This window comes from Cervus canadensis, chromosome 29, assembly GCF_019320065.1.
Source record: "Cervus canadensis isolate Bull #8, Minnesota chromosome 29, ASM1932006v1, whole genome shotgun sequence".
Lineage (NCBI taxonomy): Eukaryota > Metazoa > Chordata > Mammalia > Artiodactyla > Cervidae > Cervus > Cervus canadensis.
This window is the reverse complement of record NC_057414.1, coordinates 46,645,308-46,716,152: the sequence shown is the minus strand read 5'-3', so window position 1 is coordinate 46,716,152 and position 70,845 is coordinate 46,645,308. Positions and strand designations below refer to the sequence as shown.

General features: G+C 52.1%; 1 protein-coding gene across 1 annotated transcript; it reads right to left on the bottom strand.

Annotated features, from left to right (window-relative positions):
- Positions 1–38,308: 38,308 nt before the first annotated feature.
- Positions 38,309–70,287, bottom strand: LOC122430775 (actin-like). Its single transcript, XM_043451588.1, has 8 exons — positions 70,162–70,287; positions 66,452–66,584; positions 59,273–59,383; positions 53,390–53,474; positions 50,419–50,580; positions 47,866–48,054; positions 45,558–45,739; positions 38,309–38,452 (listed from the first exon to the last, which is right to left on the bottom strand). The coding sequence occupies exons 1-8, from the start codon at positions 70,194–70,196 to the stop codon at positions 38,309–38,311; spliced, it is 1,041 nt and encodes a 346-aa protein (XP_043307523.1). The 5' UTR covers positions 70,197–70,287.
- Between the last annotated feature and the right edge of the window lie 558 nt (positions 70,288–70,845).

Sequence of the window (70,845 nt, the reverse complement as noted above, 5' to 3'; positions counted from 1 at the left end):
TGAGGCAAAACTTCTATGTAAGCTGGCTCCTCCTTCATCATCTCCTTGGAGCAGTTCTCTCAGGGTCACTTGAGACGCTGCCTCCCGGGCTTGAGTCCTAAAAATTTCTGCCAAATAAAACACAACTCTCAACTTTTAGGTTGTGACTATTTTTTGACCGCAGGAATCAGGATCCTGGAGTTTGGACCTTTCGAGTTGTTCCCGAACAAGTTTCTCCTCTGCTTCCATCCTCATCTCTGACACAGCCTTTGGCTCCCAGGGCTAAATGCACCCCCACAGGACGCCCTTAGCCCCAGGCTGGTGCCAAGAGCTCAGCGTGGACTCCAGGAGCACCCCACCTATCTCCACTGAGCTGGCCTGAGAGAGGAGGACAGACACTGCCAGCCCCGGCTATGCCAGCACACTGAGCCGCACCCAGACGCTAATTATCTCCTGCTGGCCGGCCTGCTCCCCGGGCTCCAGGGGGCCCTCCCGCTGGCCCTGCTGGCCGCTGGTCCCTGTGCCGGTCACAGGAGCCAGCCTCCCCGGGGGTCCTGCCCCCCCCCCCACATCTCACCTTCACTGTCCCAGAGGAACGACGTGTGGACAGGTCTCAGGGAGGGTCAGGGCCATCGAGCTCCTGCCTGGGGGTTGGAAGCTCTGTGTTCTCTGGAGCTTCTCAGAGGGTCCCCACATGAAAGTGACTCTGAGAAGCCGCCTGCAGGTCCAGCAGGCACACGAATCCCCACACCCAGCCTCCAGCACCCCGGCAGCAGGAGCACCACCCCCCCCCAAGCTGGGAACTCTCCCTTCTCCGGACCCCTCCCTCTGTGGCTGAACCCTCGTGAAGCAGGACGTCTCCGTGGTCACCCCCGGGGACTGTAACTGCAGACGCGTGGAGGGCGAGAGGCACAGACCCCAGGGGCTTCTCAGTGAGTGACCGGCCACTTCGGCACTAGAGCTGCTCCACGTGGAGAGGCCCTGCTGGCTCCGAGCAGGGACAGGGCCCGAGGGATCCCACAATGGGTACCCAGTGCACAAGGTGGACAAGTGTCAGAAACCGTGCTCCAGGGAAAGACCGGACCCCCAGCGCAGGAGGTTACCAGCCTTCAAAAGATAACGTGCCCACAGCGGTCCCCCTGGGGGCGGGCACCCAGGAAGAGCTCTGTCTAAGGAAACTGTTGCTACAAAGGAATGAACGTCCAACCAATAGCTCAGCCCTCTGGGGTGTGCGGGACAGGACCACCCGTCTTCCATGACCGGGCACCACTTCCCATACAACGCAGCTTTCCGCTCCCCTGAAGCGACCCTTCTCCAGGCTCAGGGGTCCCTGTCTTTCCTTGCCACTTTTCCTGGATCTATTCTGTTTCTTTTTAAAGAATTAATTCAACATAACCAAGTAGAGTTAATCCAAGAATTTGAGAGATGATTAACACATATCAATACAGCGCCACATATTAACAGCTTAAACAACAAAACCACGAGGCCATCTTGAGAGATGATGAAAAGCACTTGCAAGATATGATAGCCACACTTGAGAAATCAGTCAATGAGGTTAGAAGTAAACATACTTGTTTCCATGAAGAGCAGCTATTACCTTCAGTAGAAAACTATACACTTGTAGTTGAAAAATTAAAAATCCTACGTGGAAGAAGAAGAAAAGCCACAAAAGATAATATTAAAGAGAGATATTTAATGACATTATTTGCAGAGTTATGCTTGCAATATCTAAGTCATCAAACTTTTAGGTAGGGGGAAAATCTCAACTTAGCAACTAGGGAACGGAGTAAAACGTTGCATTAGAATTAAATAAAGTTCAGCGTAATGACTTTATTTAAGATCAAAATCAGAGAATGTTTAGTTTGTCTCTATTCCTGGGTCTATTACTAACATGCCGCCTCCCACCCAGAGTTTGGTGCTGGGAAGTGAGTGCTGTATTCCAGAGTCTGGGACTAGAAGCCTGCAGCCCAGCTGCTCTTCACCTCCCTTGCTGTGGACGTAATACTCCTATTCATGCATCCCAGGTTGCGGGTTGCTCATGCTGCCGTCCATGGGGTCGCAAAGAGCTGGACACGACTGAGCGACTGAACTGAGCTGAACTGAACATGGCGTGATTAGCGGCCCAGAGCATGCACAGAGAGCTGAGGACGTGGCCGCCGCAGTGGGGTGGGTGCGGGGTCGCTCTCGGCCGGGGCTGGCTTCTCTGGGGTGAGCCGCCGCAGCGCCTGCCTTCAGTCCCTCTGGCTGCTCTGAGACGTCCACCCTGGTCAGCTGGCTCTCCCCCGTGGCTGTGGCAGAGCTCAGGCCGAGCAGGGGCTGCTGGCCAGGGTGGGAAGGAGGGCTGGGTGGGGCAGGGGGAGGGGTGTGTCTGGGATTCCGGCTGCCCTCCGAGAGCCAGCGCGGTGAGCTGGGGGGTGGGTCATCTGCTGAACACAGACCCTGGGAGGAGACAGTCTACTGACGTTAAGAGCAGCCACTGCAAAACCTCCCTATTCCAGACCCTAAACAGAACCCAGAGTTTGGAGTCAAGCTTGCAGACGAGAAGACATGAGCCAGAGGCCAGACGTCTTTCTCCTTCATCTCAGTTGATGTTTCTGGGAGAGATAAAAAGGAAATACTGGATATACAAATGGCAAAAATAACCCCGAGCAGCACGCACACCATGCGCACACGGTGAATCACACCACCTGCGGCCGCCTTCCCCGTGCTCCTCAGAGGAGCCTCCCCATCTGGGGGAACCCTCTGTCGCCCTCACTGGATGGTTTTGAGGAGAGGGGCTGTTACCGGTAATCACGTGGGCAGCAGGTATAAAGCAGGGTAAGTGAAAGTGAAAGTCGTTCAGTCGTGTCCGACTCTCTGCGACCCCGTGGACTATACAGTCCATGGAGTTCTCCAGGCCAGAATACTGCAGTGGGCAGCCTTTCCCTTCTCCAGGGGATCTTCCCAACCCAGGGGTCGAACCCAGGTTTCCTGCATTGCGGGCAGATTCTTTACCAGCTGAGCCACAAGAGAAGCCCAAGAATACTGGAGTGGGTAGCCTATCCCTTCTCCAGGGGATCTTCCCGACCGAGGAATCGAACTGGGGTCTCCTGCATCGCAGGCAGAGTCTTCACCAGCTGAGCTACCAGGGAAGCCCATCAAGCAGGGATGGTGTTGGCAAACCAGGGCCTGTGGCCGCTGTGTTGTTGGTGCAGTCTGCAAGGATGACAAACACGGACAGGAGGGCTGGGAAACCAGGACAGTGCCGCCGTCCGAGATCCGCGATGTGCGGGCCGGTTAGTTCATCCCACAGGCAGCTGAGCTGTGGCTGTGCGGCCTGGGGGCAGTCACAGAGCGAGACAACCTGGGGCTCGCATGCCCTCCCCGCAGCCAGCTTTGCAGAGACGCAGCAGGTGGAATGGAAAGGACAGGGCTTCGGACGCGGGCCGCCCGGGCTCAGGTCAGTTCCCAGCCCACAGCGCACCAGCCGAGCGGGGAAGGTTTTTTCCTCTCCTGCTCTCCTGGGTCTTGGTGGGGAGGACAGGCCCCACCAAGGACACTCCAAGGAGAGAGCTAGTGGCAAAAGCTGAGCTCTGCTAAAGCACAGAGATGAAGCACGCACTCCTGAGGTCAAGGAAGACTTCCCTGCCTGCACATGCACAGGAAAGCTTCTTGGGGGTCGAAAATGGAGGGGGCCCCACCCCATAATAAGTGTGGACATGTACCGATAGACCTCTGCGGAGGGATCCATCTTAGAAAAAAGCTGTGCATGCATCTTGGGGAGGGTCTAAGACAAGTCAGGTGTGGAGAAAGAAAAAGTTAATTGGCCATACGTAGGCAAAGACCCGGAAAGACTGTCCTATAGAAAGTGATGTAAATCACCTCTTTACTGTGCTTCTTACTCAGGACGCCTGCACTCCTCTTTTGGTGCGTTTCTCTGCCATGCCTCTGACATAAATAAATAAAACTGTTTCTCTGTGTGTTCTCCCAAATATTGTACTTCATCTCTAATAATAAACTTGGTATCTGTTTTGCAGTTTTTTGCCTCCTTGAAACATTCTTGGTTTCAGATGGAGTAAGACTCGGAACTTTGCTTCTAGCCTCTAGCTAGCCTCTAGCTAGAAGCAAAGTGGACTGGAGGCTAGGTTCAATCCCTGGACAGGGAAATAAGATCTTGATTCAAGACTACTGTCCCTCTGAGAACACTATGAAGGAAGCTCAAAGCACTAGACCTTGGCTTTACCAGTCTTCCTGGGCTCTGGATGTGGGAAGGTGTTCTGATCCAGCCAATCATATGTTCTCCCTCTGATCTACTAAGCCAATCAGTTGCATCTGCTCAGAATCATGAGGCCAATCAGATGGAACTGTCCTACACTTTTTAGCCAATTTGATAGACTTCCCCTGAACTTTCCAGCCAATCAGATGTGCCTGCTCTGAATTACTTGGCCAGTCAGGCAGGACTATTCCCATCTGGGTCAGTCTGTAGGTGTCCTGGCTGGGACATCTGGCCCTCAGAGAGGGTCTTGACCACAGTCCCCTCCCCTGAGCTGTTCTGAAGCCCTGTCTGCACACCTTTGGAGCAGCATTTTCTCTTCCTCCTATCAGCATTGTGTGCTGTGCCTCATTTTCTAATTCATTTCTGTTTTGCATATACTGGTCAGAATCCATTTTCCCCTTTTGTCGTTGCTCAGTCGCTAAGTCGTGTCTGACTCTGTGACCTCACCAACTACAGCACGCCAGGCTTCCCTGTCCTCCACTATCCACCCAGGTTTGATCAAACTCCTGTCCATCGAGTCAGTGATGCCATCCAGTCATTGCATCCTCTGTCACTCCCTTCTCCTGACCTCAATCCCTCCCAGCATCAGGGTCTTTTCCAATGAGTTGACTCTTCACATCAGGTGGCCAAAGTATTGGAGCTTCAGCTTCAGCGTCAGTCCTTCCAATGAATATTCTGGGTTGATTTCCTTTAGAATTGACTGATTTGATCTTCTTGCTGACCAGGGACTCTCAAGAGTCTTCTCCAGCACCCGTTTGAAAGCATCAATTCTTCAGTGCTTGGCCTTATTTATGGTCCAACTCTCACACCCACACATGACTACTGGAAAAACCATAGCTTTGACTGGATGGACCTTTGTCGGTAAATGAAGTCTCTGCTTTTTATACTGTCTAGGTTTGTCATTGCTTACAACCAAAGCACCTTGACTTACAACCAAAGCACCTTGACTAATGCGCTGTGTGAGCTTGGATAGGTCTTGCCAATCTCTGAGCCTTAAGTGGTCTTTCTCAAAGTGGGATGAGAACCCCCGGCAGATTTGGTTAAGATGGGTGCTGTATGTGTGTCCCTGGGCCACCTGCTTGGTCTGGAGAACCTGTGAGAGCAGTGTGGACAGAAGTGTAGCTGCAGAAGCTAACTTGCGAAATAATAGCTTGTTAGCCTATTTATTAATCTCCTTTCTGTCAAGAGGTTAACATTTTCAGAAGCAAAAAATGTCTATCAGAAACAATATGTCAAACCTTCTAAGAGGATTTGGTTACCTGATACTATGGCCACCTGATGCAAAGAGTCGACTCATTGGAAAAGACCCTGATGCTGGGAAAGATTGGAGGCAGGAGGAGAAGGGGACGGCACAGGATGAGATGGTTGGACGGCATCACCGACCCAGTGGACATGAGTCTGAAAGCTCAGGGAGGTGGTGGAGGACAGGGAAGCCCAGCCTGCTGCAGTCCCCGGGGTCCTGGGGTGCTGGCATCCTGGCGTGCTGCAGTCCGTTTAAGAGCCCTTGTGAGGAGCTTTGCTTCCCAGGTAGGTTTGCCAGCTAAAATACAGGACCCCTGGTACATTGGACTCTCAGACAAACAACCGTTTTAATTTTATTATTATTATTACTTTTGCCCACCCCTCATAGCTTGCAGGATCTTAGTTCTCTGAGCAGGGATTGAACCTAGAGCCCGGCAGTAAAAGCACCAAGTCCTAACCACTGGATTGCCAGGAAATCCCCAGACAACCACTTTTTACAGCATAAATATGTCCCATGGAATGTTCAGGACACACTTCTACTACAAGTGTACTCGTGGCTTGTCTGAGATGCCAGGGTACCCGGCTGCCCCGCGCTTTTGTTTGCCGCCTATGCCTTGGCTTCCTCGGGAGTTCGTCTCCCACACCCTCACTGAGACTGCACTTTGCAGGGGCCCTGCTGACCATCACGGGCTGTTACCCGACGCGTCCCTGAAAGCCTGTTGCATTCGCTCCGAGCATATTAGGTCAGGACATTTTGACAACGACGAGGAACATGTGCGCACCCGCGGCCATGTTCCAGAATCAATGGTGTCTCAATAATGAAACCGCCAACGCTCTCACGCTCCTCACCACAGGGAGTCCAGTAGGAAGCATAAACACCCTTCTGGCTCATTACAGCTCATTCTCGAATCCCAGAGAGCCTGTTCCTCAGCGGGTGCCTGGGATCCTTCCCCCTCCAGCCCAGCCCCGTCCCTCACAGCCCCGCTCAGCCCAGGGCCATTATGCACTCCCCTCTGTCCACTGCAGCCAGAGAGAAGAACACGTTTGCTCAACAAGCCTCAAACTCCTGGTCTCCCTCCCCCAGACAGACACGGACGCTTCTTGTGAAGGCTTACTGCATCACCCAGGGAGAAAGGCCATTTCCTGGACTGGGCTGCCTGGAAAAGACTCTCCCTCCCAAAGTGGCACGTGGAGGGTAGAAGCTGGTGGGGGCCACGTGGGGACCTCCAGCCACGGGAGAACAAAGCCGCAGGTGCCTGGGTCAGAGGTGCCCCTGCCGTGGGCTCTGTCCGGAGGCTGCAGAGCCGGTGGCTCAGACAGGATTCCTAACTGTGACTGTGGGCCTCGGAGACCGCATTTCGGGAGGCTGGTCAGCATCTCTGGGGAAGCATCGACCGTGCTTCATTGTTTCTGCAAAGCGGATACAGCAGTCTTGAAAGGAAGTGCCGGGCAGGGGCTGTCCTGGAGTGAGATTGAGGTTAATTCACTGTAATTGCTCACGGGGCTCTGTGATGCTGGTTCTGAGAATAAGTCACGAAACACGTAGATGGTCACGCCCCCAAAAGTCCTCACTGCCACTGATTTTAAAGCTGCCAAACGAGCTCCTCGTTAGCCTGGCGGGGCGGGTCCGTTCAGGCCTTGGATCTGCTGTTTGTTCATCAGTCAACTCAAGAAACATGTCTTGGGCCCTAACACGTGCCCAGACTCCTGTGCTGGGGGCAGGGCAGCTCCATCAGTGAGGAGGGGACAGAGGGGGCCCACGGGGTGCAGGTGATCGTCAGATGAGGAATTCCAGGCCACGCATGATGGAAGCGATCAGACGCAGCAGGGCTGTGTGTGGAGCAGCCCTAAGAGGCAGACGCAGGGCCACACGGCTGCCATGGAGGGGTGCCCACGGGTCCCACCTCGTGCCCCGTTCTGGCCTCCCACCCCACCCTGTGTCTTCACCCTCCTGGGGTCCAGACCTTTGCCCCCTGTCTGTGCTGTTTCCCATCCCGGGGCTGCGGCTGAAAAGTCCAGTTCACACCAGAGCTCCCGGCAGACATCACCGCACGGTTGGAAGGTGCCCTCCTCTGCATCCTCCTAATCTGGGCCCCACGGCGGGGTTGGGACTTCAAGAAGGAACGAGGAGGCCCTGGGTGGTTGACTTTGAGACATGAACTTCAGGAACTGCCATGAGTGCACAGGTGCTGTCGGCCGCGGCCCAGGGAGAGGGAGCCAGGGCTGCTGGGGGCTTCCCGCACGGTGCCCCTTGGCCTGGGGGCCACGCGGAGGGGCTGCCATGCTCCCCTCTGCCAGCCCCAGAAGGGTACATGCCGGCTCAGCCCCGGTCTGTATCCTGGCCGGTGGGGAGCGGACACCCTGGCCCCTGCTTCTGCAGGTGTGGTCTGCAGACCAGCCGTATGGGCGTCACCTGGGCATTTGCTCCAAGGCCGAATGTGGGACCCACCCTCCGGACAGGACTCAGTGCTGGGCCAGGGTGGGATTCAAATCAGGACCACAGAGGGGAACCCCCTGGGGGTCCAGTGATTAGGACTCCACGCTCTCCCGCTGCCGAGGACCTGGGGTCAGTCCCTGAGAAGTGAGAACTAAAGGGAACTAAGATCCCATAGGCCACGTGGTGCGGCCAAAAACAAACAAAAACTTTAAAAAATGGACTGCAGAGGGAACGATGTCATTCTGTTCATTGGACACACATATTAGGTGGGCTAGCACGCTCATGGGCGTGGGAGGGGGTTGAGGAAGAAAAGACTGATACAGTGAATGAGTGTGGTGATGAGCAAAACTCGGTCCCCACCTGGGAGGGCCTGTGGGTTAATTGCTTTGTAACCAGGAATCCCACGATTTTTCCAGGACCAGGTTGAGCTTCCCTCTTCTGCTCAGGCTTGGCCCCCTGCTCCTCCCCCATCCGTCAGTCTGCATCTCAAAGTGTGGTCCACGGTCTGCAGCACCACACACTCATCACTCACTAGGGAGCTTATTAGGGAAGAAGGCTCCTGGACAAACCCCAGACCCATGAGTCAGAATCTCCAGGTGTTGGATCAGAGATCTGGTTTATAAGCCCGGGCTTAATGAGGAAGGGATCTATTCTCCCCAGGTAATGAGAAGTGCCAGGCATGCCGTCCAGGGGTGGTGTGCGACCAGGATGCTTTCTAGCGGGCTGCTCAGATCTTGCGTGCAGAGTTTGTCTTCATGCTGGTGGTCGTGCATTTTTAGGATAACTGTCCCCTTCACAAGGCCCAGGCAGGAGGAGAGGAGAAGGGACGGGCTGGGTCTGCCCCTTGTAGCCGCTTTCCCAGAAGCTCCCCCAGAACATCACTAGCATCTTGTTGTTCATGTGGCTGTAGCAGGAGGGATGGGAGCTCGGAAACACTGCCTTTTAGCTGGGCTGCAGGCTGCCCCCACCCCACTGGGCTTCTGCTGCAAAGAGCAGACTAAGAATGGGTCCCAGGCACCCCCAGAGTCTGCCTGTTCACACCCATGCATGCCGGGTCCTCTCCCCTCGACTTGCAGGGCTGCGGTGTTGTCTTCCCTGTGGGGACTGTGAGGAATGGAACAAGTCCGACCAATGAACTGTGCGTAGAAGTAGGTCAAGCATTTGGAGTGCGGGCCTGAGACTCTCCAGGGCTCTTTCCATCTGCACGGCAGCTGGCGGGGCTTGAGAACACAGCTGCTCCCTGCGCCCGGGGCCCCGAGTGACCACAACAAACGGTCTCTCTGCTTGCTGTTCCTGATCCCTGCTGACGCATGATAGACACTCTACCTGAGCAAAGAAACCCTCTGGCGCTGTTTGAACCACTGGGACTTAGGGGATGCTTGTTAGTTCAGCATAACCTCGCTTACCCTGACTGATGTAATTCTTCTCAATACCTATCAACAGTCCCGTAAGATGACTTAATGTTTTTAGACAAACAGTTTCTTACATATACTTTGTCCACTCCACTCTCAGACTCATCCATCTTTCAGACTCCAGCTGCTTCTCCCTGGGAAGCCCGTCCTGAGCTCCTCAGGACAAATGGGCCCCGTGCCTCCCCTCTTCTTTGCCGGGTACCCCACGAGAGCAGCGGCTCCTTGGCTATCAGCTGTCCGCACACCCTGACCTCTCACTGCACTGCTTCTCGAGGGTTGGGATTAGGGTTTACTCACCTCTCGATCTCAGCTCCAGAACGGTGCCTGGCACACGGGAGACTCTCGAAAGACGTGTTGAATTGAAGAGAAACGGGACACACGCAGACAGACAAGTACATGGGAGACCCGTGGTAGACTTGCTTGTCTGTGTGACTTTGCTCATACGCCTTCCTTTGCTTGCAGTGTTTATTTTATCTTCTGAGCCCCCACCTCTGCCTATTATGTGCGTACCCACCCGTAAGGGAGCTGCCTTATAGGGAAAGTCATCAATCACCCAATAACTATTTATTGAGAAGCTACTATGTACCAAGTATGTTTCTAGATTCTGGGTCTGCAGCTATGAGCAAAACAGATAAAAGTATTTATATTCTAAAGGACAGACAAGATGGCAAGAAAAAGCACATTAAGATGTCAAATTATGTGAGATGTGCCAAATGCCCTGAAGAAAGGTTAATTGGGGAAAGGGCTGGTAGGTGGTAGGTGATGCTTTTCAGAGGAAGGTGAAGAAAAGCATGGGAGTAGGTGACATTTGAGCTGACATCTGAAGAAAGTGAGAAATTCACCAGGCAGATAACGCAGGGAAGGATATGTCCAGAGGAACAGTTTCTTTAGACAAACAGTTTAGGCCAGTGCCAAGGCTGAGGTGTGAAGAGCAGTGAGTAATGCGGAGACTGAGGCAGGGAGGCTGGGGAGGGGAGCCACAGAGACCCCTCTGGCTGAGAGTCAGAGGGTAGGTGGGGTTGGGGGTGACAGACGTCGGAGATTAGGGAGAGGCGATGGTGGCCAGTTTGATGGAGCCTGTGAGGTGGCCGCATGGCCATGTGGGGGACAGTGTTTGCTAGCATGCGGCCCACGGGAGAGGGTGGGGCTGGGGGTGAAATCTGAGGACCTCTAACGTCTCTGGATGCTAAGCCCGTGGCTGGGCAGCATCACTGGGCGGGGGCAGGGGGGCCGATAGACAGACAAGAGCAGAGACCCGAGGGCAACAGTAGGGCCACAGGTAAAGCTGGGAAGAAGAGGAGGGGTCCCCAGAGAAGGAGAAGGAAGAACCAGGAAGGTAGGAGCAGAGAATAAACAAAACGCAGAATCACAACCGCTCATATGAGCATAAAATGAACCCCCAAGGGTTTCTCTGACTTGCTAATTAACAAGGACATCAGTCAGATGTTACAGCCAGGAGAATTTACAGAGCATTATAGAGGATGTAAGGATTCCACAAACAAACTTACATATATTACTGGCAGTTCTGTCTACAGGGCGAAAACCAATTTCATTCCAGCAGCGGCAATTAATTTGCATTTCAGTGCCTGGGAATCATTTTCATTATTCCGTTTTCCACAACAGTTTGGTGCAACTTGTAAAATAGCTCAAGGAAAAATAGAGGGAAAAAATGGACAGGTGCAGTAGATAAGACACTGAGGAAATTTCTAGGGAGTTTTGGTGATTGTTTCTTGCCCATTTAAAGTCTTTACCTATTTTTCCTGACACAGGAGACCATGGCGTCTTAGAAGACAGAAAAGCTAAATGTTTCCAGAAGGGATGATCCGCACGTCAAGTGCTGGAGGGAAGGTGAATTGAGAGTTGGCTCCTGGATTTGCCCAGATGCAGTGGTTGGTGACGTGACAAGGATGGTTTTGGTACATTGACGAGAAGGGCAGCTGCGGTGGGGGCGGGGGGCATTCAGGAGACGGTGGGAGGTGGGGCAGAGGAGCCAGCCAGACTAGACCCCTCTAGAGTGGTGATCACAGACGCCTCTGACCTGGCACAGAGAAGGGCTGGGAGAAATAGCTCTTCTGGGGGTGGTCCTTATCACCACCATCCCTGGGGTCTTGCTGCTTTCTTGGGAAAACAGATCCAAGCGGCCATAGACCACCTGTCCCAGGAGAAAGAGACCAGCACCAAGGCAAAAGCCCCAAGGGCAGAGGGGAACTAGCTCCAGAGGATGCAGACAGCGTGACCTCCCCAGCATGAACATCCTCCCAGCGGATGCAGATAGCAGAAGCCCCCTCCAGACTGGGGCATGTCCGAAAGGACTCCCCTGTCCTGTAGGCTCCGGACCAGGGTGCCACCTCGCCCACCCCCTGCCGCCACCCCCCAGCTCCGGGTCCCCTTCCTGCTCTGTCCCCTCCTCCCCTGCCCGCCCCTCCCTCCAACTGTTGAGTCACTGCAGCAGGGAACACACGCTCCGGGGCTCACAGCTATTAAGAGGCTCGGCAGGAGGCGCGCCCTGCCGTCTTGGGGCCCAGAGTCTGCTCTTTCGGCTGCAGAGTCCTTGCGCTACCACCTTCTGCAGAGAGAGAAATGTGTTAGAAAACACGGCCGTGCGTCCCCCCAGGTGAAACATGGTGTTTGGAAACGTGTGATTTTTGTCTGTGCATTTGCCTCTGAGAATTTGCTATCACATCGAGGATTATCTTAGAGACAGAGAGAGAAAAAAAGAGGGCAAGAGAAACTGTGAGGAAGAGAGAGTGGAAAGGCAGCCGGCCACCGGGGAAGGCATGGCTGGCTGGGCCGCCGGCAGGGGCTTCTTTGGAGGCCTGTGATCTCCGAGCTCCTGCTTTGCAGAGTCACAGCCCAAACCTCGGGAGCTGGGTTCTCTTCTCACTTCACAGAGGAGACTGGGGCCCCCGGGGGTTTGCTAAGATCCTGAGTTGGGAATCGCTTGTGTCTGAGTGGCTGCAAAATGCCAGCTCTGGTCCCATCACTACCTCCCAGGAGAGCTGTGAGTCAGTGGTGCTGCCTTTGAACCCGGAGCAGGGTTGGGCTTTCTGGAAAAATGAAACGGGCGGCAGGTGGGAAATAACGGTGTTGAAGAATGAGCAGTATGGGCCAAGGGCTAGTGAAAGTGGAAGTGTCAGTCCTCAGTCGTGTCCGACTCTCTGCGACCCCACGGACTGTAGCCTGCCAGGCTCCTCTGTCCATGGGGTTCTCCAGGCAAGAATACTGGAGTGGGTTGCCATTCCCTTCTCCAGGGGATTCTCCTGACCCAGGGATCAGACCTGAGTCTCCTGCATTGGCAGGCAGATTCTTTAACAACTGAGATACCAGGGAAGCCTTGGCCAAGGGCTGTGTTCCCTGTAAATGTCTTTAGTGGGGATTCCATGTCATTACCTGTGTTTACGCAAGGACAGGGGTCACGGGTCCTTGTCTGGTCCCAAATCCTCCTGGGGTTCAGAGTCCCCAGCCTCTGCCACGGTGAGTCCCAGCAGTGCTCGCCCCCACCCCAGACATCCACGGTCTCCCCTCCCGTGAACAGGGAGACTGACGCTGTCCTGGTGAGCCTGCCTGCTCTCAGGAAGATGATCAAATGCGTCCCCTCGCCTGCTATGACGGTGCCCACCAGCCCCTGGCAGCAGGCATGGGACGCGGGCAGAGGTCAAAGGGGCTGGACCCTGGCTTCTCAGCCAAGAAGGCAACATGCGGACAAAATCGTGAGCCCAGATCTCCAGCGACTCCTGGGTCTCAGGGGCACCTGGCCCCCGGGGCAGCAAGGTTTCCTTCCTGGTTTTGGAAAGTTTAAAGGCAAAAATGAGGATTTAAAATGTCATGATCCACTTTCGACGAGAAGATCTGGGCTCTTCCAGAGATGCCCTTGCCAGCTTCTAGGCTTCTTGTCACACTCTATTACCCTTCATCACACCCCCTCCTAGAAGGCAGGGCTGGTTCTTTTTCATTCCTCCTTTTCATCTTTCTGTAAGTAAGACATGCACGCATGTGTGTGAGAGAGAGTGTGTGTGTGTATGCAGATATACATTTAAGAGGACACATGTGTCAAATATTCCTGGAGGAGGGCAAGGCAACCCACTCCAGTATTTGTGCCTGGAGAATGCCATGGATGAAGAGCCTAGCAGGCTATGGTCCATAGTGTCCCAGAGTCAGACGTGACTAGAGTGACTTAGCACACTCGCAGCAAGTCAAACATTGCTAAAGGGCTTATAAACAACTGTCCCCACCCCCACCCCAACTTCTCAAAGGCATTGGCTTTCAACTCTCAGTTAAGCCTCTAAGTATTGAATACTTACATCATCTATACACTTAAAGAGACATTCCTTTCATCACAGTCTCTCGATTCAACAGCTTTAGGCAGTATTACGGAATGCTGAGGCATTTACCTCTCTTTAAGTTATCATTTCCTCTCCCAGTCCCTCAAAGTAGCTGCAGCCCAAATTTTGGACCAATTACTATTCTGCATGTTCATTATTGCAACTAGGTAATTGTCATTTGCTTTTGAGTCAAGGATAACTGATTTTTCTTTTTTCTCATGCAACTTTTTGCTTTTGCTGGAGTTAATACCTGCCTTTTTTATCCCTAACTTGCTTGGTTTTTTTTTTTTTTGAATCATATCTACTCGTGGCTAAGTCTTCCCACACTCCAGCAGCCTTTCCACAATTTTTCCCTGACACCAAGCCCATCGGATTGCCTTTAGTTCTATTTTTCCTACACCCTTTCTTCTGGGGTCCCTCCAGCCATTTGATGTACTCTGGATCTTTGCTCTCGAGGCCTGAGATCTCGGACTGTGGACAGGCAGGGATGCGGGCCTGGTGGGGAGAGGGGTCCCCATTCAGTCTGCAGACCCTGGAGGCAATGCTTTCAGCGTCTCACTGCGCCCCTGCCCTGCAGGTTTGGTTAAGACGTGTGCTGCCGGGTTCTCTCCTTCTGCACCACGTCTTAATCCGTAGGCAGGCTCAGCTCCGGCATGAGTGAGCACCTCTTTGACTAACTCCAGGGAATGGCATGCGTCCTGTGGCTGATGCCCAACTTGCCTTCTGTCGCACCTCCTCCCTTGCTGGGCCCCTGCCTGATAGCCCCTCCACCCCGTCCCCACCAGCGAAATCCCCAGCCCGCTCTCTGCCGAGGGCAGCCTCTGCCTCTGCCTCTCTTCCCCTTCATGACCAGCTTTCTTTTAAGCTCCTACCTCCCTTTCTTCCCACCACGGCACATGGCTCGCTGTACCTGCCACAGTCTTTCCGTCCCCTGGAATGTGAGCTGCCGATATCCCAGGGGACCTCCATCACCAAGCTTTGCCCAAAGCCCCTGCTCGATAAATATTTCATAAACACTGATTGGCATCCTCCTAGCATCATGGTGAGGGGTCTCCAAGGCCGATCTCCATGCAGATGGTGCTCTCAGAAATCAGGAAAAAAGGATGTCTCTTATTCTCAAAGATTGTGGCAAACATCTTTCATTCAGTATTAACTCTGTATGTTTCGGCTCAGCCAAAACTAAGTCTCCCAGGAATTGTCTGAGAGGAGAAGAAACAATCACTCGAACACCCTCAATTCTAGAGCTTGTAAACTCTTTCTCCCCTCTTCCTTCTCCTTCCTCTTCCTCCTCCTTCTCCTCCTTCTTCTTTAATATTTGTTGCTTATCTTTTAAAAGATGCTCGGCTGGGTTTGGGGCAGCATTGACCAGGCACTAGTAGAAACATTTGACCTCAGTCGTTTCTACCAGAACTTCCCCCAAACAGCTTCCTGCAACGCTTTAAAGGCTGCTGCATCAAACCAGGGCATGAGGCTCCCGGGACGGGTGAATGGCGGCCTCACCGTGGAAGGGTGAATGGGGCCACCCTTCATGCCTTTGCCAGGTTATTCTGCCCCCAAATTGCTGGCAACTTTTGTTCTGTCTTTAAAGACAATTTAGCTGATTTTTTTTCCCTCAATGATTTCAAGGTACTTGAGAAAAAGATTCCATTGTTCCAGTATCACAGGATTGGGACTTATTGTCTTCGCTTATTACCAACTCGCTAGATGAAACTCTCAGGCTGTGGAATTAAGGCCTTTCTATTTTTGATGCCCCATTTCTCAAAATAGGTGGTGCGTGAGCCTACTTGCTGGCCCAGATCGTCCACCTGGGCCCTTGGGTTTGAGGGGCTTCCTGCCTCGACTTCCAACCCAAGACTCTGTCCAAATCCATGAAGGAGCCCAGGACACCTCCCGAATTCACCAGACCCTCAGGACCAAACTCAAGGTAGAGGTTCATCCCAGGACCCCAGGAGAAACACATGGGTTGGCTTTTTTGAGTCATCCGTTGAGTGACACAGAAAATGTGTCACAGAAAAGTTATCAGCAGGCTCAGTAAACTATAAAGTGCTTTTCCCCTAGTGCTGACTGTCTAATGAAGCATCTACCCCACCTGGAACACTTTGTTTCCCTGGCTTTGGGTTCCCCGTCACCTCTCCCAGGAGGGTGTGGCTGACTTGGGGATCTGAGAGTGGTTCATGGCAGACGTAATGAAAGGGCACTTGGATGGCCACTTGGGAACATGATAAAGGCTTCCCAAATTTTGGTTGAGAGTTCAGATCAAATGGCCTCTAAATTCCCTCCAGTCCTGGCGTGCTCATTCGCTTTAGTCATGTCCAACTCTTTGTGACCCCATGGACTGCAGCCCGCCAGGCTCTTCTGTCCGTGGGGTTCTCCAGGCAAGAAGACTGGCGTAAGTTGTCAGGCCCTTCTCCAGAGGCTCTTCCGGCCCCAGTGATAGAACCCTCGTCTCTTACGTCTCCTGCATTGGCAGGCGGGTTCTTTACCACTGGCCCACCTGGGAAGCCCAGTCCTGGAGGCCTCAGCTGTGCTGGAGGCCGAAGGCATTAAGGACAAGGTTTGCTCCAGCTCAGGCACCCCCAATCCATGCCCCGGCCACTGCCCCTGCCGTGGGCTGCTTTTCCTGGCCTCCCAGTCTGTCCCTCAGTGACCCAGACCCGAGGATGGGGAGTGGAATCAGTGACATTCACCAGTGACTGACCGACCCTCCAGAACCAGGCCCTGGGCAGCAGGCTTATTATCTAAGGCAGAAATAGATGGATGAGAGGCCCCAAGCGGGGCCCTGAGCCAGCCCCTGGGTTGGGAGGGAGAGAGTGGTCCCCCCGCTGCAGGCTTGGAAGAAATCCCTGGTGTCTGTGTTCTTGGTATCTGTGGAGAGACAGGAAGTCCTCTGAAATATCAGGTAGAGAGAGGAACCAGTATTTTTACAGGCTCAACCAAAAGTGAAGTGGATATTGGCCAGCCCTGTCTCCCCTTGCTCCCTGGCAGGGGGGTCCACGTTTCCTTTACAGAAGACAGCACATTTGCAATTATTTTATTTGTTGCTGCTGTTCATTCACTAAATGGTGTCCGACTCTGTGAGACCCCATGGACTAAATCGTGTCCGACTCTGCGAGACCCCATGGACTGCAGCACGCCAGTCTTTCCTGTCCTTCATTGTCTCCTGCAGTTTGCCCCAATTCACATCCATTGAGTCGGTGATACTATCTAACCACCTCATCCTCTGCTGCCCCTTCTCCTTTGGCCTTCCATCTTTTCCAGCATCAGGGTCTTTCCCGGTGAGTCAGCTCTTTATTTACCTGGTGATTTATTTTTGTCTGTGTCCCTCACTGGGAAGCCCCCTGTGAACAAGGACTGTGATGGCGGTGATTTCTTGGTGCCTGAGAAATGTTCTCAATGTGTATTTGTTGAGTGGATGCATGATTAGAATTTTAAAAATTAGAAGGCTTACGAGAAAATGAAGTTCACCTCCGGATGCTTCTCTCAAATACCAGCCGCTGTGTTGCAGCACCACTTCTCGGAGGCCTGCTGTGTCTTCTGGAAGGCATGTCACTCACCTCTTTGTCAAGGAGACTGCGGGAGAGTTTGTGTGGACGGAGGGATGGAGACAGGAGGTGCTGAGTCCCAGCTTTGTCCTAGCGATCAGGGCTGTCTCTTTACTTCTCTAATTTCCCTTATCATTTCTCCTTTGATCCATGGGTTATTTAGAAATGAGTTGCTTGACTTTCAAACACTTGAGTTTTCCCACTCGTCTCCCAGTGGTTAAGTTCTAATTTAATTCCATCGTGGCCCCAGAAGGTCACCTGGATGTTCCAGGATAACTGGAGATCTATTTGGAAGAAATGAAACTCATCATTTACAGCACAGTATACACAAAAGTTGGTCTTCCCAGAATCTACCTGCCAATGCAGGAGACACGGGTTTGATCCCTGGTCCAGGAAGATCCCACATGCTGTGGGGTAGCCAAGCCCGTGTGCTCTGGAGCCGGGAGCCGCAGCTACTGAGCCTGTGCTCTGGAGCCCGGCTCTGCAGCAAGAGAAGCCCCCGCGCTGAGAAGCCCGCCCACCACAACCAGACAGCAGCCCTGTCCACTGCAATTAAGAAAAGCCTTTGCAACAGCGGAGGCCCAGTGCAATCAAAAAAAAAAAAAAATAAGCAAATAAATAAAGTCACTTAAAAATAAAAATTAAAACAACACCTTAAAAAAAGAAAATTAAAGGAATGCCACAAGCATCAAGAAATATTCTCAAAATATGTATCTCACCGTAGACTCATATCCAGCCTTTGTAAAGAACTCCTGTGTGTGGGCCAAGTCGCTTCAGTTGTATCCGACTCTTTGTGACCGCATGGACTGTATCCCGCCAGGCTCCTCTGTCCATGGGATTCTCCAGCAAGAATACTGGAGTGGGTTGCCATGCCCTCCCCCAGGGGATCTTCCCAACCCAGGAATTGATCCCATGTCTCTTACCTCCCCTGCGTTGGCAGGTGGGTTCTTAACCACTAGCACCAGCTGGGAAGCCCCCCGAAAGCTCAATAAAAAGACAAACAACCTGAATAAAAATGGGCAAAATACATGAACAGACCCTTCACTGGCCATCCAACACTCCCCCGATGTTCGTTTCAGCTGCCCACTGAGCACCCTCGATGTTGGCCCCTGGTTTTCTTGGTCAGAAAAGAAAACTCTGCCCTCCTCCTCTGTCCACGCGGTTGGACAGATGTCACTTCCCTTCTGGTCCCTAAAAGAGGCCATCAGAGCATCACATTCCTCTAACAGAGTCTGCTCAGAGACAGGCACTTGACTCAATCAGAGCCAGGGTCAGGCAAGTCCAGGACTTGGAAGCTTGTGAGAGTCTTCCATCCTCATGGACCTGAGCTGCGAAGGTAAGAGTCCAGAGTTGCTCTGTTGGTGACCAGCATGCCAAGCCCCAGGGAGAGCCAGCCTGAGAGAGGATCTGACAAGGAAGAAGCAGAGATGCTGCTTGAGTTCCTGGATCCAGCCTAACCTGAAGCCCAATGTGGTAGATTGCCAACATGGCCACACATCTTTCCCATCTCTGTGACTTTAGAGTCCTCGCGATAAGTCAAGTCCCTTCATCCACCCACTTGAATCTGGCTGGGCCACATGACCTGCCTGGGTCAATGCAACAGCGGGAAATGTGACCCAAGCAGAGACCGGGAAGGTGCTTATATGTAGGGCTGCTCTTGGGGTAGCCTGCGAGGCAGTGAGAGACACATGGCCCGGTCACCCCCATCATCCTGCTGGCCTTCAGCTCCAGCTGACCGCCAGCGCCAACTGGCCCGCACCTGGCTCAGGAAGCTCTGAACCACCAGGCAGTCTGACGGCCTCAGCTCAGGGCACGCCGTTCAGTGACGTACAGCCTCATGAGCAGCAACACAATGGTGTTGTTAGGTTTGGGGATGTTTTGCTATACAACAAATCTGCCTGAACTTAACTAATACCCAAAACTGATGCCTGGACCTTTCACTCATGCAAGACAAAACATAATCTCTTTTCTTTCACTTTGGTTTGGTTCAGTTGGGATTACATCTCTTTTCAAGAACAAACCCAAAGCTCTCTCTGCGCCTCCATGTCACCTTGGCAATGGCTGAAGGGTCTCACGCAAGCATTTATCTCAAAATTCTTTTGAACCTACATATACGTGAATCTCTCTATGTATTTGGATCTCTAAACATGTTTAGACTAAGCCAACGTGGTTCTAGCGGTAAAGAACTTGCCTGCCAATGCAGGGGTTGTAAGAAAGCTGGGTTTGATCCCTGGGTTGGAAAGATCCTCTGGAGGAGGGCATGGCAGCTTACTCCAGCATTCTTGCTTGGAGAATCCCATGGACAGAGGAGCCTGGTCCTCCTCTGTCCACGGGTTCGCAAAGAGTCAGACACAACTGAGCAACTGAACAACAATAACAAGTTTTACTCAAGACGGGGATGCCTGTGGACAGAGTAAGCTAAAGAGAATATTCCGACTCTTTGATGCCACTTGTAATCACGCCTGCCATCTGCCACCCTCCTGTGGTTTTAGATCAACTTTCCCTCAAAGCCACCTGCTTCTCGACTCCTTCGAGAAGTTTCTCCCCTTGGCTGGGAACGTGTGCAGACTCAGAGGTGACACGTGCACCTTTCACCTGGGTCCTCTGAGAGTGACCCGTTTCCTTTTCAGTTCTAGGACAAGCCGGGCTCGCCAATTAATCATGGTGACCTCACTCAGCACTTCACCCTCCTCCACCTGGAAACAGAGGAAGCCCCGTCAGGATGGGCCTGCAAGGCTAGGAGTCTCCCAGGGCGGTGACGGCTGGCCTGGGTGGGGTCCACCTTCTGGGGGAGACTTGGGGGAGACTCAAGACCCAACTGGCCCAGTCCTTTCTGCTCTCCTCTCAGAGGCAGAGCCTAAGGCTTGGGATGGGATGACTCATGGGAGTCACTTCTAGAATCCACTGATTTAAGGATCCGAATGAGGGACCAACTCCGGAGAGCCAGACTGTCCCCACACCGTCCAGGGTCTGGAGACCCACAGTCATCCACATTTTCACCTCCTGAAGATCTGCTTTTCCCACCCCAGTGATGGGAACGTTGCTCCCTCCCCAGGGGATAACCTGAAGTCACGCATGGGACGTGCTGGGCCGAGAACCTCCCCGATATGGTACGATCGGCAATCAGGAGATAATGGGATTGTTGCTGTGTTCTCACTGTGGCTACCAGCATCAGGCCTTATTGTTGTCATCACTGTTCTTAAAACTGGTCTTCGGACATCAGTGAAGACCGCAGCAGAGCAGTAATAACCAACATCTCTTAATTTGCCAAATTGCGCTAGTGGTAAAGAACTTGCCTGCCAGTGCAGGAGACTCAGCAGACCCGGGTTCGATCCCTGGGTAGGGAAGATCCCCTGGAGGAGGGCATGGCAACCCACTCCAGTATTCTTGCCTGGAGAATCCCATGGGCAGAGGAGCCTGGAGGCCTACAGTCCGTGCGTTCGCAAAGTTGGACACAACTGAAACGACTTAGTAACAGGAGCAGTACAATTTGCAGAGCATTTGTTTCCTTTGGTTCCTGACAACACACTGGAGAAGCTCGGCAGGCGCTGGAGCACTAAGGTTCAGAGAGGTTGAGCCGCTGGCCCGGAGTCACACAGCCGGCCGGCAGCAGAGCCAGGGTCTGAGGGCGGGGTGCAGTCCGGAGGGGAGGGTCCATCCATGGCCTTGGTCAGCGTGGACTCGGGGCCAGGCTGCAGCCGAAGAGGCTTCCTGGCAGGGGGCTTCCTGCTTAGCTGTTACTGTGAGCTCCCAGTCTGGGCTTGAGAAAGGGCATCATTCGATTCAGTTCAGTTCAGTCGCTCAGTCGTGTCTGACTCTTTGTGACCCCATGAATCACAGCACACCAGGCCTCCCTGTCCATCACCAACTCCCGGAGTCTGCCCAAACCCACGTCCATCGAGTTGGATGAGATCCAACCATCTCATCCTCTGTCGTCCCCTTCTCCTCCTGCCCTCCATCTTTCCCAGCATCAGGGTCTTTTCAAACGAGTCAGCTCTTTGCATCAGGTGGCCAAAGTATTGGAGTTTCAGCTTCAACATCAGTCCTTCCAATGAACACCCAGGACTGATCTCCTTTACAATGGACTGGTTGGATCTCCTTGCAGTCCAAGGGACTCTCAAGAGTCTTCTCCAACACCACAGTTCAAAGGCATCAATTCTTCGGTGCTCAGCTTTCTTTATAGTCCAACTCTCACATCCATACATGACCACTGGAAAAACCATAGCCTTGACTAGACGGACCTTTGTTGGCAAAGTAATGTCTCTGCTTTTTAATATGCTATCTAGGTTGGTCATAACTTTCCTTCCAAGGAGTAAGCGTCTTTTAATTTCATGGCTGCAGTCACCATCTGCAGTGATTTTGGAACCCAGAAAAATAAAGTCAGCCACTGTTTCCACTGTTTCCCCATCTATTTGCCATGAAGTGATGGGACCAGATGCCATGATCTTAGTTTTCTGAATGTTGAGCTTTAAGCCAGCCTTTTTCACTCTCCTCTTTCACTTTCATCAAGAGGCTCTTTAGTTCCTCTTCACTTTCTGCCATAAGGGTGGTGTCATCTGCATATCTGAGGTTATTGATATTTCTCCCAGCAATCTTGATTCCAGCTTGTGCTTCTCCAGCCCAGCATTTCTCATGATGTACTCTGCATATAAGTTAAATAAGCAGGGTGACAATATACAGCCTTGACATACTCCTTTTCCTATTTGGAACCAGTCTGTTGTTCCATGTCCAGTTCTAACTGTTGCTTCCTGACCTGCATACAGGTTTCTCAAGAGGCAGGTCAGGTGGTCTGGTATTGCCATCTCTTTCAGAAAGGGTGTCATTAGTGAGTATAATTACTCTGTATTCATTTCTACCACGGGCTTCATCATCGCATCCATACAGAGAAGCCTCGCACCAGGGGAAAGGCTACAAGAACATCCCGAGTCTGCAGAAAAGGCAGGAGGAGGGGCCCTGGGGTGGGCGTGGGAGGGGCCGCCCACACTGAGGGGGCTGGGTGAGCTTCTTCATGGTGCATGCCTGCAGCCTGCCTCCTCACCTGTCAATCTATCTGCTTGTCTGCCTTTCTATCTATAATCTATCAATATTTTCTATTTTTCTATCTTCCTATTTTTCTATCTAATCCACTCATCCACCCACCCACCTATCCATCCGTCCATCCATCCATTCATCTATCCATCCATCCATCCACCCACCCATCCATCCATCCAGTCCTCCACCCATCCAATCTCTCTCGCTCTCAAGCTAGCTAATCCATCTATTCCCCCACTCTAGCCCTCCATCAGAGGCATCTCTACGTTGTTTTGGAGAAAAGGGTCAGAGAGCAGAAAGTGAGACCACCTGTGCAGGGGCACAGAGAGCCCCATGACCTCTGGACCCCTGGAGGTTGCCGACTTGGATGAAGAAGAGGTAAAGCCCTGTGACGCTGTTCTGCAGGTGTTGTGAGGTCAGAACCCAGCTGTGTGTTGCGTGCAGGGCTCCTTTAGGGGAATCCAAGCTGAACCTGGAGCGCGGAGAGGCGGAAACCCGATTCGAGGGCAGCTCGGGCTCCCCTGCTGCTCACAGGCTCTCCTCGTCCACAGACCGGCTGGGTGAGCTCGCAGAGACCACCCATCTGCCGTGAGTCACCGGCTGGGTGAGCTCGCAGAGACCACCCGTCTGCCATGAGTTCTACACTTGTTCACACCCAACACCTGTCCATGCGTCACCACCTGAGCCAACAGCCATGAAGCTGCTCCCTAAGCTGTTCGGGGCGTGCGGGGCCCTGCTCGAGACACCCAGGGCCTCGGTCAAGGGCTGGGGGCCCACACAGCCCCTCAGCCGGGCTTTGCCTGTAGCCGGTTGAGCAGGAGGAGACTGCAGGGGTGGGTGTGCGCGCCCCTTCCGGTAATGGAACCCTGGTCCTTTAGGACAAAGCTCAGTCCACGGCCTGCAGGTCCCCTCAGAGGGCCCGGGGAAGCTGTCAACCATCTGGAAAGTCCTTCAGCTCTCTCCAGGGGAGGTGAGTCTGCTCCCCAGTCAGCGGAGCAGCTGGATGTCCGCCCAGCTCTCGGAGCCCCACGGACCCCCGACCTGGGGTGGCTGCTCAGAAGCACCCAGCGCCGTCTGGCTCTGAGCTGCCTGTGGCCACTGGACCGTGAGAAGGGGCTGGGGCATCTGTGCCCACGTCCTTAGTGCCTGAGCGATGCTGGGGGCCCAGCGTCACCGCTGGGCCAGGCGCACATTCGTCCGTGACTCTCATTCCCAACAGCTCTGCAGGGCCTTCCCGCAGTTCCCCGGTCACCAGTGAGGCCGCGGGTCCGGCAGCTCAGGCCAGGCCCTGCCGTGCTGCCCAGCAGCCGGGCTGAGTGTGACGTCCCAGCCGCCATCTCTCTCTGTCCACTCGACAGGCCGCCCGCCTCTCCTGGGCCTCTGCTTCCTCTTTCCTTCCTGGAGATTCTGCTGGCTCAGCCCTTCGATTCTGGGAGGTGCAGAGCCCTTAGTGGGGCGCCCTGCCAGGCTTCTCACAGGCTGGACTGTGAGTCTCCAGGGGCCTGACATTGTCCCCAACCTGCAGACGGGAGAACTGAGCCCCAGAGGGGCTGGGATGCCAGACACGCAGCTGCTGGTGGATCAGATGCGGGACGGCTGGGTTCAGCGCCTGTGACGATAGGATTTCTCACCTCCTGGCAGCCTTCAGTTCTTTGTGGACCGCACCTGACGGCTCGACACGGTGGACGGGCAGGATCTGCACTCCAGGTGAGCAGGCTGGGACCGGGGGCCCTCTGCTGCAGTGCTCGCCCGTGGACAAGCGTCTCCTCAAGCAACAAAGTACAAAGAAACTCCGCTCAGTCGCCCCGGTGTGTCTGACTCTTGGCGGCACCGTGGACTGCAGCCCGCCGGGCTCCTCTGTCCCTGGGATTTCCCAGGCAGGAATGCTGGAGTGGATTGTCACTCCCTTCTCCAGGGGATCTTCTCAACCCAGGGATCAAAGTCGCATCTCCTGCATTGACAGGTGGATTCTTTACCATCTGTGCCACCAGGGAAGCCCAAATATGTGCAACTGGGGCAAATTTTGGACAAGACGCAAAGAGACCAAAAGCCCAACTGCTGAGAGCTGAGAGCAAATGCAGGGCGCTGTGCAAGCCCCCCGCAGTCAGCACCAGCCAAGGGTGGGCAGGCTCCTCAGCCACCCTTCTGGCCAGCTGCCCGGACACACCCCTACCCTCACCCCACACCAGAAAGAAGCTCACCCCCCTTCGGGGAGGGAGCAAGGGGACCCGTTTCTGTTCTCGCACGCCCCTGCTGCAACAGGAGCCCCAGTAAAGCCTTGCCTGAGTTTCTTGTCGGGCCTTTAGTCAGTTTCTACTGATTGCGGGGGCCAAGACGCCTGGTAGGTAGCACAGGCACTGGTGTGGTCCAGGCCTTGCACGTGGACGCCCTCAATGCTTCCCTGGTCGCCTTCCTGGCAGGGACGAGCCCTCCCTGTGGCTCCTGCCCACCACTCTCATCAACTAGCCCCCGGAGGCCAGGACAGGTCCCCTGGGGCGCTGTCGGGGCGGGGCCAGGTGCAGCAGGAAGACGCCTTGATGGGGCGGTGGGGGGTCACCCTCCCTCCCCAGGGTCGCTGTCCTCGGAATTTCCTGCCAGAGAATGAATCAGGCCAAGCTTGTTCAGTGAAATAAGCAGCCCCCTCTCCATGTTTCGGGGAAGATTCCAGGAGCAGCGCTGGTCCATGTGCTTGATGAGCTTCCTGTGGTCTCGAGATGCTCGCCAGCTCCACCACCCAGGACGGGCACCCGCACAGGCTCACATGGCCTTGGCCTCTGGATGCTGACTGCCCCCCCCGGCCCTGCCCCCCGATCCATCCTCCTGCCAGGAGAGTGGTTCTGAAAGGGAAGCCTGGCCAGGCTCGCTCTCTGTAATGAATGGGGGTCCTAGCAGGAGACATAGCGGCCCCAGAAATGGCCCCAGGGCTCCGACCTTGGCAGGGAGGACCAGCGACTGGGGATGGGTGCTGTTGCCCTGTCAGGCAGTGTCAGGAGGGACCCGGGCCTCAGAGGCAGGAGGGGGCTCCGCGCGGCTTCACTCCTGGTCCCCTCACTCCCCTCGGGGCCCCAGCTCACGGGCGGCAGCTTCTCTCCAGCTCTGAATGAGACCTTGCCTGGTGCCTGATGGGCGCTCGGAGAGTCTGCCAAATGAAAGGCGCCCCAACCCCACCAGGGTGACCGGGACTGCCGCTCACCGAGTCCCCAGGCTCCCCACGCCCTCCTCAGCCAGTCCGCACCCTCGCTGTGATGGGGCAGCTGTGGACCCCCGGGAAAGCGGGTTCCCACAAGGCCTCCCTGGGTTGACCGGCACTAACTGGGGTGGGTGAGGCCAGAGAGCTGCCCCCCACCTCCCACTCCCGGGTCTGATTTGAGATGTTTGTCAGGGACGTAGTCGTGGAGTTCACTCCTCCCTGTCCCTGGTGGCTCAGACGGTAAAGTGTCTGCCTGCAATGCGGGAGACGTGGGTTCAATCCCTGCATCAGGAAGATCATCTGGAGGAGGAAATGGCAACCCACTCCAGTATTCTTGCCTGGAAAATCCCATGGACCGAGGAGCCTGGTAGGCTGCAGCCCATGGGGTCCCAAAGAGTCGGACACGACCGAGAGACTCCACTCACTGAATGCACACACACACGGACACACGCACTCACGTGCGCCCTCCTGGTCAGGGCCTGGTCGAAGGTGATTGCCCACAGGTCTTCAGCGGCTCGGCCAAGAGCTGCTGGACGGCCCGACCTGCAGCCTGGTGTCAGGGCGACACCTGCTGGTCAGTTCTGAAACGCAGGGACGGCCCTGAATGGCGTCCCAGGCCCTGTGTGTGTGCTAAGTCACTTCAGTCATGTCCAAACCTGTGACCCCATGGGCCATAGCCCGCCAGGCTCCTCTGTCTATAGGATTCTCCAGGCAAGCACTGGAGTGGGTTACCATTTCTTTCTCCAGGGGATCTTCCCAACCCAGGGATCGAACCCGCATCTCTTGAGTCTCTTGCGTTGGCAGGCGGGTTCTTTCCCACTGAGCGACCTGAGAAGCCCAGCCTGGCCCTGACTTGGGCAGAGACCAGGGTGCTAACTCCCAGCCCGGCCGCTGCCCAGGAGTCCCGAGTCTGGGCTGGGGCGGCCGGGAATCCGCATTTCCACAAGCCCGAGGGTCCTGCTGGTGCTCCTGGACTTCACTGAGCTGGGCAGAAACTTAGCCAGCGACAGACAGTGAGCCAGCCGGGAGCAAGTCAGCACCCCGAGCTGATGCACAGGCCAGGAGAGAGGCGGGCTGCGTGGGTGGCGGGGGGCGGTGGGTGGGGGGAGATGCCAGGGGACGTGGTTCGGTCCCCAGCACAGGCACGGCGCCCTTCACAGCGACTCTGGGTGGCTGGCCTTCTCGCCCTGACCTGCTGTTGGGAACTGGTTTTTGACCTGGTCTTGGTCCCCCAGGGAGAAAGTGGAATTTGGAATTGTGCATCCCTCCTTCCCACACACAGATACCCGACCTTGCTCAATGCGGGGGAGGGCGGGGTTTCCGCCTTGTAGTGAGCGGTGGGAGGTGCCGGGGAGGACCGTGAGCTGGTGGCCTGCAGTGAATTCTCTTGAAATCTGCTGCATTTATAAATCTGTCTCTCAGGGAGATGGCTGAGCCCTGGTTCTAATCAGCCCCTCCTCAAGGGAAAATGTTCCTGAGTGGCCTCTGTCTTTGGAAAAATACTCAAATTCTGGGCTTCCCTGGTGGCTCAGATGGTAAAGAATCCACCTGCAATGTGGGAGACCCAGGTTCAATCCCTGGGTTGGGAAGATGCCCTGGAGGAGGGCATGGCAACCCACTCCAGTATCCTTGCCTGGAAAATCCCATGGACGAGGAGCCTAGCGGGCTACAGTCCATGGGGTCACAAAGAATTGGATACAAGCAAAACGACATAGCACACACGCCCAAGTGCCCCAGTGACTTGGGCTGGCCTCTCTGGACTCCTCACTGTCTGTGGTCAGCAGGTGGTCAGGCGGTTCACCTCCGTATTTGACAGTTGGCTGCTGACTGGCTGGTGGTCAGCTGGAGTTAGGGGGTCACTAGGCCTTGCATCTCCCATCATCTCTGGTGGGTCCACCAGTTACCGGATGGCAGCTGCAGCATTTCTAAGGGCAAGCCCGATGCTCATGTGCTTCTCAAGCCCCTGCCTGCATCCTCTCTGCTGTTGCCTTCCACTCATTGGCCCATGTTAGTCACATGACCAACCTGTATTAAGGGATATATACACAGACTCCTCCCTTTATGGGAGAGGAAGGATCTGTAACCGGTTTGCAATCTGCCATGACAGGCGCTCACAAGACGTGGGGTGTCTGTTGCCTTGTCCTCGGGGCTCTCTCGCCAGCTGGTGCATGTTTGTTGTGACCATAAGGGCAAGGGGTCGCTTTCTGGGGCTTCTCCTCCTTATACGGTGGTGGGGGTCCCCCTGGAATTATGGCAAATGCATCTGAAGAACGGATGCTTTCGAACTGTGATGCTGGAGAAGACTCTTAAGAGTTCCTTGGCCTGCAAAGGAATCAAATCAGTCAATCCTAAAGGAAATCAACCCCCAATACTCGTTGGAAGGGCTGAAGCTGAAGCTGAAGCTCCAATACTTTAGCAACCTGAGCTGGAGAACTGACTCATTAGAAAAGACCCTGATGCTGGGAAAGATTGAAGGCAGGAGGAGAAGGGGATGACAGAGGATGAGACAGACGGGTGGATGGTGTCACCGACATAATACCCATGAGTATGAGCAAACTCCAAGAGATAGTGAAGGACAGGGAAGCCTGGCGTGCTGCAGTCCATGGGGTCACAAAGAGTCGGACATAACTTAGCGACTGAACAACAACAATCCATTTGCCCAGCTCCAAGCAAAGGGTCTGGGGAAATGCATCTCACACATGCATGCTCAGTCACACAGCTGTGTCCAACTCTTATGCGACCCCAGGGACTGTAGACCACCAGGCACCTCTGTCCACGGGATTTTCCAGGCAAGAATACTGGAGCAGGTTTCCATGCCCTCCTCCAGGGGATTTTCCCGACCCAGGAATCAAACCCGTGTCTCTTATGTCTTACTCGGTGAATGTTTATTAAACAAGCCATTGAATTTGTTGAATGGAATTGAAAGTGAAAATGGCTGCAGGTGAGCAATGCATTAATTAGACCCAGGATCTGAAACTCCAGATGGGTAGCATGCAAATTAGTAGTGCTTTTCAGAACATTCCTTTAGATGCCAAGTTCACAGTGATTTGACTCCCCACCAATGTTCTGGGATACCTGCTGTGACCCAGGGGCACGTCCCGTGGACCACCAACGGGGGATGTTCCCAGCCTCCCTTGGGTCATAGCCCCACTGCGAAGCTGAGGGAAACAGTGGGCCTTCTCCCCAGAAAGCACACTCCCATGTTGTATGTACTGGGGCTCTTGCAGAGAACGAGATTCCCTCCTGCTGGTTTTAGTCGAAAGGAGATCGTCATGGGGTATTAACAGGGCACTGGGTTCATAGGAGATCCTGAGAAAGCAGATACTCAGCTGTGGCCTCAGGAATGACTCTGAAAACATAGCTGGGCCAGCCAAGGGGCTCCCTGCTCACTGGAAGCCACCTGCTTAGCTGGGAAGCTGCTGCAACATCCTTTGGCTTTAGAGTCAGGCCACCACTGCTGCCATCAGAAAACTTCCAGAAACCGCCTGGGTTGGGAAGCCGCCAATCTGTGCTCACCTGCAAGAACATCCAGCGGTGGTGGTAGAGCCTTTGCCCTACATGCACTTTCAGTTGGATGGAAATGTATCCATGGGTCACGTCCACATCACAGCTGGACCACTCACTGCAAGGGATTGTGGGAAATGCACCCAGGAAGATGCTAGGGAAGGCTAGGATGGAGGGTGGTCTTCACGACCTTGCTCCGCACTCTGCATCTCTCTCTCTATTTCCCAGACAACATCAGCTCCCCATCCACTTACTGTAGGAGACAAACCCCAGGTCAGTAACTTTAAAGTGCAACAGTTCCAATAGTTCTTATGAGTTCAGGATCAGAGCGAAATCTTTCCTTAGGGCAAAGCGGGCAGTACAGTGAGGCTGTGATCATTGGGTCTGGATTTCAGAACTTGTCCTTGCCTTAAAGAGAGCAGAGTCAGGGTTATCATTTTGTGTTTGTTTTTGGAGAAATGAGCTTATGCATCTTTCCATAGAGTGCCCCTCCTGGACGCCCACCCTCCTGCTCACAACCTTCCTAAAGAAGGCGGCATAAAATGTCGATGAGGGCAGATATAAGATTTTCTCTAAGTTTACTCAGGAAGAGAGAGGCTGGGGATGGGAGGAAGGGGAGAGATGTAACCGCTAGCTTGTTCTTTATATGAGTGTGTTTCTGTTTTGTTATGTACATTCGTTTTATTTTCTGGATTTCACATGTAAGTGATGACATACAGTATTTGTCTTTCCTGACTTATGTCACTAAGCACAATATTCTCTAGGTCCAACCATGTTGTTGCAAATGGCAGTATTTCATTCTTTTTTACAACTAAGTAGCATTCCATTGCATATACATACACCACATCTTCTTTATCCATTTTTCTTTTGACGGACACTTAGGTTGCTTCCATGTCTTGGCTACTGTAAACAATTCTGCTATGAACATTGACATTCACGTATCTTTTCAAATTAGTGTTTTCGTTTTCTTCAGATAAATACCCAGGAGTGGAATTGCTAGATCGTATAGCAGTTCTATTTTTAGTTTTTTGAGGAATCTTCATACTATTTTCCACAGTGGCTGCACCAATTTATATTCCTACCAGCAGTGTACAGGGTTCCCTTATTTCCACTTCACTCCAACATTTGCTATTTTTGGTCTTTTTGATATTCAAAAATAAACTCAAAGTGAATTAAAGACCTAGTGTAAGACCTGAAGGGCTTGCTAGGTGGAGCTAGTGGTAAAGAACCTGCCTGCCAATGCAGGTAGAGATAAGAGATGCAGGTTCAATCCCTGGGTCTGGAAGATCCCCTGGAGAAGGAAACGGCAACCTAGTCCAGTATTCCTGCCTGGAGAATCCCATGGACAGAGGAGCCTGGCAGGCTACAGTCCATGGGGTCACAAAGAGTCAGACACAACTGAAGCAGCTTAGCATGCACGCACACGTAAGACCCAAAACCACAAAACTCCTGGAAAACATAGGTAGGAACATAAATTGTAACAATATCTTTTTGGTCCCATATCCTAAGGCAAAAGACATAAAAGCAAAAATAACACAAATGGGACCTAATTAAAGTTAAAAGCATTTGCACAGCAAATAAAACCTTCAACAAATGAAAAGACAGCCTATGGAATGGGAGACAATGTTTGGAAATGATATGACAGATAAGGGGTTAATATCCAAAATATACAAACAGCTCGTACAACTCAATATTTTTAAAAATTCAATTAAAAAATGGGCAAAATATCTGAATATTTGGAGATCTGAATTTTCCCAAAGAAGACATAGTGATGGCCAACAGGTACTTGAAAAGCTGCTCAACACCAGAGAAGAGTTTGTATCGGAGAATGCCAATCGAAACCATGAGATATCACCTCACACCAGCCAGAACAGCCGTCACCAGAAAGACCTCCGGGTGATTGGGATGCACTTTCAGTCTGAGGACCCCTGGTTTGTGCCAATGTCTTATGCTTGGAGAGAGCTTGACCATTTGTACATGCCATTTCTCACTCATTCTTGTAGCAGCTCTGCTCATAGACACAGAGATGCGGTTGTTGTCCAGTCACTACTCTCTGTGACCCCATGGACTGCAGCACATCAGGCCTCCCCGTCCTTCACCGTCTCCCGGAGCCTGCTTAAACTCATGTCCATTGAGACAGTGATGCCGTCCAACCATCTCATCCTCTGCCAACCCCTTCTTCTCCTGCCCTCAATCTTTCTTAGCATCAGGGTCTTTTCCAATGAGTCAGCTCTTTGCATCAGGTGACCAGTTTATTGGAGCTTTGGTTTCAGCAACAGTCTTTCCAATGAACATTCAGAGTTGATTTCATTTAGAATTGCCTGGTTTGATCTTCTTGCTATCCAAGGGACTCTCAAGAGTCTTCTCCAGCCCCACAGTTTGAAAGCATCAACTCCTTGGTCCTCAGCCTTCGTTATGGTCCAACTCTCACGTCCGTACACGACCACTGAGAAAACCATAGGTTTGACTAGACAGACCTTTGTTGGAAAGTGATGTCTCTGGTTTCTGACATGCTGTCTAGGTTTGTCATAGCATACTGTTCATAGGGTTCTCAAGGCAAAAGCACTGGAGTGGTCTGCCATTCCCTTCTCCAGTGTAGGAGATGAGGTAGACATAGAGATAAGAACAGAGATAGAGACTGAGCAGACAGCCAGAAATGGTGATGCTGGGTCAAGGGAAGTTCAGAATGATCATGTGACCTGCCTGAGGTCACAGGTCACAGCTCAGCCATGACTGCGAAGTTCCTTTTTCCCCATCGTGCCATTCTCCTTCGGAAAGGAGCGAGTTGTGTGAAAGGAGAGCCAATGGTGTCTGCTTTGCATTATGTAGACTTTTCCATTAAAGTTCAGGCTTCCATCCCACGTAGGGCGAGCCAAAATGGCGCTATGAGCCTGAGGTTGCACGTCGCGCTGACTGCGGTGACGCACGGCGCCCTGAGCCCACAGCCGGCTCCAGGTAGACCAGCTCTCCCCTCCCGTGCCCTTCCCGCTCCCCGACTGTCGAGCCTGGCAGTTGGTCCGCCTGGTGGGAGGTGCAGAGACCAAACTTGAGACTTTCCAAGTGGGTTCAACTACTCCACAGCTTAGCTTTTATTTTTAAGTTATCCATTTTCCCCTGACATTATGGCTTTTTCTCAAGAGACACCTAGTCACAGATTTCAGCATCTTCTATAAATCAGTGAGCTTTGGTGCTGGAAAATCTAACATGCACCCCGACTTTGTCCAGAGTTAGAAGACATCTGGAAGATCATCTGGGTCTGTTCTTTATGGAGATACAGAAACAGCGAGTTGCTTTGCTCACTAAAATGTTGGTAATTAAGAATACCAGTATGTTAAACCAGTCTTCTCATCAAAAAGTTTTTAGTTTAATGCAGTGTCATGATTTACATTAAAAAAGCACCAAGCTTTAACAATGACTTGAACAGAAATAAAACATAAGAATAAGATCACAGTATTGTCTTTATTTCAAAGCAGCAAAAAGGTTTCTCTGGAAGCATTTAACTACCACATTCCCAAGTCAAGCTCCTTGTCCTCCAATGTCTGAGCAAACTTGAGTATTATATAATTCCTTAGCATGCTACCAGCTCTATGAAACCTTCTTTGAACTCCAGAACTTTTTCTGGACTTCTCTTTAAAACGTCTCTTTAAATCTGATTTACAGTAACTCTTAGTGAATATTTAATAATAGTGATAATAAAACCGGTGCTCAACGTGAGGCATGTGGGAATCTTAGCTCTCTGACTAGGGATCAAACCCATGCCCCCTGTATTGAGGGGCAAAGTCTTAACCACAGGACTGACAAGTAATTCTTCAAAAAATGTGTTTTATTCATACATAGAATGTTCTTTGGCAATAAAATATGACAAACTGTTAATAAATGCTACATGATAAGCAAACCTTAAAATATTATGCTCAGTGAAAGAATTCATTCATAAAAGACTACATATTATATGGTTCCATTTGTGTGAAATATCCAGAATAGGTACATAAATATAGACAGAACACAGATTGGTGACTACCTGGGGCAGAAAGAAGTGAGGACCAACGGCTTAATGAGCCCAGGATTTTCTCTCAGGGTGATGAAAATGTTTTGGAACCTAATAGGAGTGGTAATTGTACATTTTGAATGTACCAAATGTTACTGAATGGTATACTTTAAAATTGTCAAATTTTTATGTGAATTTCACTTTGGTTAAAAAAATAAAGGTTGAGAAAAGACAAAAAAAAAAGTGCTCAAAAAATTTACTGAGCACTTTTTACCCACAAGGCAGTTTTCTAAACCCCTTATATGGGTCAGTTCTTTGAATCCACTGCAATTCTTTGGTCTTCTCCTCTTTACAGCAGAAGAAACTGTGCTATAAAGTTAGGTAACTTGCATAAGGTCATACAGCTTGTTTGAACCAGACTTCAAATCCTAGTGTTTCACTGCAAACTTGTACCCTTATGAGGTATGACCTCAGTATTCAACAAATGAGTGAGGGAGGGATGGATGGATGGATGGGTGGGTGGATGAAGTGAAGGAGGAGGGATGGATGGACTGGTAAATGGATGGATGGATGGTTGAAGGAGCGGATGGATGGACAGATAAAGGAGAGGACAGAGGGAGCAATGGATGAATGGGGATGGATGGATGAAGGGCTGACTGGCTGGCCAGCTAGATGAAAATAAAGAACAAGAAGTGGTCCCCTTGGGTCCCCTCTAGCCTGGACTCCACTCCTGAGCATCCAGCATGAAGTGCTCAGATAAAGGCTGGGCTGGGCCAGGGCTGGCGCCCAGAGTGAGCTGGGAGGGGGCTCACTTGAAATGACCTCAAGTCAGGAAGTCCCGGGAGTGACGGGATGGCCCCAGCTGAACCGCCTTCCCTCACTGCTGTTGTCCAGACTGAGCATAAACAGCCCCCTAATCTGAGCTCCAAAGAGCTGCCCATGGCATGCAACACCCTGGGCTCGGATTGGGAATCCAACCAAAGGCAGAGACCAAACTCTCCAGGTGCAGGAGAGTCACCTGGGGGCTGAGTTTACAGTTATTTACCCCCACCTCTCAATTGGCTTTTAACAAAGCCATTTTCAGCATCCAATTAAGTCGTAATGGGCTATTGGGATCACTAATTGCTGTGTATTTAATAGGAGAAACTCACTCTCCAGTAGTTAGTGTAAATCACTTGCTGAATGCTGATAACCACACTCCCCAGGCAAGCCGGATTTCTGTGTGTGAAGCCATAAGTTCCCCTAGGCTCACCCTCCCTGAATGGACTTTTCACCTCTCCAGTCAGACACACCCTCCGTTCACAACCGCAGGGTGGGTTTCACATCTGTCCCGTGGAACACAAGACGGACATCTCTCTGGGCATCCCACCAGCTTCGCCCCCCACCCACCTGCACTGGAAGCCTCTCTTGGCTATTTGGGGAGTTCGGAGAGCAAGGTCAACGCTTTTCTGTATCCTGAGCACTCAGCTTGACACCTGCTATAATCACTGGCTGAATGATGATGAGAAGAGAGGCAGGAAAGCCTGGGGAGGTGAGGATGCTCCCATATCCACAGCCTGCGCTTGTTCTGGCGGCCGAGGCGTGGGGGCTGGAGAGAGAGCTGCCGGAGGCCTTCTGCTGCAGGCTGGCATTGCTGGAGAGTCCGCCTGGGCTCACAGCCCCGGTGGTGACGATGTCAAGACTGAGAGCCCTCCCAGCGGGCACCAAGGCCCTTTCCCCAGGAAAATAAAACCTCACCAAGCCTGCTAGCTTTGTGACACCCCCTCTCTCAGGTGGAAGAAGAGAGACTTCAGGGGACCTCCTGCCTTCAACCCTCCCCACCCCACTCCTGGTAGAAAGGGGCTTTAGGGTGAATGAGAAAATGAGAGAGTGAGTGGATAATACACCCTAGGAGGAGGTATGTTCCAAAGCCAGGTGTTTGGAAAGATTGTTGTTGTTCAGTCGCTCAGTCGCGTCTGACTCTTTGTGACCCCATGGACTGCAGCACACCAGGCTTCCCTGTCCTTCACCCTCTCCCGGAGCTTGCTCAAACTCAGCTCCATTGAGTTGGTGATGGTTGGTGATGTCCAACCATCTCATCCTCTGTCGTCACCTTCTTCTCTTTGGAAAAGATTATCCAGGTCTAAATCCCAGGGCAAAATTCCATCCCAAATACACTGACAAGGAAAAGGATTTTATTTTTATATATTTATCCATAGCACCTAAGGTTGGTTCCCAGGCCTCTTCTGTTTTAAAGAATCATCTTTAACTACAGACTAGATTAAATAAAAGTAAGATACACTGGCTTCCCAAACAATGACTCTGTGATGGATTTCAGGCTTGGTTGGTTCAAGCTGTGCTGTGAGGCGTCAGAATCTCTTTCTCTGTTTCCGCTTCTCTCTCTGTCTCTCTTCCTCTCCCACCCTTTCCTTCTCCTCTCCCCACCCCGGGATCTTCTGCCATGGCTTAGTTCTCACTTGGGCTCTCCATCGCGGTAGCTGGTAGTCAGCAGCTCTAGACTTCTATCTGAGAGGGTAGCTCCCTCACAATGGGAGCTGCTATCCAACAGTTAATGTCCTGGAATTGAGTCTCACTGACCTGGCCTGGGTGACATTCCACTAGGACTGGTCAGCCAGGCTCTGGTCATATGCCCATACTTGCAGGAGATGGTAGGTGTAAACTTCATCCAAACCACCCCCAAAGGAAGACGCAGAGGGAGAAAGAGGGCTGGACCATAAAGGTATCAGTCCTGTCCCAACATATGCTGTGCTCCGTATCCTGGGGACCTTTACCAGCTAGGACTGCATCCTAGGGTGCTGGGCAGTGGCTCTCTGAGAAGCACTGAGACTCAGGCGTGGCTGGGGCCACGGCCCGTGTGCTGCTGGCTGTTGTGAAGGGGGCGGCTCTGGACACCCCAAGAGGGAGCCTGTATGTTTGGTATTTTCTCTTCTGAATGACCCTTGGATCATCTCGTCAAATTCCACTCAGATCTCACTGGGATTTCATTAGGGTTTCACTGGCTCTCTGGGTGAACTGGGGAGAACTGACATTTTATATATTGTTTCTCACTCTCAAGCACGTCATTTCCTCCATGTATTGGTGTCTTCTTTAGGAAGTCGATAGAAACTTACGGTTTTCTTAATGGAAGGCTCCTATATTTCTTGTTAGTTTACTTTTCTTCTCTGGGTATTTTATAGCATTTATTCCCCTTTGTCAATTTTATTTTCTAATTGGTTATTATAAATTGCATTATGCACACTTTGTTTGGCTCCCAAGAGATAAAGATTCAGTTGAGACTTAAGTATAACAACAAGGGGTGTGTGATTTATTATGTCATTAAACTGAAGAAATGAGGGCTGGCTGGCTTCAGGCACCAAAGGATGAAACCCGTCCCCTACTTGTGCCCTCCACATATGTATCGTTTAGGGAAACACCAGCTGCTTCAACAGATGATCCTTGGTCTTGCAGCTTAACCCAACACAAGATGAGTCAGTTGATTGAGCATCTAAGAGTCCCAGTGCCTCTTCTCCAAGCAGGGATTCCAGGACCCAGCCTCCATCAACCCAGGGCTCCCAAGGTCAGCTGAAGGTCGGCTCCAATCTAGGCAGGAGGGGGGGAGGAGGGTGTGTGGGTGGCGCTTATGGGTCTACACAGAAGTGGTGAGGATCAAAGGATGAGTGAAAAAACAAGATGCGGTCCAGACATACAGTGGGATGTCATTCAGCTATGAAAAGGCATGAATTTACTGACACGGGCTCCAGCACAGATGCACCTTGAAAACACAGTGCGTGAAAGAAGCCACATACAAAAGGCCATGTATTGTGCACCTCCATTTTTATGAAATGAATAAGGGCGTTTCCACAGGGACAGAGAGTAGGTGAGAGGTTGCCAGGGGCTGGGGGAGAGGAGGATGCAAAGGGGCTGCTAACGGATGCAGGGGGAACGTGGGCCTCTAGGTGGGAACTACTTCTGGATGCTCGTGCTGACTTTCTTTCCTTAGTTCTCTGCTCCTGATCTCCAGTGGCCCTACTTGGGGTTCTTTACAGATTTAAACCCATCCCTGACAAATGACCTTGCTCAAGTTCGTGAGCCTCTCTCTCAACTTCGGCTCCTGCACCACGAAATCAGCTGGAATAAGCCAATATCACAGACTTATTTCTTATATAGCAAATTCTGTAATATCTCTCTTCAGCAATGGCCACCAGCTTTTGCATATTCTTTTTTTAAATACAGATATTTCAATTTATTATATACATACTATGTACACAGTTTTAAAGGAATGAAAATCCTACACTCTGGAACAGAAGACAGTAAACAGAACAAAGACTAGCATTACTATACAAATGTGATTAACAAACATAAATAAGAAGCATATGATTTTTGGCTTTCCAGGTGGCGCTAGTGGTAAAGAACCCGCCTGCCAACACAGGAGACTTAAGAGACGCACGTTTGATGCCTCCCTGGAGGAAGACACGGCAACCCACCCCAGTATTCTTGCCTGGAGGAGCCCATGGACAGAGGAGCCTGGGGGTTACAGTCTGGGGGGGTTGCAAAGAGCTGGACGTGACAAAGCAACTCAGCATGTACGAACGCATGTGGTCTTTAGCCACGTTCATATTATGCAGTTTTAAAACTAATATTTCACCGTGATTAAATCCTTACTTGAAACTACAGAGTTGGTAGAGGATGTATGCCATTTTAAGTGTTAATTCGGAGACGTACAAAACAATCTTACTGGCATTTGTGTGGAATAAATGAGGAATAAACACGTGAAGGACATGCTTTCAGGAACCTAACTGTGCTTTCAGGAACCAGAGCATCCATGTTGCTCCGCCCATGTTGGAGGTCAAGCGCACGTCAGGGTGGCCCTCCCCTGCCCCCATGGTGGTTTGGGGCCACGTGACTTGCTCTGGACAATTAATTGTGAATAGATGTGCAGCGTGCACCTTTGCTGCCAGTGAAAGGTCCTCCAGGCCACCCACATCTGCACTCACAGGGCGAGACAGTGTTCCAGATGGTGTCGGCTCTGTCAGCCTGATTCTGGGGTGAGGGTGAAGCTGCAGAGAGTCCCTGGGACCTTCAGTGGACGTGCAACACGGGTGAGAAAGCCTCTTGTTCCGTGGCACTGAGTCTTGGGGAATGTTTGTTTCTGCAGCACAGCTTAGCCACGCTGACTGATACACAGTTGCCAGAGGTTCCCTCCACTCATGACTCTGCTCTGATGCAGAGAGATCCCTATGAGCATTTCCCAAAATGCTGCAAGCCTTGCTCAAAGAGCCTGTCTGTTCTTTGTTGACTCTTTTAATCGAAGTCTGGGGGAGGAAGGGCCATGCCCACGTTGGAGTTTGTTGTGAGCTCTGATCAGTTCAGTCAAGCCGAGGTTCAGCCTGGAGCTGGTGAGACAGGCGATGTAGTCCAGACAGCCATGAATCAGAGGGTTCTCCTCCCGACGACCGAGGAGCCCATCTCGCTGTATTCCTCTCTGGTGACCCACATGTCCTTGAAGGTGGAGAGTGAGCACAGGATGGAGCCACCTACCCACGCACCATACACGGAATACGGACAGGTGGACACCTGCACGGGGGTGGAGGAGGCAGAGAGGGGGAGTGGAGGAGGGGAGGGAGGAGGGTGAGGCAGGAGGGAGGGTCAGAGGGGAGAGAGGGAGAGAAACCTGGATCAAAATACTAGCAAACTGGGGGAACAAAATGCCAACCCCTGAGCGAACTTCACAGGTAGTCATTCCCCCACTGCCCAGCGAGTACAGTCTATTCCAACCTTTAAAGATGCTTCGTGGCCCTCATCCCACTGCTTGTAGCTTAAAATTATAGGATAAAAGGAATAAGAACACAAAAGACTCACAGTTGACTCTTGGATTCACTCTAAAATACATGACACAGTTGATACGTATATTAAGACCATGCAAAAGGCATACATCATTTTGTAGAAAAAAATACAAATAAGCAAAAAAAAATCCAAGTAATCAGACCAGGTGGAGAAGATCTTCTCTACCACCTGGGGCATCACATCAAGACTTTTTCTGGCTTTTGCTCTGTTCTTACTTTTAGACTGACATCAGCCATGTGTGAGGCAGATAGCAGTGTTTCTTATCCAAGTCAGGTCCCCCCTGGATTGAGCAGGTCAACGCCTCCACACCCACCTGCAGGGTGGCATCACTGAGGCGCTGAAGGATAGTTTACTTGCTCAAGGTCAGATGGTGTCATCCTCACCTGTTACTGACTTTCCTTAAGGCTCTTAGATACGTCATAGTACAACATGTTTCTTCTCCTAATCAGCGAGGTGAACACACTACTGCAGGACAAAGGGATTTAGAAGGAGGATTTCAAACACCCAAGGTCCAGTTGGAAGTGGGAATGATGAGTTATCAGATTCAGTCATGGGGAAGCTTGCTGACTCTATCGCCATAGAACCATGCTTGACTTGGAAACCATCTGCTACTATTGGTTAAGACAAGAAAAACTGCTAAAATTTTAAGGGGGAAAAAAAAGACAAGGAAAAGGATCAGAAAGGGCATGGGAGAGCATATTCAGGGTCAGGCATCAGGCAGGGAAAAGAGCTGGTCGCAGGTGCCTATGTTCTGACTTTTTTCCCATCAATAAGCTGCCACCCTAGATGAGCCACAGACCCCATCTATGTCCTGTCTAAACAAACAAACAAAACCAGGCAAAGGTGTACACAAAATGAGGTCTGTTCATTCAAAAGAGAGCAAAGCCCCCAGCAGAAAAAAATGGCCAGGAGGTTGGAATAAGTGATCACAAAAATATGTTAAAGTAAAAGAAGATAAACAAGAAGGTATATAGCACAGGGAACTGTATTCAGTATCCTGAGATAAGCCATAATGGGATAGAACATTAAACAATGAACACACGTGTATCACTGAGTCGCTCCGGCGTGCAGCAGGAATGAACACTGCACTGAGAAGCAACTGTTCTTCAATTTAAAAAAAGAAAAAGAGAAAAACTACAGACAGCTGGGAAACCTGCCAAAGACTCACCTTCATCAGTCATTAAAGAAACAAAATTAAAACAGTTATTTTTCATCTACCCAGTTGGAAAAGAGTTTTTAAAATGATGGACCCCATTGGAAGGACTGATGTTGAGGCTGAAACTCCAATACTATAGCCACCTGATGCTAAGAGCCGACTCATTTGAAAGGACCCTGATGCTTGGAGGGATTGGGGGCAGGAGGAGAAGGGGACGATAGAGGATGAGATGGCTGGATGGCATCACCGACTCAATGGACGAGTTTGAGTAAACTCCGGAGTTGGTGATGGACAGGGAGGCTTGGCGTGCTGCGATCCATGGGGTCGCAAGGAGTCGGACACGACTGAGCAACTGAACTGAACTGAACTGATGCTGAAGGAACAGCGTGGATGAGACACTGTCTCCCCGGCATTGATAGGACTGGAGGCTGGCTATTCTCAGGGGCACCTTGGCCGTAGGTTCCAAAAGCCTTAACAGTGCATATATTTCTGGCTCAGGAAACTCCCATCTGGAAATGGATTCTAAGGGCGGGGGGGAATTCTCCTAAAGAAATAAGAGGAAATCATGGCACAAGAACATTATTATAGCAAGATCTAGGTTGTCAGGAGAAGCTATTGCCCCATGGAAACCAGCTGTTCTCCGAAGGGAGAGGAGTCTGTTTTAGGGAGAGCATTCTGTTCTTTAGGGGACAATACAATGAGCCCTGCGGACGACTAAAGGTGAACCCACATCCCCTTCTCTTCCAGAGATGTCTAGATGGGAGAGAACTTGGGCAGAGCCAGAGCTAAGTTTTAATAAAGTTATAGGAAAAGGGAGATGCCTTCAAGCTTCATATGGAGAAGTTTTCGGGGTGGGAGGCTGGGGAGTAACTTGAGGGCTCAGAAGAAGTAGGGATGGGAGAGGTTGGTTCAAACCTCAGTCCAGCCACAGGCTGGCGGGCAAAGCCAATGCAAGACAGTGTGAAGGGTGCTCTTTGCAATGGAGGTCAAGAAACACAGAGAGCCTGTATCATGCTTCCATTTGTCTTCCATTCTGGCTAAGCTTGCCTTCCTTTCTGGTTTAGGGGCTTCCCTAGGGGCTCAGATGGTAAAGGCTCTGCCTGCAATGTGGGAGACCGGGGCTTGATCCTTGGGTCGAGGAGATCCCCTGGAGAAGGGAATGGAAACCCACCCTAGTATTCTTGCCTGGAGACTCCCATGGACAGAGGAGCCTGGCAGACAACAGCCCATGGGATGACAAAGAGTTGGACATGACTGAGTTACTAACACCTTCACTTCCTGGTTTAATGCAAGGTTTTTACAGGTAAGAACTCGGAGGGTCAAGAGGAGGAGCAGCGGAAAAGCATTCCTGAGGAGAGCGCAGGACTTCAGAGTGAGAAGCCGTGAGGGATAAGAGCTTTCTAATAATTATGTAAATGTCTCATCTCATGTGAGATGCTGGAAGGAGGCTGCAGCCTTGGGAGGTGAGGAAGCAGGTCAGTAACAATTTTCCAACATTACCTATATTTATGCAGCATCATAGGAAACTGTATAAAGAAGACAGCAGCCTTAGGAAGCGCAAAGGCGGGGGCACTGTTCTTTAATATAAATGTGTGCCCTGGTGGATCCTATTTTATGATGAGGGTTGCAGTCTTAGGAAGGAAGGGATGGGATTAATTTTCCAGTATTACATGGATTTGTATAATAATAATGGAGTTTTATAATGTATATACAAGACGGCTGCTGACTTTGGAAGGGAGGCCTGTATTGATTATATAATACCTGATACATTTATCTTTCCATGAAATTCCTGAGTCTTCCCTGTTGTCTGAATGGCTCTGGAGGAGGAGGCATAGAGACCACCCAGAGCAAGGAGCACTGTTGTGCTTGGGGGACAACCCTCAGTCCTCGGTCTCTGAGGGGAAAAGAAGGCCTCTACTTAACCAAGAGCACGTGGGTGGTCCCATCCCTCCAACCCCAGCCACCCAGCCTGGGCTCACGCTGAGCTGGTTCCTTACAGTTAGAGGGAGAGACAGGAAGATGCTTCTTCATGGTGCAAATTGGGACTTAAATTCCAAACCCACTGTATCAGTTCAGTTCAGCTCAGTCGCTCAGTCATGTCCAACTCTTTGCGACCCCATGGACTGCAGCACACCAGGCTTCCCTGTCCATCACCAACTCCCGAAGTCTACCCAAACTCATGTCCATCAAGTCAGTGATGCCTTCCAACCATCTCATCCTCTGTCATCCCCTTCTCCTCCCACCTTCAATCTTTCCCAGCATCAGGGTCTTTTCAAATGAGTCAGTTCTTCACATCAGGTGGCCAAAGTATTGTAGCTTCAGCGTCAGTATCAGTCCTTCCAATGAACACCCAGGACTGATCTCCTTTAGGATGTACTGGTTGGATCTCCTTGCAGTCCAAGGGACTCTCAAGAGTCTTCTCCAACACCACAGTTCAAAAGCATCAGTTCTTCTGCACTCAGCTTTCTTTATAGTCCAACTCTCACATCCATACATGACTACTGGAAAGACCATAGCTTTGACTAGATGAACCTTTGTTGGCAAAGTAATGTCTCTGCTTTCTAACATGTTGTCTAGTTTGGTCATAGCTTTTCTTTCAATGAGTGTCTTTTAATTTCATGGCTGCAGTCACTGTCTGCAGTGATTTTGAAGCCACCCAAAATAAAGTCTGTCACTATTTCCATTGTTTCCCCATCTATTTGCCATGAAGTGATGGGACCAGATGCCATGATCTTAGTTTTCTGAATGTTGAGTTTTAAGCCAGCTTTTTCACTCCTCTTTCACTTTCATCAAGAGGCTCTTTAGTTCTTCGCTTTCTGCCATAAGGCTGGTGTCATCTGCAAGTCTGAGATTATTGATATTTCTCCATGCAATCTTGATTCCAGCTTGAGCTTTACCTAGCCCAGCATTTCTCATGATGTACTCTGCATATAAGTTAAATAAGCAGGGTGACAATATACAACCTTGAAGTACTCCTTTCCTGATTTGGAACCAGTCTGTTGTTCCCTGTCCAATTCTAACTGTTGCTTCCTGACCTGCATACAGATTTCTCAAGAGCAGGTCAGGTGGTCTGGTATTCCCATCTCTTGAAGAACTATGGACGGAGGTTCGTGACATTGTACAGGAGGCAGTGATCAATTCCATCCCCAAGAAAAAGAAATGCAAAAAGGCAAAATGGTTGTCTGAGGAAGCCTGACAAATAATTGAGGAAAGAAGGGAGGTTAAAGGCAAAGGCAAAATAAAATAAAATAAAGGCAAAGGAGAAAAAGAAAGATCTACCCATTTGAATGCAGAGTTCCAAACAATGGCAAGGAGAGATCAGAAAGTCATCCTCAGTAATCAGTGCAAAGAAATAAAGGAAAACAACAGAATGGGAAAGACTAGAGATCTCTTCAAGAAAATTAGAGATACCAAGGGAACATTTCATGCAAAGATGGGCACAATAAAGGACAGAAATGGTATGGACCTAACAGAAGCAGAAAAAAACCCAGTGCATAAACTTTGCTTACAGAGCTACTTTTATAAACAGGGGGGAAAAAAGAAAATGTTTGAAAAATGGAGTAAAAAAGATGCCCATGTGAAAAGGCTACATGCACTGTGATTCCAACCACATGAGCTTCCGACGACTTGATTCCAGCTACGTGGCGTTCTGGAAAAGGCAGATCTATGGAGATGTTAAAATCATCCGTCGTTGCCTGGGGACGGGGGAGGTGGGGAGCAGTGGGCAGCGCCCAGGGCGCTATTAACGTGAACTATCCTGTGGATAGTTCCCCCCTGGATGTGGAATTACTTCCTCTGCAGGACAGGGTATCTGTGGGCGCATGCCTTTCTACATTCCTCAAAGCCCGTCACACACACGCCACCAGGGGTGAAGCTTAATGGCAACTACAGACTTCAGTTGACAACGATCGGTTCCTCGGTTGTAACCAGTGCACCAGAGGAAAACCACGGATGGGCTCACAGGGAGGGATATGCAGGAGCTTGCTTTATCCTCGGTTTTTCTGTAAACCTAAGACTGCTCTAAAGAAATACAGGCTGTGAATTTGAAAGTAAACAAGAAAAGTTTACATGGTGCTGAGGGCATGGCAGGAACCCCCTGGCAGGGGTGGAGGGTCAGGCAGGGGAGGGGCCCTGGCTTCCTAAAGCCCGAGCTGCGTGGAAGCCGGCCTGCCTTTTGCAGACCTGGATCCGGGAAGTGGGGATGGGGTGGGGGACGTGGGGGGAGCCTCTCTCTGCACCGTCAGCTTCCTCTCCCCCCAGATAGTCCCCGGCAGAGGTCATACAGGCAGGTACCTCTCCCATCTTAAAACCACCACCACCACAACCGCAAAACTCCTTCTGATCTCACGTCCCAGCTGTCGCCCGGCTTTTCTGTGCTTCTTGCAGCAAAAGTCCTTCCAGTCCCCTCCAGACATCGGCTATCTAGGCCCTCCAGGTGGTCTGTCTCACCCGACAGAAGATGCTGAATCCCAGGCCCCCAGGAACCGGTCTTCAGCCTTGCCCCACTTGCCAAAGTTGCAGGATTTCTAGGCCAGCTTGCTGCTCCCAGCAGGGCTGCCCTCTCTCCTCCTTTCCTGCCTGCACTCTGGAGCTCCAGTTCCCGGGACGCCCCTGTTCCTCCAGCCTCTCCCGATGGGCCGAGGGGCTGCATGTGGCCCTCGGCCCAGTACCCTGTCTGCACCCCCGCCCCTGGTCTCTAGGTGGCCCGCCTCTGATGACGTCTCCAGTATGGAGCTGGAGCCCAGCCTCCTCCCACCTCTGAGCTCTATCCCTCCTGAATTCTGCTCCCCGACAGACAGGAGACATCCCCAAGGGGACGCGTCCAAAATGCCACTTCAGACTTCCCCTGGCCACCCCTCTGGTGCCCTCGACCATCTCTGCCACAGCGTCTCTGTCTCCCCAGGTGTTCAGGCTGGAACTTCAGGACATGCCCGGGGTTCCTCTGTCTCACCGCTACTTCACATCTCCCTTAAAATCTTACTGCCTTTGCCTTGAGTGTGAGCTCAAAATTTGGCCACCTCCCCACACCCCCCATGCTGCCAACTCTGAGCCACCAGCATCCCTCACCTGGACCCCAGCATCACCTCCCAGCTGCATCCTCACAGTCCACTCCCCACACAGCAGCCCGACCCCCACTCCAGAGCCTGGCCTGATGTTGTCACTGCTCTGCCCAAACCTCCTTCCTGTTGGTTCCCAGTCTCCTTCACAGTAAAATCTCGCATGGCTTCTCTGACCCCGTTTACCCCGCTCCCTCTCTCAGCCCAGCCAACCTTCCTCAGCACTTCCTTAAGAAATCTGCCTCTGGGCCGCTGTGTGGGCTGTTCCCTGTGCCTGAATGCTCTTCCCCACATATCCACCTGCTCCCCTCTCCTCCTTCAAGTAGTCACTGAAAACCGCCTTTCCAGGAGTGCCCCTGCCCTGACCTCTCTCCCCTTCTCCTTCCTGTCTGTCTCCCTGACCCCGAGGCTCATAGCGCTTCCCAGCATATCACCCTCCGTACATATGACCTGAATTGCTCACTCCTTATCACCCTCCCCCCAACACACACTGGAATGTAAGCTCCCAGAGTTTTGTTGCTTTCTGTTAACTGGGGCTTCTGCAAGCACCTGGCATCTCGGAGGCATTCCAGGAACATGGAATAAATCGCCGAGCCCCAGAGGGTGGGTGGAGGGGCCCTACCTTCACACTAATCTTCGGGGAGACCAGGGCGGATGCTTCTTTCTGCAGCCGGGACCTCAGGCCAGAACAGGTGCCTGTACCTCCCGACAGGATGATGTGGCCAAAAAGGATCTTCCAGAGGGCAGGGTTGCAGGAGCCGATGCATTTGAATGCCTTTATGTGGATGCCCAGGTCGTTCCGCTCTGTCAGGATGGACGGGACAAGGAGGAAACTTAGGGGACCAGAGGCCCAGTGGCTGCACCCCTGGGCTCCTCCCTTCCCCGGCAGGGACCAGGGAGGCGGGGGCCCCCGAGTCTCAGGCAGTTCAAGTGCAGTGGACAAACAGCACCGCTGACCTCGAGGCCCTTACAGGTCCAACACAATAAAGTACGTAAACTGCCCAGTGCAGGCGTGGGGTCCGCGACTCACGACTGAAGAAATAAATGTTAACTCTCCTCGCTCATCCGGAAGACCTTGCATCCAAATGTCACCAACAGCTATTAATTTTTAATTTTAAAAAATTGTTTAGATTAATTTTTATTGGGTAGTTTCTTTACAAAGTTGTTTGTTAGTCTCTACTGTTCAGCAAAGTGAATCAGCTATATGCACACATACATCTCCTCTTTTCTGGATTTCCTTTCCATTTAGGTCACCAAGAAGCCCTGAAGAGGGTTCTCTGAGCTCTACAGTATTCTCATTAGCTGTCCACTTTACACACGGGATCAATAGTGTATAAATGTCAGCCTGTCTCCCAGTTCATCCCGCCCCCTTGGTGTCCGTGTGTTTGTTCTCTTCGTCTGTGAGTTACTAGTTTTTAACGTGTTGGCATCCGTTTCCTTATGAAAGGACTCTGCAGCCACAGGGTCTTTGCTCAGGTGGCCTTGGAAAATCATCCTGGTCCTTCCTTTCCTGACTCATCCCTTGCCTGGCCTTGGAAACTCACTCTGGTCCTTCCTTTCCTGACTCATCCCTTGCCTGTGTGGCCTCAGAGGCGATGAGAACAGACCCAAAGGACGTGTGCACTGTGGTCCTGTGTCTCGGAGATTGTGAGGTCCCGGGAGGGATGGCTGGTGCCTATCACTGTGTCCCCAGCTGTGACGGTACCGGCCGTGTGGCCCTGGGATAAGGACTGAAAAGTCTAACTCACAGGAGCCGTGGAGACGTGTGCACCTGCAGCTACCGTCAAAGTCACAGTTGTGCCCACAAAGCTGCCGTCCACCTAGACCCGGAAGAGAACTTTCATGCTGTGGGCGAGACTTCACCCAACGGCTTCTTCATTTACCCTTAAAATCTGGAGGTGTGAGCCATGTTCTAAACCTTCACCCCCTACACAGCCTGTCGGAGAACTCGGAACCTGGCTCACCTGTACTAGATAAAAACACTGGGTCCTTACTAGGTACTCATTCTGGGGAAGTTGACTTATTTTTTATTCCCCTTTGTCCCTTATTAATGTAACCAATTATCTCTAAGTTTTGATATCAGGCAAGAGCTGGCTTTCCCTGACTACTTTGCAGACTTCATTTTCCCAATCACAGGGAATTTTATCCCTCATCATTTATTTTTTCTGTTCGCCCATGTCTGCCAGAGAGCTTTGTTGGCTCAACCTTCATTTAAAATCTCTGGATCAACCAGATTTTTAAAGTTTCCTTCAAATTCCATGGGTTTTGCTTCTTTGCTTTGTCTGAATATCTATATTCCGAGCTATTTTGTAAGTAGGTAGAATATAAATAATACATGATGAAAAAGACTTGCTGTCCAGGATAGCATCTTATCACATTTGATGAATGATCTAACACTTTCCCGTAGGTTTCTTCATCTGTAAGATGAAATAATGTGAGATCTGGGGAAGGCTGGAAGGACACAACACATGCACAAATGGTCAGCAACATACGGGTGTGTTGATGTTAATTGTTGTTTAGTCACTAAATCACGTCCAACTCTTTTGTGAGCCCCCATGGACTGTAGCCCACTAGGCTTCCCTGTTCATGGGATTCTCCAGGCAAGAATACCCGAGCGGGTTGCCATTTCCTTCTCCAGGGGATCATCCCGACACAGGGATCGAACCCTCATCTCTTGTGTTGGCAGGTGGATTGTTTACCTGCTGACCCACCAAGGAAGTCCTGGAGACTATTTCTTAAATAGTGGTAAACCGTGTTTGGGTGCTTAATAAGTGACAGTTGCTATCAGGGGACCTTTTGAAACGAGGTGTCAGCTTGCTATTATTTGCTGCTCAAAATAGAATGCCCTCCTGGCAACCCATCTCCTTCTGCCTTGCGACACGCTCATCTGCCTGTGTGTAGTTCGTCTCTGACCCCCTCCACGGACTCACCTATGAGGTCTGGCTGGAAAAGCGCTTCAGGGCAGAAAAACCTCTCCTTCCCAAGGTCTATCTCCTGGCCATCAGGCAGCTGACACTTTTGTGGGTAGGAGGGAGAGTTGGCTTCTGCCTTCTCTTTTTCAAAGTCCAAAGCCACAAAACAATTTTTCTCTTTCAGGTCCCGCACACACTCCCGATCAGCTGTGGAAGAGACGAAAAGGGTCTGACTGTGAGCCGAGTTCACAAAAGGATTTTTTTCTCCAGGCGCCTCCTTCTAAAGCTTCAGCTCCTTGCAGGTGTGGGGACCAGACAGCGCCATTGCAGCCGGAATTTCTATTGTCATCTCATATTCTAGTACCGGACTTCACATAGCTCAGTGTGAAGATTTTGCCTGCAATGCAGGAGACTCAGGTTCTATCCCTGGGTTGGGAAGATTCTCTGGAGAAGGGAACGGCTACCCACTGATGTATTCCTGCCTGGGAAATCCCATGGACAGAGGAGCCTTGTGGGCTACAGTCCATGCGGTTGCAAGGAACTGGACACAACGTAGTGACTAAACAGAACTCTAGTACCTGCTGATCTGCGACACGTGTCAGGGCCAGGTCTGTGCTTGAGAAGGGTGGGCTAGGGATGTTCTGAACTAAAATGCAAATGTTTGAGAAGTGTCTTCATTTTATATGCGGTGTGCTTTGGGGGCTGGATGATCAAGTTCAATTCTATTATCTATTAATCTAGGAGGTGATGGTGCTCGCATCCCTACCTGCTACGAATATTGCCTCCAAACAGTTCACAACTGCCCCTTCCTCTGGAGAACTGCCCAAGACAACAGCAGCCCCCTATTCCAGAAACATCCCACCTTCTGGACTGCTGACAACAGGTTTCAGACTCAGCTACATCTCCTGGTGTTACACTTTTATTTTTCATCCATCATCACTTTTGAGATTGGGTCAGAGGGCTCTCCCTACACCTGCTCACTGGGAAATCCCACCGGTTCTTCAGCTCATGGACATCTGACCTTTACCTTGTCACTTCACCTAAACCAGGATGGTGAATCTGTCACTTGTAATGGCAGAAGTGGGAGAGGTGAAATTTGAAAGTAGACTTTTTCTTGACTTCTTTCCCTCCAACAACTGATGCTGTTGGTCACACCCTTCTCTTTCCTTGCCTCCTGGGTAACAGCTTATAGTTTCCCCTTCTTTGCCTGGTTTGGGCTTTGGTGAGACAACTATAGGTTCAAATTACCTCTTCCACCATTTACCAAGCGCCAAGCTTCCCTGATAGCTCAGTTAGTAAAGAATCCGCCTGCAATGCAGGAGACCCTAGTTTGATTCCTGGATTGGGAAGATCCTCTGGAGAAGGGATAGATTATCCACTCCAGTATTCTTGGGCTTCCCTTGTAGCTCAGCTAGTAAAGAATCCACCTGCAATTCTGGAGACCTGGTTTCGATCACTGGGTTGGGAAGATCCCCTGGAGAAGGGAAAGGCTACCCACTCCAGTATTCTGGCCTGGAGAATTCCATAGACTGTATAGTCCATGGGGTTGCAAAGAGTTGGATACGACTGAGCGACTTTCACTTTCACTTTCAAGCTCATTATCCTCTTTTTTTTTTTTTTCTTTCTTTATTTATTTATTTTTTTCCAGTGGGTTTTGTCATACATTGATATGAATCAGCCATGGATTTACACGCTCATTATCCTCTTAACCTTCCCTCTCCTCGTCTTCAAGAGTGGGACTGATCATTCCTCACAGTACTGCTGTAAGGATGAGAGGAAGTAATGCATATTTGACTTTGCTAAGTGTGAGGTGTCAGTAAAATGTATGAGTCCATCCCAGTCGATCCTTACCACTGTCCCTTGCTTTCCTCTAATTGCCACTATTCTTCTGGGCTCCATGCTTTGCATTGGATATAGACCTCTCACCTGAGAAGACCAGAAACCACAAGGTGGGTTATAGGCTTGGTGGGAATGGGTGTCATGTAGGGTCTACAGGCTGGGAATTTAGTCCAGGAAGTGGGTGAAGAGTGGACAGGCACCTCCTTGTCTGGAGTCCTTGGGTTCCCTTCCCAGAAGTTATACCTGCTAGTCATGTGAAGTTGAAGTCATCTAACTTTCCTAAACCTATTCCTCTTGCAATGGAGGTAATTGTTTCTACTCAGAGTACTGAAGCATAAAGCAACGAGAGAATGTTTGCAGACTGTTTCCTTAGCCAGCTGCCTTTCACAGGGTAAGCACTCTGTAGAGCTTAGCTCGTCAGCATCAGCGTCAGCATCACCTCACCACCTTCACCACCACCATCATCGTGACCACCACCATCAGCTCCTTCATCATCACCGTTACACCCGCATCACCGCCTTCATCACCGTCATAACCTCATCTTCACCATCATCCTTGTTGCCGTCATCAATGCACTAAGTGTCCCTCGACATAGAGAGCATTGCTTTTTAGGACCAGAATGGTGGTAAAGTAGCCTTTGCTTTACAAATTGAGGGCTGTAGGTGGAGGAAGCTAAGGAGGCTATTGGGGCCCGAAGACTGGTTTACCTGGCTGCGAAGAGCAGCGTCCTACCTGTGCTCACCAGCGAGTGCCCACTTTCTGACAGCAGACGTAGGAGGTACAAGGTTAGGTCTTGGCCCGCAATGTCCATGTGGAAGGTTGACTGATGCAAAGGACAGCCGTCAACGATGGGCACGAAATACGTCATTCCTTCTCCAGACTCAATCGTCATCCCTAGGCAAGAAAGCACCCTGGGATCATCATGTCACGTGCAGGGCATTGCTCGTCGGTTGTCAGGTCTGCTTGAAGACATGGCAGAGGAGCAACCAACCGGACGGGAAGACAAGGGATCCGAGGAGAAAACTTCCTTTCCCTGCAGGAGAGTGTGCTAGGATGGTGCCAATCTGGGTCGCTGGAGAGGAAGCCTGCAGGCTTTCTGATTAAATCAGACATTCAGGTATTAGCCTTTTCATACTGTTCATGGGGTTCTTAAGGCAAGACTACTGAAGCGGTTTGCCATTCCCTTCTGCAGGGGACCATGTCAAGGCTGTATATTGTCACCCCACTTAATTAACTTATTGCAGAGTACATCACATGAAACGCCCAGTTAGATGAATCACAAGCTGGAATCAAGATTTCTGGGAGAAATATCAACAACCTCAGATATGCAGATGATACCATTCTAAAGGCAGAAAGCAAAGTGGAACTAAAGAGCCTCTTGATGAGGGTCAAAGAGGGAAAAAAACTCAACATTCAAAAAACAACAATCTTGGCATCTTATTCTATCACTTCATGGCAAACAGGTGGGGGAAAAGGGGAAATAGTGACAGATTGAATTTTCTTGCGCTCCAAAATCATTGTGGATGGTGACTGCCGCCATGAAATTAAAAGACGCTTGCTCCTTGGAAGAAAAACTATGACAAACCTAGACAGTGTATTAAAAAGCAGAAACATTACTTTGCAGGCAACGGTCTGTATAGTCAAAGCCATGGTTTTTCCAATGGTCATGTATGCATGTGACAGCTGGACCATAAAGAAGGCTGAGCACGAAAGAATTGGTGTTTTCGAATTGTGGTGTTGGAGAAGACTCTTGGCAGTCCCTTGGGCTGCAGGGAGATCAAACCAGCCAGTCCTAAAGGAAATAAGTCCTGAATATTCGTTGGAAGGACTGACGCTGAAGCTGATGCTCCAATACTTTGGTTACCTGAGGCCAAGAGCCAACTCACTAGAAAAGACTCTGATGCCGGGAAAGATTGAGGAGAAGAAAAGAGAAGGGGATGACAGAGGATGAGATGGTTGGATGGCATCACCGACTCAATGGACATAAGTGTGAGCAAACTCTGGGAGATGGTGAAGGACAGGGAATCCTGGTGTGCTACAGTGCACAGGGTCACAGAGAGTCAGACACGACTGAGCGACTGAACAACAAGGGCATGGCACCAGCGTTTTCTCATTTTAAGACTTATTAAGCCAGGAGCAGGCAACCCACTGCAGTGTTCTTGCCTGAAGCATTCCATGGACAGAGGAGCCTGGTGGGCTACAGTCCACGGGGTCGCAAACAGTCAGACACGACTTAGCGACTGAGCACGCACAAACAGATCGATGAAGCAGAAGAGAGAGCACAGAAACAGACCCCCACACACAGACAACTGGCTTTTAAAAAACGTGCAAAGGCAATCCAGTGAAGCAAGCAGAGTCTTTAAACAAATACTGTGGGGGAAATGAGACCTCTATACACATGTAAAACTTCACTCATACTTCATACCACATACAAAAATTTATTCAAAATGGATCTAAATGGAAAACTAAAGGACAAAGTTTCTAGAAGAAAGCAGCAGAAAACTTCTTGGGCTCAGCATCTATTTCTTAGATATGACACTGAAAATAAGATCCACAGAAACTAAATTGATGAATTGATCTTCCTTGAAGTTAAAATCTTCTGCTCTTCAAAATACACCATGAGGAGGAAAAGTCAAGTCATAAACTGGGAATAAATAGCTGCAAAACTTCTGGCTGATAAAAGACTGGTACCCAGAATACAAAAAGAATTCATAAATCTCAAAGATAAATAAGTCAATTTAAAAAAATTGGGCAAAACATTCGAACAGACGGAAGCAGATCTACGGATGGTAAATAAACACGTGAAAAATGCTCAATCTGATTGGTCTTCAGGAAAATGCCAATCAAAACCACAATGAGACACCGCTGCATACCTGTTCAGAAGCAGAAATGAAAGACTGACCCCATCAAGGGCCTTGGAGGAACCGGGCCTGTCACAACGGTTGTGTGGGACCACACAAAACAGTCCATGCATCACCACGCTGCAACTAGTTGGGCTGAGTTTTTAAAAAGTTAAACATCCCCCTACCACATAACACAGTCACCTCCCTTCTAAGTATTTGCCCAAAAGAAATGAAAACAAGTGTCCGTGCAAATGTCCACAGAAACTGTTGATAAAAGTCCCCAACTGGAAACCTCCCAAATGTCCATTCCCGGGTGAATGGATGAAGTAGGGGCACTCATACCAAGGAGCATTACTTGGCAGCAGCAAGGGATGAGCTGTTGATATAAACAACAGCATGAGTGAATACCCAGATAATGATTTTGAGTGTAAAAAGCTGCCCAGGAAAGGGTACCCACTGCATAATGACACTTCTAGGAAACTCCAGAAGATGCAGACACATGTGTGGGGACAGGCTGGTGGTTGTCTGAGGACAGACTGGAGGAGGCAGCGTGTGGGGGTGGGAGGGAAGTATCTGGGGATGGTGGATAAGTTCGTCCTCTTGACTGTGCAGGTGGGTTCAGAGTGTATCCACACCTCAAGGTGTATCCAGGTGTATCAATCATACCTCAATAAAGATGTTCAGGAAAAAGTGACTCAGTGTGGGAGGTGGGGGAGAATGTTCAACCAGGAGGGATGAAAAGAGCTCATAAGTGGCTTTTATGAATTTTTCTTTTCTTTTCTATTTGGCAACAAGGGAGTGGACAGCCAGAGGGAAGGGCTGGGCGTGGGCATGGCCATGGGCTCCCAGGGGCAACTCACCAGCGGTGTGGCCAGAAGCATAGAGAGAAAGGACTCCTTGGTTGGCTAAATATAAGGCAGGCACACCGAAGGTCTCAAACAGGATCTGCGGGAGGCGTGGATGCAGTCAGGGGGCACTTTGCCTAAATTCCGTGAGCAAACGAGACCCTCTGGCCAGAGGCACATGACTGCCCCAGAGGGATCCAGACAGCGGGCCAGGAATGCCACTCTTCACCCCAGCCCTGCCCTGACGAGCTCCACAACACCCTGACTCCCCATCTGCAGAATGGGCTCATACCCTTCCCAGGTACCAAAAGGGTGAGCACCTTCTGTGTTGTCTCAGGACCAACTAGAGGGCATCACATCGTCTTGTAAGCCACCGTTTCTTCACGGTGGGGAAAACGCAGATTCCCAAAGCCTCTGAGAAGCCATTGCTGGTCCCTCCACTGAGCACACCCTTCTTTCCTCTCTCCGAGGGCGGGCAGACCCATACCGAGCAGGGTTCTTGGCCTTCCCCAATCAATAGAAATCGATCAGAGGCCAGACGAGGCACTCAGGCAAGGCTTGATCGGGGCGGGGCCCCTGTTGCAGAAGGCGGGGTGGCAAGAACAAGTAACAGGTTCCTGGCTCCCCTGAGTGGGGTCGGGGTGTGTCCAGGGGTGAGCAGAGGGGTGGTGTAGGTGGGTTGCCCCCCTTCGTGGTGCTGAGAGCAAGGGGCACATGCAGGGCCCTGCTTCTGCCAGCACTACCCAGTTTTTGACAGTTTTTTTTTTTTTTTGCTGCCAGCTCTTCAGAAGTGGCAGTTGAGTTTTTCGGTCTCTTTGTATCTTTTGGTCCGGAATTTGTCCCCAGCGCACATGCACGCAGTTATTTTTGGTGTCGTATGGTTTCTTTGCTCGAGGAGAGGTGTGTCCCAGTGCAAGCACCACAGCAAAGGCCAGGTCCCAGGGCCTCCTGTCTCCAGACGTCCTCAGAATTCTGACACTTGGACTTTAGACAACTCATTTGTCTCATCACGATGGAGCAATGAAAGCTAACGGCTACTGTGTGTCACGTACAGGCCAGGCACTTAGTCCAGACATGGCTTGGTCAAGAAACCTCTCCTGGGTGCTATGTACACGGGGGAAGCAGCAAACAGGGGAGGCACAGCCTCGTGTTTACGGCCCACGGTGGCGGCCCCCTGGTGGATGTGACATAGGATTCCCCCCCACCCCATCCACATGAGAGACCGGTGGGCAAGGACGTGAGGGAGCAGGTGGCAGAAGTGGGATGTGAGCACAGGCTGCAGGACACGCCGGGGCACGGCCTCTGTGACCCTGGTGGGGTGAGTGAGCGACTCAGCTGCCAGATGGCGACACTGGGGTCCACGGGCCTCCAAGTCCTTCCCAAGTCTGTTCCTGCCCCTACACTCCAGAGGCAACCGCTTTTGGTTTTCTCTTTTTTTTCGGCTGGGCGGGGTTGCTGCACGCTGGCTCTGGTCTGGGTGCGGGGGCTCCTCTCTAGTTTTGTGGCGGTGGTTTCTCTTGTTGCAGAGCCCGGGCTCCAGGCACGTGAGCTCAGTACTTGTGGTGAACGGGCTCAGTATTTGTGGTGAACGGGCTCAGTGCTTGTGGTGAACAGGCTCAGTACTTGTGGTGAACAGGCTCAGTGCTTGTGGTGAACGGGCTCAGTACTTGTGGTGAATGGGCTCAGTACTTGTGGTGAATGGGCTCAGTATTTGTGGTGAATGAGTACTTGTGGTGAATGGGCTCAGTACTTGTGGTGAACGGGCTCAGTGCTTATGGTGAACAGGCTCAGTACTTGTGGTGAACAGGCTCAGTATTTGTGGTGAATGAGTGCTTGTGGTGAATGAGCTCAGTACTTGTGGTGAACAGGCTCAGTACTTGTGGTGAACGGGCTCAGTGCTTGTGGTGAACGGGCTCAGTGCTTGTGGTGAACGAGTACTTGTGGTGAACAGACTCAGTACTTGTGGTGAATGGGCTTAGGTGCCCCACGGTGTATGGAATATCCCCAGACCTGGGATCAAAGCTATGTCCCCACTGAACCCGTGATTGCGTTGGCAAGAGGATTCTTAATCACTGGACCATTGGGGAAATTGTATTGGTTCTTTCGATGGCGGGACTCAACATGGTGTCCCTCGGATAGATGGAAGGCAGACTTGGTCACATGCAGCTCCAAACAAGGGTCAACTGCCAGGCTGCACCATGGGGGTGGGACGGGGGTGCACCCAGGAACAGGGTGACAGTGAGCTGGAGCTGCCGGGGACAGAGCACCGATGGCCGGCGGGGGTTCTGCCAGGTTTCAAGGGATCCTTTGAATCAGCTCATTTGACTAATGTCATGGGCTCCTGGGCATAGAAACAGACCCTAATGGTCTAGTACCCGTCTCTGAAGTGATTAGGGCAGGTGTAAAGTGCCCTGGGGTGTGTGACGGGACCACAGACAGAGTGGTTGGGGTGTGGGCTTAATCCGCTGCCCAAGACGGAAATTAACCAGCCTCTAGCCAAGACCCCAAACCAGGTCAAGACAGCCTTTTTAAACAACATTATACACGGAACACACACCACTGAGTGTGTTACTCACAAAGCGTGCTTCCCTCTAAGGGGGTTATTACAGAGCAGGGTCTGGGGGCTTGATGATTTACCAAGAGAAGTGAGAACACGTGTCCATACAAAGATTAGCCTGTCAGTCTTGCCATTCTTAGGTTCCCCCCACCTGGATCCTGGAATTTGGATCCTAGTGGAGGTGGGAGGGCAGCTTTTATGATTCAACTAGAGACCCTTCCCCTTAAAAACACGAAGACAAAAACCAGCTCCACTCCCCCTGGGCTGGCAAGAGCTTGGAAGGGTCTTCAGGGATCCTGAGGTCAAGCTCCCATTTCATGGATGAGAAAACAGAGGCCTAGGGACAAGAACCAGCATTTAGTGAGCGCTTGATGGTGCTGAGCATTGGGACACGCGCTTTAGTGCGTTAACTCATCTCATTTCCATAGCACCCCCAGGCGATATCGTCATCCTCCTCTGAGGGGACACCAGGACACCCAGAGGACCAGTCACCCACCCGAGGTCACAGGGCCAGCACTTGGGGGTCTCAATGCCAGCCCGTGCCCTTCCCTGTATGCTGGGCTGTTCCCCACACTGGTTTCTCTCCTGGGACTTGGCCCCCAGAAACCCTCTTCAGATACACATTTATTCTCAGAGGAGAACCAGCCCCGCAGTCCTCAGCCTGCTTGTCTCCAGGAGGAGCCCTGGACATCAGCTGCTGGACCGAGGGCCAAAGGCAGGGAGGGGACCGGCTGGAAGGCCGGAGCGGACGGGGAGCTCGGCGCAGAGCCGGGTCAAACATGTCTGGGTGTGTCTGAGGGTGTTTCCGGATGAGACTGGGAGTTAAGTGCATGTGCTAAGTGCTGAGCTCAGTCGTGGCCAACTCCTGCAACCCCGTGGACTGTGGCCCACCAGGCTCTCTGTCCATGAGATTCTCCAGGCAAGAATACTGGAGTGGGTTGCCATTTCCTTCTCCAGGAGATCTTCCCCACGCAGGGATTGAACCTGTGTCTCTTAAGTCTCCTGTATTGGCAGGCGGGTTCTTTACCACTAGCACCACCCATAGACTGAGCAAAGCAGATTGTTCTTCCCAAAGTCAGTGACGTGAAAGCCAAAGAGTTGGTCGCTCAGTCATGTCTGACTCTCTGCGACCCCATGGACTGTAGCCCACCAGGTTCTTCTGTCTATGACATTCCCCAGGCAAGAATACTGGAGTGGGTAGCCGTTCCCTTCTCCAGGGGAGCTTCCCCACCCAGGGATCAAACCCGGGTCTCTTTCATTGCAGGCAGATTCTTTACTGCCTGAGCCACCAGGGGAGGTGGGTCTCATCTAATCAGCTGAAGGGCTGACTAGAACAAAAGGCCTGAACTTCCCTGAAGGAGAGGGAATTCCTCCTGCCTGATTGCCTTTGAACTGGGACATCAGGTCTTTTTTTTTTAAATATATTCCTTATTATTATTTTATTTATTTTTGGCTGTGCGGGATCTTCATTGCCGCCGGGACTTCCTCTAGTTGCGGCCAGCACACGCTTCTTGTTACTGTGGCCTCTCTTGTTGTGGAGCCCAGGCTGTAGGGTTTGCAGGCTCCGTAACTGCGACTCCCGAGCCATGGAGCGCAGGCTCAGTGGTTGGAGTGCTCGGGCTTCGTTGCCCGAGGCGTGTGGAATCTTCCCAGATCAGGGATCGAACCCATGTCTCCTGCACTGGCAGGCAGAGTTTTACCACTGAGCCCTCAGGAAATCCTGGGACATCAGTTTGTGTGTGTGTGTGTGTGTGTGTGTGTGGTTCTGGACTAGAACTTAGACCGCTGGCTGTCCTGGGGTCCATCCTGCTGGCTGCAGATGCTGGGACTTGCCGGCTCCCGAGGCCTCATTGACTCCTTACAGTAACACGTATTTCTCCTTGCTGTTGCTGAGTCACTCAGTCGTGTTCGACCCCGTGGACCGCAGCCCGCCAGGCCTCCCTGTCCTTCACCATCTCCCAGAGCTTGCTCAGACTCCTGTCCATCGCGTTGGTGGTGCCATTCAACCATCTCATCCTCTGTCATCCCCTTCTCTTCCTGCCTTCAATCTTTCCCAGCATCAGGGTGTTTTCCAATGAGTCGGCTCTTCACATCAGGTGGCCAGAGGACTGGAGCTTCGGCTTCAGCATCAGCCCTTCAGGTGAATATTCAGGGTTGATTTCCTTCAGGAGTGACAGGTCTGAATCCCTTGACTCTCTGTGTCTCCTCCACTGCATGTGTATCTCCTCCTGGTTCTGCTTCCCTTGGGGAGCCCCGAACACAACTGTCTGGAGCAGCGTGTTCCCTCAGGGGGGAGGGATGCTTCTGTCTCTCTCTCCTCTCTCCAGCTCACAGGGGCCCCTTCTGGTCCTGGGCATTCTTGAAGCTGCTGTCTGCCGTGGCAGGACTGAGGCTTATGCCAGGTCCACGTGCCACCTGGCGTGGCCCATCTCTGTGACCCACCGTCCGCATGCAGGGGAGGACTCGTCGGCGCCCTCAAGCTCTGTGTTAAATGAGGCAGAGCTCACAGCTGTGCTGCGATGGACGCTGCTCCATTTCTGGGCCACGGAGGGAGCTTCCTTCCTGGGCAGGTGGTGCCTTGGGCCGCTGGGCATGCCCACTGGTTCACCGCTCACCGCAGGATGCGCCGCTGAGCTCCAGGGAGTCCGAGCCAGGTGGCAGAACCTGGCTGCTTGCTTAATTAGCTCGCTGATGTCCTCATTAGGCAGCCCCTGTGGCCCCTACCCCACCTGGAACCCTTGCCAGGCCTGAGGAGGATTCTGCCATCTGCGCTGGGCATGCACCCCGCCTTTCCCCACCAGCTTTGATAGGCTCCGTCACCCAGTTCAACCCACTTCAAGCTGGGACAGTCCAACCAGCACACACCACCCACTCCTCGGGGCTGGGGGGCAAGCCGGGTGTGGGGCCTATGGATGGAGGAGGTCCCGGAGCTTTGAAGTCAGGCTTAGACCGGCAGGCTGGACACAGCAGGGATCAGTGCTGAGAATGTACTGTGAACAGAGACCCCAGCGGTCTCGGCGTGTCCACAGGCCACTCGCTGTGTGACCTCAGCCAATGACTTCCTCGGCTCCTGGAAGCCCCAGTTTCCCTGCCTGCCCAAAGGGGCACATAAGCACGCTGCACATAGAGTGGCTGCAGGTCTGGATGAAACCATTCATTCAACAACTTACCTGTGCTCACTGGTCTGGCGAGCCCTCCGGTGGAAGCCGTCACGCTTGCTGCCGGCGCCTGAGAAGTCAGGTCTCGCTGGTGTCTCTGTCTCCCCCGAGGTTGGGGAGGGACCCCCGCTGCCCCCCACCAGCCTGCTCCCTGACCCCCGAGCTCGCCGCCTGGCCTCTCACCTGTGACAGCCTCTCTTTACTGGACATGGAGCTCAAGGGCGGCTCTGTCATCAGCAGAGGGTGCTGCTCCGGGGCGACGTGGAGCACCTGGTAGAAGGAGTAGTGCCAGATCTGATGAGAGAGGGGGTGCGGCCGTCAGCGCCCCGCAGCCCCCACCCGGCCTCTACCGCCGCCCACCCCGGAGGAGGCCGGCCGAGGGCCGGGAGGACCGTAGGGCGGCCCCTCAGAGAGGCCACCTCGAGAGGGCCCGCCTTGCTGGCCCTGCAGAGCAACGTCTCAGAAATGGGTCCTCCGGCCCTAGTCGAGCCCTTGGATGCCGCAGCCCCAGCCAGCAGCTGCCCGCAGCCCCGTGAGAACGGAACCAGAACCAGCCGGCTAAGTTGCCCCCAAGTTCCTGGCCCTCGGAGACTGTGGGAGGGGACCGGGGACCACCTCTGTTTTCAGTCACTCCATGTCGGGATGACCTGAAGCCTTGGATAGTTAACGCGTCGTCCAAGGCACTGCGACCCTGTTCAACTACGTATGGAGCCCCCAGTTACTGAGAGAGTGGTTCACGTTAGCTGTGTCCATCCCATCCTTACTGCACTGGGCACGGTTGGATGGCGTCACAGACTCAATGGGCATGAACTTGGGCAAACTACGGGGGATCGTGAGGGACGGGGGGCCTGGTGTGCTGCAACCCATGGGGTCACAAGGAGTCAGACACGACTGAGCGAATGAACAACAAAAGCAGAAATACGCAGAACATAAACTTTACCACTGTAACCTTTCTCCAAGCGTACAGTCCAGGGGCATTAAGTACATGCACACTGTTGTGGGACCATCACCTCCGTCCATCTCCAGAACTTTCTATCTCCCCGAACTGACACTCTGTCCCCAGTAAACACTAATTCTCCATCCCCTCCCCCAGCCCCTGGTCCCCAACCTCCAACTTTCTGCCTGCATGAACTTGATGACCCTCGGTCCTCACAGAAGTGGCATCATACATTGTTTGTCCTTCTGTGACTGCCCTACTTCTCTGAGCATCATGTCCTCACGGTTCACCCCCATCGTAGCTGTGTCAGGATCTCCTTCCTTTTAAAGACCAGGTAGTATTCCATCGTATGGAAGGGCCACACTGTGTGCATCCTGTCATTCACTGAAGGACACTTAGGTCATGTCTACCTTTTAGCTGTTGTGAATCTTACTGCTATGAGCACATGTGTACAAATATCTCTTCCTGGCCTTGCTTCCAAGTCTTTGGGGATTCATTCCAAAGGGGGATTGCTTCCCTGGTGACTCAGATAGCAAAGAATCTTCCAGAGATTGATCTACAAGATACCCTAGGTTCGATCCTTGGGTTGGGAAGATTTCCTCTAGAAGGGAATGAAAACTCACTCCAGGATTCTTGCCTGGAGAATTCCATGGACAGAGGAGCCTGGCGGGCTATAGTCCATAGGGTCTCAAAGAGTCGGACACAACTGGGTGACTAACACACTCACTTTCATGGTAATTCTAGTGTGATTTTTTGAGGAACCACCATATTGTTCTCTATAGTGACTGCACAGTTTTACATTCCCACCAAGAGTGTTTGAGAATTCCAAATTTCTGACTCCTCATTCTCACCAACATTTGTCATTTGGTGGAGGGGTGAGGTGTTTATTTGTTTTTAAGATAATAGCCATCTTAATAGGTGTGGAGTGTGTTTCATATTTTCTTAAATCCATTGTCTCCTTTAATTCTCACAACAGCATGACATCGTAGGAAAAGTTAGATCCCTTTCTTACTATTAGGAAACTGAGGACCAGAGAGCCAAATTACGGGTCCAAAATGATGCAGGTCATGCATGATGGAGATGGGATTCAGGTCCAGGTTTGTAATTCTAAAGCCGTATGGTGAGTACTGTGATGTAGTATCTCCAGGGACCCAGAGCCAGGAGATGCAGGGAGAGCCCTGGATGTTGTCAGTACATCCCTTCCGAGGTGCCAGGCAGCAGGCCACCCCAGGCATTGGTGCGGGCGCTTGAGCACGCCCCACCCAACAGAAGCCACAGCCTACCTTCTCTATGTCGTCCCAGTTGGTGATGGCACCCCGAGAGATGGGGTATAAGAGGTTGAGTTTCCCTCGGATTTTCGGAACCTCGTTTCCAATGAACCAGTCTTCCTCTTGCATTCCCACCAACAGCTTCTGAAACACACAGGCCAGGGCACGTCTGCCCTCAGCAGCATCTCCCTTGACTTGGGTCTGTGGGTGCACTGCGGACGGCGGGGAGCCCCGACGTACTGCCGGGGACCACTCTGGGTCACAGCATCACTGCTGGTGGGCTCCTCAGACCCCCACACTGTGTCAAAACACTGCTAAGGGGTTTCAGCAGATGACCTGCAAGCAGAAGGTGCCCCTGGGAACCCCTGCTGGGACAGGCTCTTGCCCAATTTGTAGGTGAGGAGACCAAGGCCCCAAAGAGAGGGGCGGGAAGGGAGGAGCTCTGGAGGTGGGGGTGGGGGACGGACACACTGGCTTCTATCTTTGCTTTGGAAAGTAAGCAGGGAGTCTCCAATTTAATATAATTTGTTATTTTGGGGGAAGACAAATCTACTCTCATGCAGATTAAACCATGCATTCCATCATCTGGAAACTATCTGAGAGTCGGCTGTGTGTAAATCTGAGTCCACCAAGAACCAGACACCAAGAGGAGATGAACGGTACAAGGTTTTTATTAGGGAACACGCCAGACGAGGAGGAGAGACACCAGCTGCTGTCCAAGTCTGAGGCCAGGTACAGGACAGTGGGCTGGGTGGGGGACCTGGTATACTGCCCAGTTGGCAAAGCCGCTGAGGAGTCCTTGAGCCAAAGTCATTTATCAGGGTCGTTCATTCATTCGTGTCTCCCAGAGGCGGGTCTCCTGGGTGTCCCTGCCACGACCTGTTGTTGGCTACAAGTCACGTGTGGGCAGCACGGCCTTGGTGTCCCGGGGCAGGCGGGCCCTGGCGGGGAGGCAGAGGGCTGTGGCGGTGTGCTGGTGCACGGGGGTCGTGCTGCGATGGCGCCAGCCTGCGATGGCGCATGCGGCAGGGATGCTGCTGATCCAGTGGCCTGGTGGCGCCAGGCTGCCCTGCTGCAGCGGATTTCGGAGACAGAGCCCCCTCAGGGAGCAGCACCGCTCCTCCGCACACAGCTCTTCCATTTCAGGAGTTTGTATTTTAGGCGGAAGAGGCCGTGAGCCTCACGCATGGAGTCCGCCCTCTCTGAGCTCCGCCTGCTTCTCTGGCCGGTGTGACAATGGCCGGCCGTCCCTGCATCTGGCCACAGTGTTGCCGGGGATCAAGTCTAGTAAGTCTGTGGCTGGGAACACATTTTATAAGCCAAAAGTATCCGTTGATGCAAGGGGCAGATTTCAGCTCAGCCCAATCTTTGTGAGGAGGGAGAGGGACCAGGGATGCCTGCGGGAACGAGGAAGAGGCAGCCTCGTCCTGGTCTGACGTGGACGGTGCTCGGGTCTGACGGTCGCTTTGGTTACAGTGGTTGAGTGACTCTGGGCAGAGCCTGTCCCGCCCTCCATGGCCAGAGGTCCCCCACCAGGGGTCTCCCTGCCTTCCTGCTGCTTCACAGAAGGGCCCGGGAGGGACCGTGGCGTGGCTGGCACGGTGGAGCACCCTGCCGTGTGCCGACCCCTCGTGGAGGCAGAAGCTTCACCAGGGACTCGCCTGAAGCCCGGACAGGCGGCACCGAGATGCCTCACGGAACCCGAAGACTGAGAACCCAGGAGGCTGTGGTTCCGATAGAGGGTTTGCTGCCTGATCATTCGTCTTGGTCACACGTGGCATTTTGGTGCGGAATTTTAGCTTCTTTGCAGTAATCTTGTGCTTCCCCAGGTATGTGACCTACATTCTTTTTCTCACTGAACCTCTTTGTAGAGCAAACAGGTATTATGTCCTCCCTGGGGCTGTAGAATGTTGTTCTATGGGCCAGTGTTAATTTTCTTTCTTTCTTTTTTTTTTTTAGGATTTAGGCTATTTCTTTCTTCCTTTTAGTTAGAGGATAATTACTTTACAATATTGTGATGATTTTTGCCATACATCAACATGAATCAGTGTGAGTTATACACATAACCCCTCCCTCTTGAACCCCTCTTCCCACCCCTTTAGGTTCAACGTTAAGTTTGACCTTTCCGGACAAATGATCACACCTGTTGGGGCAAGAGATGTCACACCAAAGGTTTCAAGCAGAGGGCCTGAGTACAGAGGGGTGGTTACACCGTGCTGGGAGTTTGAACGAAAAGGCAGACAGTAGGACGCCCTGGAGGCCGCTTGACTGTGGGAAGAACCAGGCAGTGGGTTTGCAGAACAAGGGCTCAGAGGAGGCCCCTCAGGGCTGGGAGGGGCTCTCTCGGGTCACAGGGCGATCCGTGGATGGAGTGGGAGGATGAGGACTGCCTGCTGCTGGGGGGTGGGGGAGCTGAACAGGGTGGGAAAACAGGAAGCCTGTCCCCTCCTGTCGCCTTCTGGAGGCTTTGGTGCCTCCTACTTGCAGAACCTCTCAGGGGCCAGTTGGTAGAGGAGCCCCAGCCCCAGCATCACGGAACAGAGCAGAAACCAGCTGCAGAGGTTTGAATGGCGGCCTCTGAGATAGGTCCACGTGTAGCCCCCAGAACCCACGCGAGTGCGACCTTGTTCAGAAACAGGGGCTTTGCTGATGTGACTCATTTAGGGATCTGGAATGCGGCTGGATTTAGGGCAGGCCCAAGACCCAGTGGCAAGTGTCCTTATGCGTGAGAAGGGAGGGGAGAGTGGGCGGAAAAAGGGAAGGAGGAGAGAGAAGCCACGGGACGATGGAGGCAGAGGCCGCAGAGATCCAGCCTCAGGCCCGTGAACGCCACCGGAAGCGGGAAGACGCCGGGAGGACCCTCCCCAGACCCTGGAGAGTGTGGCCTCGACACCCTGTCACCTGCCGTATAAGTGAACAGAGGGTGTCGCAGCCAACAAGCCCGCAGCCGCTGCAGCCACCCTGACTCTGCACCCTCAGGGGACTCGGGGTGGAGAAAAGCAGATGCTGGCCCCAGATAGCTGAAAGTTCTAGTCTGGAAGTGCTAGTCTGAAAGTGCTCAGACGTGTCCGACTCTTTGCAACCCCATGGGCTATAACCCCCCAGGCTCCTCTGTCCACGGGATTCTCCAGGCAAGGATACTGGAGTGGGTTGCCATTTCTTCCTCCAGGGGATCTTTCTGACCCAGGGATCGAACCCAGGTCTTTGCATTGCAGGCAGATTCTTTACCGTCTGAGCCACCAGGGAAGTCCAAGAATACTGGAGTGGGTAGCCTATCCCTTCTCCAGGGAATCTTCCCGGCCCAGGGATTAAACTGCATCTCTACATTGGCAGGCAGGCTCTTTACCAGCTGAGCCAGACAGTTGAAGTGCACATCAAAGGAATGATTCCAACGAGCCCAGACTTTTGCCTCTTCCCATATACAGAAGACCGCTAAATTTATTGACTTGAGATATGTGCTTTTCCCAAACTAACAGCAAACTTTTGATGTACCGACTACCTGGTTTTCATCACAAAAACCCCTATATGCCCTGGCTCCTCCCTTAGCCCTCGGAGCAGATCCTCAGAGCGATCTGAGAGCCTGTCTACTGGACCAAAGTCCTCAGCAAATCCACCGAACAAAACAGAATTCTCAGCTTTCAGGCTGTGCCAGTTTGTCTCTTTGCTTCCGTCAACACCACCTTGATTCTGGACCTGGGGTTCCAGAATCAGGAGGGTCCGAAGGTTTGCTGTTTCGGCACCAAAACAGCGGCCCTCGGTTGTGGCCGCCCCAGGGCACTAACCCAGCAGCAGTGACAACATATGAAGTATAAGCCTCCCTCCTCCATGCACCCCCAGCTAACTCCCACTCCCCACTCCCAACTATTGAGTAGATAAACCCCTAAAAAGCAGAGTGGGCGAGGGGGGAGGTAAATGCATTTCCATCCTCTCGAGGCTGGTGGGGAATTATTCAGAGACAGTTCAGTTTCCGAGAAAGAGTGGACAGCAGAGGGGGCTCAAAGGACCCAAACCTCTGGGAGGCAGGAGCCAGGGGAGGCCGCGGGCCGAGCCCCTGCTTCTGGGGACGCGGCGGGGGGAGGGCAGGGGCCGACGGACAGTCTGCTCCTTCCTGGCCGTGACCGACAGCCGTCATGGTGCCCAGAGCTCTGCCTGCGGCTGTGCGTTGGGAGGGGCCTGGAGGGGTGTCGGGACCCCTCTCTCACCCAGCTGAGCCGTGGCAAGTGGATTAAGCAAGGCTCTCGCAGCCTTTTCTTAGCTCCAGGTTCACGCCGCCCCAGACTCCGGAGCCTACAGGACCGGAAGTCAGCCGCCGCCACTAGCGACAAAGGCTAGATGTGGGGAGCTCGGGCGGCTCTTCCGGGAGGTCGAGTGCCTCAGTCTCCAAGGAATCCTGCACCCCCGACAGGTTGCCCTGCCTCTGACTTGTGGCAGCCTCCCCACCTCCTCCTGCTCCCGCCCTTCCTCTCTCCGCTTCTTGGATGCACAGGACGGGCCCACCTGGCTCCAGGGGACGCGGCTGGAGGGGCAGCCAGGAGACACAGAAGGAGGGAGGGGACGGCCTCAGAGAGAAGGGGCTCAGCCCGGGCGAGGCTGGTACTTCCTTTCCCCCAAGAGAGCACACCTTTCAGTACGGCTTAAAGCATTTGTCAGTTGAACTGCGTGCCCTCCCAGCAAACCCTGTATTGAAGCCCTGACCTCAGAGTGTGGCTGTATCGGGAGCCGGGCCCTTAAAGAGGTGATTACGGTAAAATGAGGTCACGAGGGTGGGGCCCTAGACCCACAGGACTGCTGTCCTTATAAGAGGAGGAGGTCAGGACACAGACACACACAGAGGGACGGCCCTGTGAGGATGCGGGGAGGAGACGGCCGCCTCCACGCCCAGGAGAGAGGCCTCAGGAGGACCAGTCCCACCCACACCTGCGTCTCGGATTCCAGCCTCCAGGCCTGGAGAGAATAACTGTGTGCTGTTCTAGCTGCCCCGGCTGCGGGCCTTTGTCCCAGCAGCTCAAGCAAAGCAAAACAGAGCCAAAGACGAAGCGACGTGTAGCGTTCTCGAGCCAGGTCCTCTTGGTGGGAGGTCTTAAGACAAGGCTCAAGGCCCTTTGCATCTTAGCTGGGGAGGGGCTGCGGCCCCCAGGGAGGACGCCCGGCACTCACCTCGTGGCGCAGTTTCCCGAGGATGGTGGGAAACACGGCCAGGGGCGCCTCTGTCCCCGCGAAGCCCACCTTGCTGAAGCCCGAGCCGTAGTCGCAGATGAGGGGCACATTCATGGCGCCGGGTGTGAACCAGCTGCAGGGAAGACAGAGGGTGCGGCTGTCGGTGCCCACCCGAGGGGCAGCGGCAGTGCCAGGTCGGACCTCGGCTCTGGGCCCCCAGAGCCGGGCCTGCCTGCGGGGTGAGCTGCCGTTTGCGTGCGCTGGGCAGTTTGCGGGAGCGGCCCGGCTCTGAAACGACCACCTGCACTGGCTGCCTGGAGCCGTGGGGCTTTTGCCGGGTGCGGCCTGTGGCCTGCCTCACTGCGGTCTCCTGAAGCAGCCCCTTCACCGTTCTCCCAGCCAGGGGGTTTGGCCAGGGGGCCCTGGGAGGTACGGTGGCCCTGGTGGTCTGCATGTTGGTGTCACGGCCAGACCCCCAACCTCTCTCCTGGGAGGCCTCCCACCTCCTGGCCCCAGGTCAAAATCAATCCCTCCCCTCCACTTGGCTTCTAGACAACTTCTTCCAGGTTTTGGCAAGTTTGGAAAACATGAGAAGGATAAAGAAGGAACTCCCAACCTAGAACAGATTCAGAGCGGGGAGGGATTTGCCTCCAACCCGCCGACTCGCTGAGCCTGCCGTTTGCTGGAGAGGGGAACAGGGCTGCTGAACCCAGGACAGAACAGTCCCCGAAGGGGCGCTTTCCTGCTTTACCCCATATTCTTATAGAGCCGGGAGTCACTCGTGAGTCTAAATATTCAGTATCAACACACAGAAGCAAAAGTCTAACAAAGGGTGTTATGGAGATTGGAAGGGAAAGGTTCAGACCATTAGGAGAAGCAACTGGGGCTTCCCCGGTGGCTCAGTGGTAAAGAATCTGTCTGCCAGTGCAGGAGATGCGCATTCAGTCCCTGATCCGGGAAGATCCCACGTGCTGAGGAGCAACTAATCTCCTGGGCCTGCGCTCTGGAGCCCGGGAACCGCAACACCTGAGCCCGCTTGCCGTGACTGTCGAAGCCCGCGCGCCCTAGAGCCCGCTGCTTCACGACAAGAGACGCCACCGCCATGGAAGCCCGTGCATCGCAACTAGAGAAAAGTCCGCCACTCACGGCAACTGGAGAAAAGTCCGCCACTCACGGCAACTAGAGAAAAGCCCGTGCAGCAACGGCACAGCGAAATTAAATAAAAAGTTATTTAAAAATCACTATAATCCGATGTGATAAGGGCTGTGCATAGGAGGCGACGTTCTAAGTCGGCCTGGGAGGACTTGGACAAGGAGCTGTGTCCTCAGACTCACAGGAGACGGGTGAGTATTCTTTTTCTCTTTGTCCTATTCTATGATGATATACATCCGTGCCTCAGTGGTAAAGAATTCGCCTGACAATGCAGGAGACGTGGGTTCAATCCCTGGGTCAGGAAGATTCCCTGGAGAAGGAAATGGCAACCCACTCCAGTATTTTTGCCTGAAAAATTTCATGGACAAACGAGCCTGGGGGGCTACAGTCCATGGGGTCACAGAAGAGTCGGACATGACTGAGCGACTAAACAACAATAACAGCGTCCAGGTGAGGCTCAGCACCGCCCCGTGCCCCGCACAGCACTTGATGTCTCCCCTAAACGAACGTTGAGGTTAATCATTTAAGTAGTGAGGCCCAAAGCGATACTGGCTTGCTCTCCTAGGATGCCAGACTTCTTGGTCTAGTCCAGAGGACATCACAGTTATACATTTGGAATTAAGTATTTGTATGCACAAGTTGGGAGAAGGAAATGGCAACCCACTCCAGTATTCTTGCCTGGAGAATCCTGTGGACAGAGGAGCCTGGTGGGTTGCTGTCTATGGGGTAGCACAGAGTCGGACACGACTGAAGTGTCTTAGCAGCAGCAGCAGCACGCATGCATAAGTTAATACATGTCAGCAAACTGTCTGCAGAGGGTGGCATCAGAAGAAGGCTTTTGGCTCAGCGTTTTCCATCCTGGATCCCAGGACTTGCACAGTGTGGCCTGGGCTGGTGTAGCCCTTCAAGATGCTGGGTCCTGCTCTTCCTTCCTCCAAAGCAGCTGTTTCCTGTGTGTCCTGGCTGTCCCCTGGTGGCCACTCGCTAGACCACAGCTCTCAGATCCAAGTTAGGCAAGATTTCACAATGTTCTTCCTTCTGGAGCCAAGAAAGGCTTTCAGCCTTTCAACTGACCTCTAACACAATGCAGAGTAATTTGACAACATTAAAAAAATGCTAAGTACAATAGGGAAAGGGAGAGGCAGTTTTTCTTCTTCTCTTTTTAAAACTGTGGTTGATTTACAATGTTTTAATTTCTGCTGTGCAGCATGTGATTCAGTTATGCATTCTTTCCCATTACGGTTTATCACAGGATATTGGCCATCGTTCCCTGGGCTGCCCATAGGACGGTGCTGTTTATCCATTCTAAGTGCAATAGTTTGCATCTGCTAACCCCAGACTCCCACTCCAGCCCTCCCCCTCGGCAACCACAGTCTGTTCTCTGTGTCCGTGGGTCTGTTTCTGTCTCACAGACATGTTCATTTGTGTTGTATTTCAGATTCCACATGTAAGTGATACCACGTGGTGCTTGTCTTTTTCTGTCTGACTTATTTCACTTAGTCTGATCATCTCCAGGTCCATCCTGCAGATGGCAGGATGCAAATGGCATTGTAGCTGCAAATGGCGTTGTTTCCCTGTTTTCCGTGGCTGAGTGGTATTGCCTTGTGTATACATGTGCCACATCTTCTTCACCCACTCGTGTGTTGATGGACACTTAGGTTGCATCCGTGTCTTAGCTACTGTAAACAGTGCTTCTGTGGGCACTGGGAGCCTTGTATCCTTTCAAATTAGGGTTTTGTCTGGATAAATGCCTAGGAATGTGTTGCTGGATCACACGGTGACTCTTTTTTTTAGTTTTTTGAGGAAACTCCATGCTGTTTTCCATAGTGGTTGCACCAGCTTACCTTCTCTCCAACAGTTGTAGGAGGGCTTCCTTTGGGAGGGGCAATTTTAACACATTTGTAGTTAACTTACATATCCAGTTCTGGGTCCTGAAAGAATACAAAGGTGCTCTCTCTATCTTGTAGAAGTGGTGAGTCCGTCTAGTACAGAGGGCCACACGCATGGCCCATGGGCCACTCCCAGCTTCCGTCTGTCTTCTTGAGGTTTTGTTGGCACACGGCCACTAGCATTTGTCTGCGTATTGTCTCTGGTGCTCTGTTAGTACAGCAGCAGTGCCGACCGGTCCTGACAGAGGCTGCCTGACCCACAGAGCCCAAAGCGTTTCCTAGTTGCCTTTTTCTGGAAAGTTTGCCTGCTCCTGGGTGCACTGGTTCATGGTGACACCTGCAAAACCGACTATGGTTAGCCTGGAAAGAAGTTTCCTCTGTGGGTTTGATCTTTCATCAGCTCATTCCAAAAATTATTGCAGACCTACTGTGTGCCAGGCATTATTTCTGGTCAGAAAAGATGCTCGACGTTTTCAACCTTGGAGAGCTTCCGTATTTCCAGTTTGGACAATCGTCATGCCAGTTACCAACATTTTCCACCCAAAACAGCATCTCACTCTTTTTCAGCTTCCACACCAAGCCCACCACCTGGACCAAGGTTTCACCCATTCAACACAGCTGCCCTGTCTGCTAGACTGAAATTTATCATGGGCGCCTCTCCTCACTCACCTGTATCCGCTGATAGTGTTGGAGGCCAAATTCATCCTCCAGAGAGAACAACAACAATGAAGTGTCCACCTCACCTGGTCAGGGCCCACAGGAAGGGAGAGGAAATCTGGGTCTGGCTTTGCACCTGCTGTTACGTCAAGGCTCTGCTCCCTGAAGCCCTCAGAGCTCCACTGAAGATTTCCTCACCTGTGTAACCCTGGCTTGTATCACTGATGAGAAATGCAAGTGCTCGTGAATTTCAAAAACACATTTGGAAGAAAATGCCGACGTATTTTCATTTACCAGTGGCCAGAAGCAGCCCCAAATGGACCCTTCTCCTTTATAGAATCTTAATTTAAATGTGAATGCGCAGGGCTGCCTGAACACATGAAAAGAAACCCAGGCTGCCTTGCTTTGTGTTCTGCCAGGAGCCCCTGACTCTGGGGCCTGGGAGCCTGCTCAGGTGCCCAGACCCACAAAAATTGGGGAATTCCTGAGACTTTGAGTATTGAATTCTAGACTGTTTCAGAAGTAACTTGGTTCAATCCCTACTTAGAAGTCATATATATATATACATCCAAAGGAAGAAGATTAAAAGAAGCATCAGGAGAAAACTTGATGAGGAATTCCCTGGTGGACTACTGGTTAAGAATCTGCCTACCAATGCAGGAGACATGGGCTCGATCCCACGTCTGGGAAGATCCC

Bases quoted from the DNA above. Each gene is read 5' to 3' on its own strand.
- LOC122430775 (XM_043451588.1), bottom strand. From the start codon at position 70,196: ATGAATTTGGCCTCCAACACTATCAGCGGATACAG. The intron at 48,055-50,418 runs GTAGGACGCTGC...TCTCTTCCACAG, and splicing joins GCACTCGCTGGTGAGCACAG to CTGATCGGGAGTGTGTGCGG. The intron at 38,453-45,557 runs GTAGGGCCCCTC...ACCCCCGTGCAG, and splicing joins CCCCGAAGATTAGTGTGAAG to GTGTCCACCTGTCCGTATTC.